This window comes from Quercus suber, unplaced genomic scaffold (assembly GCF_002906115.3).
Source record: "Quercus suber isolate HL8 unplaced genomic scaffold, Cork oak 2.0 scaffold_6, whole genome shotgun sequence".
Classification (NCBI taxonomy): domain Eukaryota; kingdom Viridiplantae; phylum Streptophyta; class Magnoliopsida; order Fagales; family Fagaceae; genus Quercus; species Quercus suber.
The window spans coordinates 151,933-224,021 of record NW_027069472.1 but is presented as its reverse complement, the minus strand read 5'-3'; the positions used below and the strand labels follow the sequence as shown (position 1 = coordinate 224,021).

Below are 72,089 nucleotides of genomic sequence, written 5' to 3'. Positions count from 1 at the left end.
AAATAAACTAAACTAAGCAGTAGGGACTATTATGATTGAATTTTCAAAGTAGGAAAAACAAGGATTTCTGGAACATGCACACTTTCTTGGAAATTTACAAAGCTAGGAAAGTAAGTTCGCTTTCTATTATAAAAGTCAAAATTCCAATTTTCCAGTCAATGAAATGTGGCTATGTGGATCCCATAAGTGTAAACATTAATATTATAATAATAACACACACAAACAAGAGGGGGAAATAATTATATTTAAAATAAAATTTTATTTTATTTTAGATATTAAAATATATGTGTAATGGTTATTCTTAATGTCACCGCCCATCTATCCATTTTTTTTCATAAAAAAAAAAGGGATTATTTTTAATGCTCATGCTATGTCATTTATTGTTTGTGGATTAGATATATTAGACTATCTCCAGTAACTTCTCTATATTTTTGTACTGTTTAGACAGTGAACAGTTATATTTACATTTTATTTACTTACTTTTTCAAATACATTTTTCAACAGATTCTCTATCATTTCTCTATTTCATTTAAATATTATTTCTTCATTCATTATTTATTTATTTTTTTAACACACGTATTCCCATACCCCGTCGCCACTCCTTTCTTTGCTAAATTTTTATTATGTTTTATTCTTTTACTAATGACCAATAGCACATCAAGTTTGGAGAACGACTGTTTATTAGCAAAAAACTTTTTTGAGTTTTAAAGAAGCTGTTGGAGCTCGTTTTTCCTCTTTTTCCTGGTTTCATTCTCTATATTTTGGCTTTACCTACTCTATTGGAGATGTTCTTAGACTTCCCCGACATATTAGTCGTACTCTAGAATTAAATAAATTTTTTTGTGTGGGGTTTGTTTTGAAGCAAATAAGGGCCCGTTTAGTAATGTTATTTTAGTAATTTTACTTTTTATTTTTTAGAAATACATGTGGGCAAAAAAGTATGTGAAAATATGTGTAATGTTGTTTAAAAACTGAAAACTCTTTTTTAAGTGCATGCACCAAACAGACCCTAAATCATGACAACGAGACGAGGCAAAGTCGAAGGATGGAGTATTCTCCAAAGCTCCATATGGTTTTTTGTCTTCCCTTTATCACTACTCCATCCTACATAATAGGGAAAACTATCTTGTTCCATCCTTACCCCATCCCTAAACATGGCAAACAGTCAAGTTTAAGTTGAGTTAATCAGGTTATGGGCAAAAGTTGGCCGGATTCAAGAACAAGTCATTTTAAACTGGTTAAAAACAGGTCAAATCAATCGAGTTGTGGGTGGGTCAAGCCGACTTGTATTTTCACATGAAAAGAAAAAGGGAAATTATATTTTGCCCACCTGTGGTTTGCCCAAAAAAAACTTTGCTTACTTGTGGTTTAAAAATTTGCACTTTACCCACTTAAGGTAAGCTCTGTTTGTCTCCCGTTACCCACATCTATTAAAAACAAGGATAAATTTGTATTTTTACTACCCTTTTATGTCTCTCTCCTCTCAAAACATAAAAAAAAAACTAAAAAATTGTACGTAAAGTTAGATTATCAAAACTATGTAAGAGAATGGGTGATGGATCTAACAATACATTTAAGTGAAAAAAAGCCTAAGAACACTAAAAATGAAAGCTTTAACACTTTAATGTTGAGATAAATAGAAAGTATGGCACAAAAAGTAAAGAAGAAATGGGAGATACGTGGAAAACCCTTTGAAATGGATGAAAAACCATAGGTGAGCAAGGGGGGACGACCCTTACTCTCTTGAGCTCTATATTATGTAAAAATGAAGGTCTTTGTACAATGGTGATGTTCTTTTTCCAAAGAATGCCTTTTCTCTCTATCTCACTTTCCAACCCAAACTTTCTAGCCTTTCTTTTAGTCTCCCTCTAGGTTCTTGCCCTAATAGTTTAGCAACATGCTCCTCTTATAGTACGAGAATGTTGCTAGGTACATAAGGACATGTGTCAAACCGTGATTCCTTCATTTGAATCCTAATACAGTTATTGTACTATGTAACGGCTAGAGGAGAAAGAAAGCACGCCAACGTTAGGGTTGTGGAATGAAGGGCGGCTCTACTACTACGTGGGGAGCAAACCCTGAACAAGGAAAGGGACATAAGGGGTGTTCTATAGCATCTGACCATTGGGGGTCGCTATCTCCCTTTTGTGCAAGTGCTGGTTGTCCATGTCAGGTGCAAATCTCGCTCTTTCCCAAAATGGTCATGCCGTTGGCACAAGCCAAAGACTCTCTCCTTTAGCTAGCGTTTCCTTTCCTTTACTTACAGCCGCTCCACATGTATGGTCTGAATCCAACCACGCCAGCACTCTCACATTCCTTGGTTGGCGTAATGTACAAAAATCAATAGAAAAGAAGATCTAAAAGCTAGGTTTTGTAAAAATTAAAACCAAACTTTTAGATATTTTTTCTCTAACCTTTGAAGGAATTCGTTGTCCCATGCTTTAAGTTTAAGAGTCTTCATGTTTCGAAGAACTTCTGAAGTGGATTTCATCCTATTGTCCCTGGTTCCCATGATCTTAGATTGATATCTCTTCTAAACTCTTGTAAGAGGTATATTCCAACCCATAACTATTAAAGTTGTAGCTAATGCAGCAAATGACCCCAAACTTAGATTTGTATGTAGAATGTAGATTGCTAAGAATATTTGTACAAGTAATATCCATATTATGTTTAAGTAACAAATGAAGTATATGATTCTTTGGATATCTACACTTATATGGTTGATGATCTCTCTACTAGTATGGTTCTGGTGGGATTGACTTGACAGGAGTAAGTCTTTATTGTATATGCGAGATATAAGAGCAACTCTAAGGCAAAGGCCTAGCAGGCATGCCCTAAAAATCCATTGCATCTGTGCGATTGTCTCAACCATTTTGGCACCTAAAAATGCTAGGGCTAGAAGGTACCAACTCTTTAAAGTCTTGGTACCCACAACAAAAGTGGATTGAGCCAAGATAAGGTAACAATTTGGACAAGAGTAGCTTTGCTGTATAAAGATATCCTCTTGGGGGTAACTTTATAAGTATGTTGTCATGTGCTTTTCTTTTCATGTTAGGCAGCAATGGACAATGGTGAAATCAAATCATCCACCTTTCATTTTTTTCGTATTACAGAAATTGTCCACTGATCCACTAATGACATACTTGAAAGCTTTACCCCCAAGAGTATCATAGATATCCACATGATGACATACTTATAAAGTTACCCCCAGGAGTAGCTCTTTCCCAATAAGAAGTGGTTCGGTAATGCCATTGGGGACATTGAAGATGATACTTGAATTTAGCTCTGTTTGACATGTTATGAATGTGAACATAAAAATAATGATTTTTTTTTTTTTTTTTTTTTTTTTGTGGTTTGACATATTATGTTGTTTGACATATGTATCTTGTGTTTTGGGAACCTCTTTGAGGTGGGATTATGATTGCCTTGATTTTGAGAGCTAGGTTTTCGAGATGTATCTATAAATTTATGCTAAGGTAGAATTGATAATAATAAGCTTTGATACTTGGTATAGGTGTTACCTGCACCCAAGTCTGAGTTCCTTCGACTTTAGGCTCTCGGTTCCTTTACTTTCAAGTAAGGGATAAGTGATATAGGCATTTGGTAAGTCATGAGGTTATTTTAAAAATATTATTATTCATTAAAAGGTTTGGAATAGAGATATTGCATACACTTATGTTTCAAACAAATATATGTTTATGATGCTTACAAAATCTAAAGTATATGATTTAAGCATATTGATTACTTATTTCACAAACATGATATTCAAAGAAAATAATGGAAATGCTATTATTATGAAATGTTATGTAAAATTTTGAATTTCAATATGATGTATAAGTGTGGACTAATGGAATTGCCACCTAGATTAGGTCTAAGAACCATAAATATAGTGCCCCTACGTGGAAGGACTAGTCTTACTACTAGAGTACAGGTTCGAAGTTTAGGTATGGGAATGGGAAGATGTTAGGCACCCAACCCCACCCGACCTGTGGGTTAGTTTCCAATCATTGTGTCTTACGTCTTAATCTCATTAAAGGCTCATTCAATATTGTTCTCTATACTCACATACACACTAGCATACATCTAGTAATCAACATGGCATCAATTATCCCAAAAACCCTAACATACATCTATCATGGCAACTCACATCAAGCCTAGCATACATCTATCATGCATATCATATCATCTCATCCAAGGCAACAAACAACAAGATATCACAATGGCAGAAACATAGACATGGCAACGTTAAAGAAACATGTGATTGCATTCTAGACATCAAGAACACATCATCCAACCAAGCATGTTCAACTCATCATTAAATATATATCCAATGCATGTTCATGTGGATGCATAACTTATCTTACTGCATCTCAACACCTATGCATCAATGAATGGATATGTGAATGCATGTTCATGGTATTGAAGTAAGAAAAGAAAAGAAAACCCTAATCTAGCATGTTAAAGGCAAAAAAACAATTAAACAAATGAACAGACACTCAAAAACATAAAAAGGAGCCAAAACATAGGCATATGACACAAGGAGATAAAGAAAAAGAAGCAAAAAAACTTGACTTAGGGTTTATAGGCTGAAGTATGCGTGCACATACATAAGCCTACGTACATGGGCTAGTTGTATGTGTATGCATACTTCAAACTTGCGTGCGCATACAAAATTATGTATGCGTAGACACGCCCCTAAAAACCCTAACCGAGAAACTCAAAAACACAAAAACAAAGCAAAAACAAAAACTAAGGAAACCAACAACCTAACATGCTTATAATATAAAAATAAACAACCTAAACCAACAATAAAAATAACCAAAATAAACAAAAAAAAAAATCTATTCCTAAACATGCATTTGATCTAACAACAAACAAGAACACACTTAACACATCAAAACATGTTCATCGAAATATCCAAACATTCAACTCTCTAATCAAAATATGGTGAGACACAACAAATAAAAATCAAACAGAATTAAATCATATTTCTATATATAGAACGCACAACATATAAATCCATTAAGAACTGCAAGAACAAGTTATAAAAGATCCAATTCAAGGAAATGCCATGAAGGGAGACTCACCTTGCTTATGAAAATACACTTGATTGATATTTAACTGGACCCTTAGTGCCTATAACATAAAGATTAAGTTGAGAGAACAAGAGAATTAAAGAATACAATAGTTTTTGATAATCACAACTTAAGAACAAGATTAGTTTTGAAAAAGGTTTTAAGAAATCAAATTGGAAAAATAGTTTCTACCTTAGAATTAACTAAAGAGAGGTTTTTGATTTGTAGAAAATGTTCAAAGGTGCTGTGTATGTGTTTTAGAAAAGAGAATTAGGGTTTTAGAGAAAATGGAGGCTAAAAAATGACTCTTTCTAGCTGAGGTTTTGATTGGAGGAATAAGATGAGTATTTGTATGTTAAAATTAGGGTTTTCAAACTTTTTAATGATCTTTGGACATTCTCAAGGGTCCATGGGCCAGCCCACATCAAAGAATTATGTTTTGAGTCCTTAAAATGAAGTTTTAAAACCCAAAAAATCAAACTGCCCAGTTAGCCTAACTTCAATTAGTTATAACTCACTTAATATTAGTCCAAATTAGGCAAAATTTGTATTCAAATTAAAGCCCAGAACGTCTACTTTCCAATGAAATAAATCCTACTCAAAAGTTCCTTCTGGATCAAAAGTTATGGTCAAAACAGTGAGCAAAGTTCATTTTTTAGTATCAATTTCAAAGTGATTTGAGCACTAATGGGTTGCAATTACATCCAAACTATTGTGAACTCTTTAATTACCCTTGGTTAACATATGTCAAGCTCATCATTAGGGCCAGGGACCGAAATTTATTAATGGGTACAAAATGCAATGTCTACAATAAATATGAAATGTTTTCAAGTTATATCCTCTAGTATGATCTGAACTCGGCCAATAAGGGTTAAATTACAGACTTTCTATGAAAAATGTTATCTGATTCGCCATCTAAAGTGATGAAGACTTTGTTATACCAGCCTCTATTGGGAACGGCCAAATTGTGGAGTATGCCAACCGACTCCCTTGGTTAATGATCTGTGTTATGATATGATCACAGGAATCCCTGACATTATGGGGAATGCTAGATGCCTAGCACAGTATGCTAGAAGCCTCCCAATTCTGTACAGACTTATCAGATATGGATTTTGGACTAACCAATATATTATTTATGAACAGCTATATTATTTTATGATCATGAGAAAATGATTTCGTTGAAATGAATTATAAGCATAATGAAAAGTTATATGCTCTCATGAAAAGAAGCTTCTGATGAAAAGTTTATGCGGTTCTTAAAGATGAAATTTTCTGTTTCTCTTTAAAGATAAAGTTTTTTTATGAAAGTATAAGTTTATGTCAAAAGTTATCAGATATCCGTTCTTTATGAAATGTTAAGTTTTGTAACTATGAAAGTTATAATATTTTATGAGAAGAAGTATACGAAGAAAAGTTTTGTTATTCTATAAGAGATAATGTTTTTTATTTAAGTCAAAGTTACAAATTATCTGATTTCAGTAATTTATGAATTTATCAAGTTTTGAGACTACAAAGGAATTGATTATTTTATAATAAGAATATATATGATTTTAAACCGTTAATATTAAGTTTGGTGATTTTGTAAGAATTGAAATAAAATCAGTCTAAAAAGGTTTTGTAATATTATTCTGCTAAGAAAAAGGAGAACAATTATTTTCCTATGAAAAGTGCATAAGTTATTATTATAAAGAGTGTAAAACACTATGCATGAAAGATGTTCTCCTATCTAAATATTCATAAAATGAAATGCTTTGGTTTGCATGCATTCTTATTAAATTCTCACGTAACTTACCCTTACTGAACTGTGTAACTCACCCCTTCTAAACTTTCAGTCAACATGTTTTATTCTGGAGCAGAGGGAGCCCTAGTCTAGTTTTGGGAGGAGTTGGTTTTAGTTTTATAAGTAAAACCCAATTTTGGAAATTTGATGTTTAGCTATGTAGTATTATGTATTTTAAGATCTACTAATGGAAGCTGTATATTTTAGTGTAAATAGAGATGTATTATATGAAAGTGTGGAATTTGAATTACTGATGGATTATATTATTCCTTAAGAACAATGCAGATGCTCTGAATATCAAGTGAGAAAATTTATATCAAGAAAGTAAAGAAATCAGAATGAAAAGAAAGAGGAAAGCTTTTGTTTAAAATTTTAGCTGGTTCTGGTTAATATCAGCTTCAAGGTCAATATTAGCATGCCAATCATGGTTACTAATACGGGTATCGAGTTTGTGTTGTGACACCTTGGCCACTTGAGAGCCTCCTCAGACGGCTCGGTTGATAACATATAACCACCCTAAAACCACTCATAACCACCAACTATCAGTCCAACTCTTCTTGGGACCTCCATTGTGAGATATACCCTAAGTTTCACATCAATTAATTTGGGCCTAAGCCCAACGATTGTCACTTAATCGTGGCCTACACACCCATGGCCCCCCTTGCCCCCAACACACACACACACACACACACACACACACACATAAAATTTGAAAGTTACCTCTTACAGTTGGTGCAAACACAATAATATAAAAATAATATAAAGAGAAACTGAATAATACTTCTGAATATTATTTGTTTGAGATTAGAAAATACACAACACTATTTAAACTAAAGTGCGGCACTCGTGCTCTTTAAGAAGATTCAAACCCTTGGTCGGCTAAACTTTGTAACCGATGCAAACCTTCTCTGACTTGTCAAAAACTTGTCTATTTTTTTTAGTGTATAAGAATGCTAGCAATTGCTGGATTTTTTGGTGTCTTAACAGTGTTATATTGCAACCGTGCACCCTTAGTGCGGTGGTTACTCCACAAGTATAAATGCTTATAGAGTGTGGGGGGCAAGGGCCGGGGTTCAAGTTTTTTGGAGGGAGCTTCACACACATATATACTTAGATTAGACTATAGTAGAAATTCTATCTTGTAAAAAAAAAATTGTTATATTGCAGTGACTTGGATGGGTTTAAATAAGTCTATTTATAGGCTCAATGGGCCTCACAAAATTATTACCCAAATTAATCTGATTAATTAGGTCCATTATTCTAATATAGTGGGTCTTATAAGATTAATTGAAGGACATAAATCTCATGGGCTGGAGTTACACAATTAATAGGCCCAATAGTTAATCCATTAAGTGGGTGAAAAACTCTTCATTTTCCATACTAAAAATGTCATTTACTCACCAATGAATATGGAAAATTTTCTGAATGTATCTAGCTTAATATTTGCACAATACATATCAGCCCATTAATCACCACAATTAAAAAAAATAAAAGAGTCTTTTTCCTTTTCAATGCGGGATTAAATATTTCACTAACTCCTTATCTTTGATATTAACTCCCAGATCTATATATTTATATTGTCATATAAATCCATTTTAACTCATTAATATTAAAATACTCCAATAATCCACCACTCATTTTAATATTATATTTTATTAGTTAAAGAAAGATTACTGGGCAAAGACAGGTCACTATGCATCATGAAGGTGTGTTCTGCATTAAACCTTCACTTAATAAAACAACAATTTCAACTCCAGAGATGTAGTGGTCTCCAACTTGAACTAGGGCTGCTTTGGAGAAATTAAGCGTCACTGCTTACACATAACAACCTAGGTGTTGACATAAGTTTTTATAGTTAGCACTTTACGGCCGCATGTTGATCCCAGTTTCAGGAGTGTATTTGAGATTAATTCCAAATCACATTAGGAGCGACCCACCCCCACGCTCACATAGATGAAATTTTATCAAGGGTGCTCCTATAATTCTAACACCCCACTCATACGAGTTACAAATTTCAAGCCTTTGGTTGGTTAAACTTTATAACCGATGCAGACCTTTTTGACTTGTCTCCCCCAGGATACAACAGCCTAACAAATATCGTATGGCTAAAACAACCTAGCACAAAGTGTTAAAGCCCAAACCTCCACCAAAAAGAACACCTTCCATACCAAGAACCTCTCTATTTTTCTAGTGTATAAGAATGCTTGCAATTGCTGAATTTTTTGGTGTCTTAACATAGTTATATTGCAGTGACTTGGATGGGTCCGAATAAGTCTATTTATAGGCTCAATGGGCCCCACAAAATTATTACCCAAATTAATTTGATTAATTAGGTCCATTATTCTGATGTAGTGGTGTTACAAGATTAATTGCTAGACATAAATTTGATGGACTGGAGTTACACAATTAATGGATAAGATAAGAAGTTTCTAGAGATTAAATAGGCCCAACAGCTAATCCATTAAATGGGTGAATAGCTCTTCATTTTCCATATTATAAAGGTCATTTACTCACCAATGAATATGGAAAATATTCTAAATGTATCTAGCTTAATATTTGCACAATATATATTAGCCCATTAATCACCACAATTAAAAAGAATAAAAGAGTCTCTCTCATTTTCAATGCGGATTAAATATTTCACTAACTCCTTATCTTCGATATTAACTCCCACATTTTTATATTTATATTGTCATATAAATCCATTTTAATTAATTAATATTAAAATGCTCCAACACTTACTATAGAGGGTAGAAACATTTGAAACTTGGATGTCTCCATTGAAAATGACAAGAGATGCTGATTGAGTTATAGGGCCTTAACTAGAAATATTAGTAATAAAGTCAATAATAGGTCATATAAAGGTAAAGTTGCTCAAATCAAAATTTACCACCTTTACAAGTAGTGGGATAAGTTTCAAAAAAATTTATTATCTTTCCATGTCATTTACAAGAAGAACTGAGTGCATGTAAAAAAAAATAAATAAATAAAAGAAGAAGAAATTATTACAATTTAACTCCATATGGTTTTGTGGACACAACGACAATGGGAGTCGCCACCTAGTTTTTGCAATGGTCTAGGAACCATATATATAGCATCCTCTCGAGGAAGGACTATTGATCTTACTACCACAGATATGAGTTCGGAGTTATGGTATGGTCTTGGAAAGGTTTAGGCATCCAAAATCGCCCAATCCTAATTTTGGCTTCCTCTCATTGTGTCTTATGTCTTAACCTTATTAAATGCACACTCAATATTGTTATCTAACTCATGCACACACTAACATGTATCTAAACACACAAAATCGCATCAATCATCCCAAAAGATCTAATCATACATCTATCATGGCAATCAACCAAAGCCTAACATTCATCTAATCAAGCATCTCATCAAGTCATAGACCCTAACATTCATCTAGCATGGCATCTCCTAACATACATCTAGTACACATGTCAACCAACCTAGCATCCATCTAGCATGGCATGGCATAAACCCTAGCATGTTACTATCATCCATCATCATATCCATTCAAGGCAGAAACATAGGCATGGCAAGCAAACATAGATCATCACATGTATTCCAAGCTTTTAGACATGAAATCAAACAATGAACAAACACATTACATCACTAAAATGCATGTTTATACCAATGCATAACTTACCTTGCACCTATGGCATTATGCATGAACATTTAAAAGCATGTTCATGGCATCAAACAAGGAAAACACAAGATAAACCCTAATTCTAACATGTGAAAAAGCAAACAAGCAAACAAACATGTGAAGCAGAGACTTAGAACCATAAATACAAGAAAAAGGATCTAAAAATGAGGTATACATGTGAAAGAAGAAGCAAAAACAAACAAAATAAAATTAGGATTTTTTGGGTAGGTTCATGCGCACACATGAACAACCTTGCATGCACATAATCAAGCTTGTGTGTGCAAGCAAGATTATACGCACGTGAGTTTCTGCCCAAAAACCCTAGAAACACAACAAAGATTTAAAATGCTAAATCTAATATCCTAACATGCTTTTTAGACATTAAAATATTTAAACCTAAACTACATAAACATATTAAAACATATTACAACAAGAAACTAAAGCAAACAGAAAGATTAAAGTGCAAAAAGGAAAAGAAAAGAAAAGGAATAGTTTAGACTACGTACCTCAAACAAAAGCTTTTCAAGCTTGAATTTTGACCATTCCCCTCAGTCAAATCTATTCACAATTCAATAGAAGAGTGATTAATAATCTTAAACTCAAAGATCAAAGCCAGAAAAGGCCCTAATCAAAAGAAAATTGACTTGAAGATGTTTTGTGAAAAACTCTCTCTTTGATTCACTATTTCTAGTAAATCTTAGTGTTTTCTCATGAGATTTTTGTGTGTTTTAAAAATATACCATGTAAGGCTACTTATAGTGTGAAAATAGGGGTTTGAAATGACTCCCAAACAATGTGGGATTTGTTCCAAACCTTACATTAATGCAAAAAACTTGCCTTGTTTAATTTCTAGAATTTGTTATGTGTGTGCAGGATCGTGCCTGCGTGTGCATGTAGAAAGCTACTTGCACAGGCTAATTCTTGTGTGAGCATAGTGAGGATTTCCTTGGCTTAACTTTTCCCAAAATAGATTTATTTGCTCATTAAAAGTTATATTTTTTTATTTTAATATTTCTTAAGTCAATTTAACTTTTGATTGGGCCCTAAACCAACCTTGGGTCTTAGAATTTAGTATCATTGAGGAATGGGGGCTCAAGTCATAAGGGGTACAAAATGCAGTGTCTATCAGTGGCTATGATAAAGAAGACTTTTGCTTTTGTAAATAGAGTTTCTTCTTCTTGGATTTTGATGATGGTATGTTGTATTAGACTCTAATGGCAACGCAATCCCACTCACAACCTATTCATGAAAATTAAATTAAAAAAAGGAAGGGAAAAAACCTATAATTAGCAAAACAGTGAGAAAAAAAAAACAGAGTTATTTTATCAATATAAATTTTTAATCTCATACTGTATAGCAGTTTTCCTCAACCTTATCAATAATAGAAAGATAGTTGCCTAATAGCTACCTCCTCCTTGATTAGAAATGGTAGGGATAAAATCCCTAAATAGACGGATATAAATAACAAGAGCAAACATTAGTGATGGAGTTGCGAAAAGAGACAGTCTTGGCATTCTAAAAACTAGTGGACAGGTTCACAATTTGGATGGATGAGAGACACGATGGTTGTATTCCTTGAAGCAAACGGACGTGTGACATGGTCGAAGAGAAGGTGCGATGGGTGGATCCCTCGAGGCAGATGGACCAAAGCTAGATGATCTGCTAAAGCCACGTGTCACCTTCATGGCATGAGTGGTCTCCAAGAATCCTAGAATGGAAATATCTTGCACTCCACGCCCAACTACAATCGAAGCAAGCCCTCTCCACCAAGAAATTAAGATCAGCTCTGCACTACTATAAAAATTCCAAAGCCCTCACAAATCGAGGTACATGTAATTCTCCTAGCTCTGGCACTCTAGAGTTGTAGAAATTCTCTCTAACTTAACCTTAAGAGGGTATTTGGCCGGTGTCACACTGGTGCTCTCTGTAAAGTCTCCTTTGTTTCTGTTTCATAGGTTCTATCAGAGCACGTGAAGACTATGTAGCTCACTAACGATTTTTGGCATCATTAGTTAGCGTCGTTTGTGGGAAAGAAAATAAAATAATAGCAGCCATATTACCACTTCCCAGACAAAGAGTTTTATGTTATTCACTTGCTCGATGGCAACCAACAACAATTACGGAGATGAACCACGCACTACTGCCCTCGAAAGACAAGTACAGACTCTAGTTGTGGCTGTGAAACGCCTTACTAAGCAAAACCACGACCTGGAGGAACAACTGTGCCAATGGGATGCTGTGCCCATGAGTCACGGAGAGGAGCAAGAGGGCACCAGCGCCGAAAGGAGGGAACGAGAAAGGCCAGAAGGCAATAATGCCCTAAGCAGACAAGAGCAACAAGATACTAGCCGTCCATCTGTCGTAGATACGGCACCACCGCATATGGTTGCAGAGATGCAGATGATGAAAGAGAGGATAGACTTCATGATGAACGCTCTCAGGGGATAGGTGTTGAACGGCCTTAATGAACTTACCCTTTGCTGCACCCATCATTTCATTCCCCCTTCCACCAAAGTTCCGTACACCACAAATAAAAGCCTATAACAGGTCTAGGGATCCCTTGGATCATCTTAAGTCATTCAAAACCCTCATGCACTTACAAGGTGTTGCGGACGAGATCATGTGCCAAGCTTTGCCAACTACATTGAAGGGTCCCGCAAGGGTATGGTTCAGTAGGTTAACACCTAACTCCATCAGTACCTTCAAGGAGCAAAGTATGCAGTTTGCATCGCACTTTATCGGGGGGCACCAGTATAAGAAGTCCATAGCATGCCTGATAAGTATCAAGCAATGAGAGGACGAGACACTGAGGTCATACATAACACGCTTCAACAAAGAAGCCCTGTCAACAGATGAAGCTGATGATAAGATACTTGTCATTGTGTTCACCAATGGATTACAGAAGGGGAGGTTTTTGTTCTCTTTATACAAAAACGACCCAAAGACCATGTCAGATGTGCTTTATTGAGCCACTAAGTACATGAACGCTGTTGATACCATATTTTGTCCACCCTCGATTTGCATGTCGGAACCTCGAAAAATCCAAAAATATCATTTTCTCTCTACGGGGCCATGAAAACATCTAGAACGGTGTGGCACAACCTATTTAGGCACCAGAGTACCCGAAGTGCCTTTTTTCACTAAAATGACCAAAATGCCCCTAGTCAGCCCTAGGGTTAACCGAAGGTCAAACATGGTCCAAACTCTCACAAAACAACATTTTTCACATTTTTACATCAAACTCGAGCTTTTCAGAGATTTTTGACAACTTTGACCAAGTTTGACCCGAAGTTGATCCTAGGTGGGCCCAAGAACCCTAATTTTGATTAGGCTGTTAGAATGGATTGAATCCGACACCATTGCATAGATTATCAAATCCTGATTCCAACGTGCAGATTACCCAGATCCACACTTTTTGAGGCCTTTTGTGGTTGAAGGGCTGCCACCTCGAAATTCACGCCCAGGGCTATAAGTAGCCCCAGGCACCCCAAACCAGGGAAAACACACATTTTTCCTGAGATTTTCCTTCTACCCAGCCTCTTTACACATTTTTTCCTCACTTTTAAACACCAAAAAAAACCCAAAAACACTCTAAAAACACATCAAAGTCTCTTGATTCTTCCCTCTTCACCAAGAACACAAGATCTTTTGTACCCAATCTTCCTTTTCTTGGTTCTACACTTGGGATCTGGGGTTTAGGGTTGTGGATGTAGCGTTTTTTGTTATCATCCACATGCCTAACCTTCTAAATCTTTTTTTTTTTTTTTTTTTTTTTTATCTTGTTTGTTTTGCTTGAATAACATGATTTAGTGCTTTCTGTAGCATGCTTCTTGCTTTATGTGTGTTCCTTACTTATATCCATGTGTTTATATGCTTTATGCCATGTTTTATGCTTAGATCTATGTTTTTACATGCTTATATGTTTAGATCTACATGCTTAGGGTTTTATGCCATGTTTCCTTTGTTTCATTCCTTTTTTTGCTTTATGTTGAAGTTAGGGTTATCTGCTCACATGCTTGATATCATGTCTATGGTTATGCTTTGCTCGAATCTTTTGTTCGTATGCTTTTCGCCATGTTTTATGCTTAGATCCACATCCATACATGCTTATATGCTTGAATCCATGTTCTACCATGCCTATGAGCTAGCTTTCACATGTTCACATGCCTGTTGCCGTGCTTATGCCTAGATCTATGTTTTCATATGTTTGTGTGCTTGGATCTATGCTCTGCTTGCTTTATGCCATCTTCCATGTGCTTGTATACCCCATGTCATGTTTATGTGCCTAGACAAAGGATATGTTTGTCATGCCATGTGCTATTGTAACCCTTCTGTCGCTTTATCTTTCTTTCTTGTATTTTATCATCGTCCATGCCCCTTGGCCCACATCAAAGAGTTTGGATCATCCTTATCTGCATGTCTATGCTTGCTTGTTTCTATGCGTTACACTTATGTTAGTCTCTCTTGTTCTAGGCTTTGCCATGTTTGACACCCACAATGGGTTTGTAGTTGTGTGGTTACATCCGACACCCATGAGGCCTTGTCTAGATGTAACCATTTGGGATGCATTGCCATGATGCCAGTTGCTTTGTGCATACCTTTCCCCTTTTTTGCTCTATACGATGATGTGCTTACCATGCTTGTTTGTGCCACCCGTTGGCTTTCTTTGCATCTTTACACGCTTGCTTACATGTCCATGCATGAGTCTTGCTTGCTAGTGTGTCTTCCATGTTTCAACACAATGAAGCTATGGACACCAAGTCTAAACCAACATATGTCCCTTGCGGACACCCCCTTTTGTTTGCTTTCTTGCTTGTTTGCCCTTTTCCTCGTTTGCTTGATTTCCTACTATGCTTGCCATGCCTATCATGCTTATTTGCTTTATGCCTCTTTCATATACTCTTTGCATCTCTTTTGCCATCGCTTGTCTACTAGTTTCTTGTCTTTGCCTTTGCATGTACACATATGGAGTGAGGGCACGGTCTCCTAGGCACAAGCAAAAAGGACAAGGAAGCAAGCATATAGATATGGGCCAAATGGCTAGGTTCAATAAATATAAGAGTTTAGACTTTCCCTTTTGGTTATTTACTCTTTCAAACCCCTTCCTTCCTCATCCATTTCTCTCTTAGATGGTTTGTATTAGGCATATCATGCCATGTATCATTCGTCCTCATCCTTAAGGTATGGCAACCCCTATTTATTTTCCTGCACCTATATTTTGGGCCATTCTCTAAAAATGTGGGCATTTACTTTCCTGTTCTGTGTACTTGCATTATGCATGATGTATGTATATATATACCTGCTCGTCCCCTCTGGTGTGATTGTCACAGTCCGTGTAAGCAATGCCTAATTTTCGCAGTGAAAAGTAAGGTGACTTTTCGCCAGATTTTCGTTGTAGAAATCTGGCACTTTGCTTAAATGCCTTAGGAAAGCATAGATTGGGACCACATCCATTCAAAAGCCAAACCTTAAAACCCCCATGCATGCAAAGCCTCGAAAGCCAATGCTGAAGTCATGTTTTTATTGCCAATTTCCAAAAATTAAGATTTTATCAAAACAAAGGACTATCCTTGGACAGACGTTGTGGGGTGCCTAACACCTTCCCCACACATAACCAAACTTCCAGACATAAGAATCAAGATTTTTTGCCATCCACATTAGATTAGGAAAAATGCCATTTTTCTTAGCCGAGGATTGGTAATAAAATCAACTAGAAACAAGTGACCAATCACACCTTAAAAAAACCCAATGATTGGTGGTGACTCCACTCACCTTTCGTAATCACCTATAATTTGGCCCTGGTTCCTGCCATAACGCCAAAGGTAGACCTACTTTCCTTCATAGAGAGAGAGAGAGAGAGAGCACTTGAAACTCTACGCGAAGCACGCACATGCACCACATCACACATCGAGAGGGGCCCTCCAACGGGGCCCCACACACGTGGGAGCTGTCACCATGGCGGGTGGTCAAATGAAGGCACGGCAACGACGATCTTTATGCTTAGCCAATCGAGGCTAAGTGTCAACAAACGCAGAGGATGCGTTACTAGCCCAAGAGGAAAACCCAAGAAGAGGGAAAGGCAAGAAGATGACTAAAACCAGAGACCGACGGGAGGATCGACACTCCAAACTCCCTACTAGAAGGTTCGTAAGCTTCATCCCGCTGACTGCCCCAATTGATCAGGTCCTAATGTAGATTTAGGACGATATGACCTTGAGGTGGCTTGACAAGTTGAAAGGAGATCCCAATAAGAGATCTAGAGACAAGTATTATTTCTTTTATCAGGATTATGATTACGACACATCCGAATGCTATGACTTGAAGCAACAGATTGAGGCCCTTATCAAATAAGGGAAACTACAATGATTCGTTAGCAAAGAAAGAATAGACCCACCGCAGGAACAGGCGGCTAGAAAGGAGGGCGAGCGCCCCAAACCACCTTTAAGGGACATAAGGATGATTATAGAGGGCACCACAGCTTCTGGTTCATCCAAGAAGGCGTGTAAGACTTACCTTAGGATAGTTCAGAATGTCCAGCTGACGGGTTTTGTTCCAAAGATGGCACGAGTCGACAACCCCATAAATGGGTTCTCGGAAGAAGATGCACGACATCTACACCACCCCCACGACAATGCACTAGTTGTTAGCACATCAGTAAAAGACTACAACACTCACCGAGTCCTAGTTGATAATGGAAGCTCTGCTGATATCCTCTATTCCCCAGCATTCCAACAAATGAGAATCGAGAGAGAACGGTTCGTGCTGACCAATGCACCACTCGTCGAGTTTAGAGGAACGAAAGTATACCCTCTCGGTGCAGTTATGTTGCCTATGATGGTCAATGATTACCCTTAACAAATTACTAAGGATGTTACATTCCTTGTTGTTGACTGTTCATTTGCTTACAATGCAATACTGGGCCGGCCTACACTCAATTCATGGAAGGCCATGACTTTGACCTATCACCTGATAATCAAGTTCCCCATTAAGTACGGAGTAGGAGAGGTACGTAGAGACCAAGTGGCAGCACGCAAGTGCTACATAGCAATGTTGGAGATGGATAACCACTTATAGACTATGAGCATAAAAGAGCAACGGATAGTTGCAGAGCTCATTGAGGGGTTGGAGGAGATACTTCTCGATAACTCCAAACCTGAGTGAACAACCAGGATTGGAACCCAAGCCAGTCCGCCAGTCTGTCAAGCACTCACAACGTTCCTACGAGAGAACCAAGATGTCTTTGCCGGAAGCCATGAAGACATGTTTGGGATCAACCCCTCAGTCATGGTTCACAGGTTAAATGTATCACCTTTGTTCGCCCCTATCCAACAGAAGAAGAGAGCATTTGCCTAGGAGTGAGACAAGGCTATAGTGGAAGAAGTTCGCAAATTGTAGGAGGCAGAATTCAAAACAGAAGTATACTATCCCGACTAGTTGGCCAATGTAGTGATGGTCAAAAAAGCCAATGGAAAATAAAGGATGTGTGTAGACTTCACGGACTTAAATAAGGTGTGTCCTAAAGATAGCTACCCATTCCTACAGATCGACGTCCTGATAGACTTAACAACAAGACATCAGTTGCTAAGTTTCATGGATGCTTTTTCGGGTTACAACCAAGTCAAGCAGGACAAGATTGATTAGGAGAAAACTTCGTTCGTCACCAACCAAGGCCTTTTTTGCTACAAAGTGATGTTGTTCAGTCTCAAGAACGCAGGCACAATGTGTCAAAGGCTCATGAACAAAATATTTGCACATCAGATTGTGAGGAATGTCCAAGTCTACGTGGACCACATGCTAGTGAAAAGTCGACGGGAAGACGGCCAATTGGACGACCTTAAGAAGACCTTTGATACCCTCTGCTCTTATAACATGAAGTTCAATCCAAGCAAATGTGCATTTGGGGTAATGGTTGGAAAATTCCTAGCATTCATGATGTCTCAGAGTTGAAGTCAACCCAGACAAGATCTGGGCCATAATGGAGATGGCACCACCTAGGAACATAATAGAACTGCAGAGCCTCAACGGCAAGTTAGCGGCGCTGAACAAGTTTGTGTTAAAGGCAACGGACAAATGCCTGCCTTTCTTTTGCATGTTGAAGAAGTCCTTTGAGTGGACGATCGAGTGTCAACAAGCATTCGAGGTCCTAAAAGCATACCTCTCTTCCCCACAATTGCTAAGCCCTTCCAAACTTAGGGAGGAGCTGTTTCTTTACCTGGCCGTTTGCCCAGCTGTTGTCAGTGTAGCCTTAATTAGAGAAGAAGACAAGATGCAGAAACCCGTATACTACACTAGCTGGGCACTCCAAGGCGCAAAGGAGAAGTACCTTCGATGGAGAAGTTAGCCTTCGCCTTAGTGACTGCAGCTCGCAAGCTCAAACCATATTTCCAGGCCCACACTGTGGTCGTTCTGATAGACAAACCTCTATGAAAAGTAATGAGTAATCATGAAGCCGTTGGATGAATGGCGCTATGGGCAATTGAGTTGAGCAAATTCGACGTACAACACCGCCCGCACATTGCCATGAAAGGACAGGTGGTCGCTGACTTCATTGCGCAATTCACCAATATGAAAGGCCAGGGGGTAGAAGAGCATCCTCAATGGATTATCCATATGGACAGATTATCCAACAGGTAGGTTGGTGGAGTAGTGATAGTGATACACTCTCCAGAAGGGGATGAGATTAAGTGTACGATTCATCTCAACTTCTCTATGACTAATAATGAAGCAGAGTACGAAGCCTTAGTAGCGGGACTAGATCTCGCCAAAGCAGCAAGGGCCACAAGTGTGATGGTGTATTGCGACTCATAGGTGATCACGAGCTAGGTAAACGGTGATTACGAAAGCAAGGGAGAAATGATGAAAAAGTACCTAGAGTAAGTAAAGAAGTGGGTAAGCGACGACCTTCAGGCCAAGTTTGTTCAAATCCTAAGGGAGGAGAACGAGTAAGCAGACCGACTTGCCAAGGCTGCATAAGCAAAACACATGTCTATCTCCAGTATGTACTTTCTTTTGTTCAGCTTTCACCCTTAATAGATGGCATTGGTATGCAGGAAATAGGCTCGAAAAGCAACTGGACCACACTGATAATGTCGTACGTAAAAGACGGCACACTACCCAACGATAAGGAGGCCACAAGAAAACTAAAGGTCCAGGCTACACAATTCGTCCAAATAAAAGATGTCTTGTACAAGAGAGGCTTCTCCCGACTGTATCTAAGATGCATAAGCCCCAAGGAAGCATATTATGTTATGAGGGAAGTTCATGAAGGAATCTGCGGGAACCATTTAAGGCCATAATCGCTAATGCATAAGCTGATTCGAGCAAGATACTATTGGCCTACCATGCAAAAGGTGTCCAAGCCTATGTTAGAGCTTGCAACAAGTATCAGAGGTTCAGCAACATCATCAGACAGCCAATAGAAGAGCTCACTCCAATGATGGCCCCGTGGCCTTTTGTTCAATAGGGGTTGGACATTATGGGCCTATTCCTAATAGCAATAAGGCAACTAAAGTTCCTAGTGGTCGGCACAAATTACTTAACCAAATGGGTGAAAGCTGAAGCTTTGGCCATCATCACGGAGAAAAACGTACGAATCTTCATTTAGGGAAACATCATCTGCAGGTATAGGTCCCCAAAGTCTTGGTCTTGAATAATGGGAAGTAGTTCAACAACAAGCTGTCCAGGGATTGAGAATCACTACTCCTCACCCACCCATCCTCAGGCCAATGGACAAGTTGAGGTCACGAATCGATCCTTGCTCAAAATCATCAAGACTCAGCTTGAGGGGGCAAAAGGTATATGGCCAAACGAGATGCCAAGTATATTGTAGGCGTACAGGACAATAGCTAGAACACCTACAAGAGAAACACACTTTCGACTAGCCTATGGGAGCCAGGCTGTTAACCCCGTTAAGGTCGAACTTATAAGCTACAGGATGAAGAACCATGATAAGAGTAAGAACAACGAAACCATGCACCTACAGCTAGACCTAATGGACGAGGTCAGAGCAACAGCTAAATAAAAGTTAGCACGATACCAAGACCTCATGGTCAAGCACTACAATTCTAGAGTCATGCACAGGGACTTTCAAGTTAAAGATCTCGTCCTGAGGAAGGAAACAAGCACTAAAAGAGATCCTTCCCACAGGAAGCTAAGACCCTAATGGGAAGGACCCTACAGAATTACTTCGTAGCAGAGGAAAGGCACATATCACCTGGAGACACTCAATGGACAAAAGTGTTAGGATATGTGCCCTTAAATCCTATTGTATGATGCTATGTATAACATTATGTTGTGATTAATAAAGTTGTTGTATTATTATTATCTAAAATAATGGTAACATGAATATTTGGACATTATCATATAACCAATGAGATGCATAGTATGTGATTTATATGATTTAGTCACAGAAGACTATAACATATCAACTTAGATAATTTGTCTTGATCATGGAAGTGGAGACTTCAAGTTAATATGTTGACATGTTTTAAGAATTAAGATATATTGAACTGGACCACTGTGAGATTTATTATTCTCCTAATGACTATCAAATGAATAATAAATCTCACAACTTCTATTTATATGAACTCTTAATTCTGAGAAAATAATGGACCTGATCATGAAGTGTAAGTTGTTTTGATATATTAGGAGTGAGATCTAAAGTCACGATCAAAACCTCTGTATGTTGGACAGCCACATTTAGTGTTGATAGAACATATATTTTCAAGATGGAATTCATAATCTCTTAACGAAAATATAAAATATTCTTTTGAGATAAGTTTAATGGGTTTGGTTATTCAGAATGTTAGGCCTAACTACTTTAGTAAGGAATTACTAAAGTATATATTTATGAAATTGGATTTCATAAAAATATGATGAATAACTTAAAGAATTAAACCGGGTACTCAAGGATTAAGATGTAGTAATCTTCAAAGTGGTAGTCTACATTAATTACTTTGTATTACTACGAATATTTAATGAAAGGGTTGCATGTATAATAAAATCCTGGGATATAATATATTAATAAGGCCTAGAGTACAATTATATTTATATAATGGTATTAAATATAATTAATGGTAACTTTGGACTTGTCAAGAGTTGACAGAAAAGTTCAAGACCCATTGGAACTAAAGTCTTATTTGTTCTCTTTTGGTCCCCTCCAAGTTACATACTAAAGCTCAATTGGAATGGCCCAAAATGCTAGTCCAATTAGATAATTAGTTTAATACAAGGAGAGAAACATACATAATATGATAAGAGTTTTTCATAATGAATGAAATGATGTGTATATGAGTGTAAGCCACTCTCTTATTCTCCCCTTGGAAACTAATTGAAAGACCACACTTCTTGGACACAAGTGGAATTGGAGTGAAGATTAAAGGTGTTCCAAAGTACTTCTAATCTTTAGTTTTGAATTTCATCACACCAAGGTACACTATCTTTTTCTTATATTCTGAAATTTACATAGTACATGTTATCAATTGCAAATGAAGTAGATCCGTTAATTTTCCGCTACATATGTCTTGTATGCGATACAAACATGTTTTTTTCTTCCAACAATTGGTATCAAAGCGGTCTTTATTTTCCAATTAGTATAACATGTTTTGTGAGTTTTGGAATTAGAGATAGTAATTTCATGATGTTAGAAGATTCTACATTCAATTTTTTGCATGGTTATTGAAATTATTGTTTTATAAAAACTATTATTGATGTTATGATGTTGTTCGAGTTTGATATTAAGTATGTTAAATTGAACTTTAAGGCTATAGCATCAATGGTATTCAGTTTTGATCTTAAACTCAATCTATTATGTTCATATGATGGTAGTTTGTTCATCAAAAACCGTTGAATTGTTTAGTGAAAATTTTGGAAAATTCAGTTTCACGAGTTTTGACTGATCGAGAATTCCCTTCGATCGATCGAATGTTCATTTTCAATCGATCGAACAGGAATCAAGAATCAATCGAGTCAACCCATGGGTTTGTGATGAATTTATTAAAATTTTGACTGATCGAGAATTCCTTTCAATCGATCAAATTTGCCTTTTCAATTGATCAAACAGGAATCGAGAATCAATCGAGTCATCCAGATTGTTTATTAAAATTTTCTTCATGATTTCGATCGATCGAGAGATACATTCAATCGATCAAAAGTTGTGAGTTTTGAATTTTCACTAAGTGTTTCACATTTAAAAGTGCAAGACTATGTGTAATGAGATTACGCATGTTTTCTAATTAAAAACCTTTTTTTTCTTAATATCTAGTGGGAGAGAGATACAAAGGTTGGATCTCACGGCCTCCATTGTTGGTTTATAGTAGTGTGATTAAGCACCTCATCTTGGCGTATATGCCTTGCTCCTAACGGAGGGTGTTTAATTCACGATACTACAGATTAAACTTCTTAATGATGGATGAAATGTATTTTTACATTAAGAATGACCATGCTACCGTAGAGTTATTTAACGACTCACATAGATTTTGGGCAATGGTGTACACTAGACTAAGTTTAATGTTAACCTCCCTATGGAACTATGTCATTATTACTTAGAGGCTAAAGGAAATACGGCATATTATTAGTGTTTGATAAGAGTTATCATGATAGCACTAATAATGAGAATAGTTCTCAATCAGTCATAGTGTTTATAATTTACTTGCTACCAAGGAATTTTAAACATGAGATTGGGTTGTCGTTACATATTTTATATTATGGTTTTATTAAGGTTCCATACTATATGTTTATATGCTAAATTGATAATGTCCAATTTTACTTATTATATTTATGTTTATTATTTTCAGTTTTAAATCATGGCATCTTTTAGCCCACTTGTTGCTATTCTTAATCAAAACAAACTGATTGGATCTAACTATGTTGACTGGAAAAGAAATTTGGATATTGTTCCTACTACTAAAGAGCACAAGTATGTGCTTAGTTAACCTTGTCCTAACTTTCCATCATTAGATACTCCTCTTGAGGAAAAATAGCAATATGATTGTTGGCAGAAATCTAATGAGATGGCCAAGTGCTATATCCTAGCATTTATCTCAAATGTTCTACAACATCAAATGCAGGATGTAGAACTAGCTTCGGACATAATGCTAAGTTTGAAGGAGAAGTTTGGTGAGCAAGGTCATTCTGCAAGGCAAGAAACTATGAGGCAAATTTATAATACCAAAATGGCTGAAGGTACTTCAATGAGGGAGCATTGTCTTAGGATGATCTCTAATTTGAATACACTAGAAGTTTTAGGTGCCGATATTGATGAAGAATCTTAAGTGGATATGATACTCTAATCACTACCAAAATCATTCAAGGAATTCAGACTTAATTATAATATGAACAAAAAATTTATTCATTATCTGAATTAATGAATGATTTGGTAGAGGTGGAAGGCATTCTTGGTACATCCAATGTTAACGCTAATATGGCTAAAATTTCTACTTCTCCACCTAAGTCGAAAGGCAAGGGTAAAAAGAAGAAGAAGAAGGACTTCACCACACAAGATGGTATATGAATTGCCTTAGGAGTTACCAACAAGGGAAAGAAAAAGGAGTACGCCAAAGGAAAGTGTTTCCATTGTGGCGAGAAAGGTCATTGGAAGAGAAATTGTCCAATATTTAGAGTTGCCAAGAATAAAGGTATGAAAAGTTCATTCCTTCTTGAAATATGTTTAGTACAAAATCCCACAGATTCTTGGTGTGTGGATTCAAGTTGTATTAACCATATCTGCAATACTTTGCAAGGGTTCCAGGAGACTAAAAGCTGAATGAGCGGGAATTGATTCTTACTTTGGCTGATTGGAGCAAGATTCCAGTTGTAGCTATTGGAGAGTTTAATTTATGCTTTGATTCTAAAGTTTTAATATTGGAAGACTATTTATCTGTACCTAATTTTCGTAGAAATTTAATTTATGCAACTTATTTAGGTAAACATGGATATTGTATTATCTTGAAAGACAATGTTGTAATAAAGAAGGATAAAATGTTTATCTGTTTTGGCAATATTGTTGATGGTCTTTATATTTTAACTCTTGATAAGCATGAATTATATAATTCTAAATTAAATAATGACTCTCACGTAAAATCATTAAAGAGAAAGTTTCCTTTTACTAATGATGCATATCTTTGATACTTGCGTTTGGGTCATATTAATCCAAACAGAATTCAAAGACTGATCAAAGATGGACTCTCAGAGCCATTGGACTTTGATGAATTTCCAGTTTGTGAATCTTATTTGAAGGGTAAAATGACCAAAATACCTTTTAATGCAAAAGGTAGAAGAGCCCAAAAGTTGCTTGAATTAGTTCATACGGATGTATATGGTCCTATGTCAACCCAAGCAAAAGGAGGTTATAAGTATTTCGTCACTTTTACGCATGATTACTTAAGATATAGTAATGTGTGCCTAATGAAACGAAAGTCCGAAACTTTTGAAAAATTCAAAGAGTTTAGGGCTGAAGTTGAGAATCAATTGGGTAAATGCATAAAAACCATTCAATCTGATCGAGGTGGTGAATACCTTCTTGGGAATTTCAAGGATTACTTAACTCAAAATGGGATTGTATCCAAATTGACTGCACCTAGGACTCCCTAACAAAATGGTATAGCAGAAAGAAAGTATAAGACTCTTTTAGAAATTATGAGGTCCATGATGAGTTAGTCAACTTTACTAATTTCCTTTTAGGGGTATGCCTTAAAAACAACAATACATCTTTTAAATTTAGTTCCATCAAAATCTGTTATCAAAACACCCATGGAATTATGGAGCGGGTGTAAGCTTAGTATGAGATACCTCCACATTTGGGGTTGTCCAGCACATGTGCTAAAAGGGAAGCCTGATAAATTGGAACCAAAATCAGAAGTATGTTTGCTTGCGGGTTATCCAAAAGAAACCAAGAGTTATTTATTCTATAATCGTAATGATAACAAATTTTTTGTTAATACAAATGCTAAATTTTTGGAAAATGACTATATGAATAATTTTACTCTTAGAAGTAGAGTTTTTTTTGGCTGAAATGAATGAATATGTAATTGAACAATCAATGGATGAAACTAGGAATGATGTGATTGTATCGAATACACCACAAGATATTACGCATGAGATGACTAGTACATAGGAGCCTCGTCATAGTGGGAGGATTTTTAGGCCACCTGTAAGATTTATAGGTCTGGGAGAAACTTATGAATCTATCTCAGAAGAGGTTAAAACTGATCCTTACACTTATGAAGAGGCAATGAATGATACAAATGCACATCATTGGCTCAAAGCTATGAAATATGAATTGGATTCTATGTATTCCAATCAAGTTTGGGATCTTGTAAAGGCGCCTAATGGCATTAAACTTGTTAGTTGCAAATGGGTTTACAAGAGGAAGAGATGGATAGATGGAAAGGTTGAAACCTTTAAAGCAAGACTAATGGCGAAAGGATATACATAAAAAGAAGGTATTGATTATGAAGAAACCTTTTCACCAGTAGCTGCTTATTATGATTATGAGATTTGACAAATGGATGTCAAGACTGCATTTCTAAATGGCAATCTTGAATAAGAAATCTATATGATGCAACCAGAAGTTTTCATAGCAAAGAACCAAGAGCATATCGTATGCAAGTTGAAAAGATCCATTTATGGACTTAAGAAATCATCTAGGTCATGGAACATCAAATTTAATCAAGCAATGAAGTCATTTGATTTTGAACAAAATATTGATGAACCATGTGTGTACAAAAGACATCGAGATAAAGTAGTAATGTTCCTAGTGCTTTATGTTGATGATATTCTACGCATTGGAAATGATGTAGGGGTAATGTCATCAGTAAAGGTTTGGTTGTCAAGCAAATTTGATATGAAGGACTTGAGTGAAGCTAACTTTATTCTAAGGATCAAGCTTTGGCGAGATCGCAAGAATAAGATGATAGGCTTGTCATCAGCTGGGTATATAGATAAGGTTCTAGAACGGTTTAGCATACAAAACTCTAAGAAAGGATTGCTTTCTTTCAGACATGGAGTTCCTCTATCTGATGACTAAGACTTTTGAGGAAGAAAATATGATGAGATAAATTCCTTACGCTTTTGTAGTGGGAAATCTCATGTATGCCATACTATGTACTAGACCAGATATCTATTATTTAGTTGGCATGGTCGGCCAATATCTATCAAATCCAAGACCAAAACATTGGCAAGCTGTAAAGCATATTCTCAAGTATCTACGGAGAATGAGAAATTATATACTTGTTTACCGGTGTGAGGATTTGAAACCTATTGGCTATACAAATTTAGATTTTTAATCAGATCTTGATTTCAAAAAGTCTACTTTAGGTTGTGAATTCACCTTGGGAGGTGGAGCCATAGGTTGGAGGAGTGTTAAGCAATCTTGTATTACTGACTCCACCATGAAAGCTGAATATGTTGCTGCTTGTGAAGCAGCAAAGGAAGCTGTTTGGCTTAAGAAATTCCTTTCTAATCTTGGTGTTGTGAGAATAGAGCAAGTTCCTATCACATTGTTTTGCGACAATAGCGGAGTGGTTGCACAATCCAAAGATCCAAGGAAAGCACATTGAAAGGAAGTACCACATTATTCAAGACATTGTTGCTCGAGGAGATGTAGTAGTAGCAAAGATTGATTGTGCAAATAATCTAGCAAATCCCTTTACCAAAGTCTTGTCCCAAAGGACTTTTGAGTCACATTTGAAGGGAATGGGAGTTAGATTAGTGCAAAATAGTCTTTAGGGCAAGAGGGAGATTGTTAGGATATGTGCCCTTAAATCCTATTGTATGATGCTATGTATGACATTATGTTGTGATTAATAAAGTTTTTTTATTATTATCTAAAATAATAGTAACATGAATATTTGGACATTATCATATAGCCCATAAGATGCATAGTATGTGATTTATATGATTTAGTCATAGAAGATATAAATCACAAGTTCTTTATAAACTCAGAATTTTAGTTCGTAGTCAGTGATAAAATTGGGCATTTCATCTGCGAAAACTATAACATATCAACTAAGATGATTTGTCTTGATCATGGAAGTGGAGACTTCTAGTTGATATGTAGACATGTTTTAAAAGTTAAGACATATTGAACTAAACCGCTATGAGATTTATTATTCTCCTAACGACTGTCAAATGAATAATAAATTTCACTACTTCTGTTTACATGAACTATTAATCCAGAGAGAATAATGGACCTGATCATGAAGTGTAAGTTGCTTTGATATATCAAGAGTGAGATTTAAAGTCACGATCAAAATCTCAGTATGTTGAGCAACCATATTTGGTGTTGATGGAACATATACTTTTAAAATGGAATTCATAATCTCTTAATAGAGATATAAAATATTCCCTTAAGATAAGTTTAATGGGTTTGGTTATTCAGAATATTAGGCCTAACTACTTTAGTAAGGAGTTACTAAAGTATATATTTATGAAATTGGATTTCATAAATATATGATGAATAACTTAAAGGATTAAGCCAGGTACTTAAGGATTAAGATGTAGTAATCTTCAAAGTGGCAGTCTACATTCATGACTTTGTATTACTATGAATATTTTATGAAGGGGTTGAATGTATAATATAGTCTTGAGATATAATTTATTAATAAGGCCTATAATGCAATTATATTTATATAATGGTATTAAATATAATTAATGATAACTTTGGACTTGTCAAGAGTTGATAGAAAAGCTCAACACCCATTGGATCTAGAATCTTATTTATTCCCTTTTGGTCCCACTCCAAGCCACATATTAAATCCCAATTGGAATGGCCTGAAAGGCTAGTCTAATTAGATAATCAGTTTAATACAAGGAGAGAAACATACATAATATAATAAGAGTTTTTCATAAGGAATGAAATGGTGTGTATGTGAGTGTAAGCCACTCTCTTATTCTCCCTTTGGAAACTGATTGAGAGACCACACTTCTTTGACACAAGTGAAATTGGAGTGAAGATTAAAGGTGTTTCCAAGTACTTCTAATTCGAGAAGTTGATCTCATAAGTCATACCGTACCGGTCGGTATCGCAGGTATATACCGTACCGGCCAGTGCACTGGTATAGATACACCCTCTGTTTTGTACTGGAAAAAATATTGGTCATACCGGACGCATACCAGACGTTTCGGTGAATTCCGGTTGTTTCGCCAGTAAAGAGATACCGGGCCGAAACACATCCTTCTTTTTTTTGGTAAATTTGACAAGTTTTCAAGGGCAATATGGTAATTGTGCTAAATCCTAATTCTAACCCTAAGGCCTCAGCCGTATAGCCCTCTTATTTTCTTGCTCTCACGCTCTCTCTCAGCTGTTATGTGTCTCTCACTCTCTCAGCTTCTTTGTCTCAGTGTCTCTAGCTGCTATGTCTCTCACTCACTTTCTCGGCTTCTCATTCTCTGCTCTTTGTCTCTCAACCATTCTGTCTCTCAGGTCTTGGCTGCTGTCTCTCACTCTCAGGTAAAATTTTGCCTTAATTTTTGCTGTGTGGAATTATATTTCATGTGAAATTAGAACCTGAAGATATTTGTAACTATAAGCACTTGTCACTGTGTGTTGTGTAATTAGTAATTAATATAGGTGAGTGAGTGAGTGAGTATTGAGGTAGTGGTAGTGGGTGCTATAGAGGAGGTCGGAGGGTCAGGACACGTGTACTATGTAGGTTTCAACGAAAGAGTCAAAAGAGAAGAAGGAAGTTGCTAGAATTGGGCCTTGCAATTCATTTCTATTATTGCATTCTATGATATTTTAAGCTAAAATGGTAGTTTAGTCTAAAGTACAGTAAAAAGTCATAATTTTTTTTTCCACTCTCACTCTCAGATGATGTGATAAATAACAAATTGTAGTTTGGTTACTGTGTTTCATTTTAATGTTTTATGGTAAATAGAGATTGTGTGTGTGTGTGTGTATATATATATATTAAATATATAAAATAACGGTAAACCCAAAACCGTACACCGGTATTGACCGGTACCCGAAATATATCGTACTCCTGGCCAAACCGGTACAACCTCCAGTACGGTATTGACTTCCTTGCTTCTAATCTTTATTTTTGAATTTCACTGCACCAATGTATACTCTCTTGTTCTTATATTCTAAAATTTACATAGTACATGTTATCAATTGTGAATGAAGTAGATTTGTTAATTTTCCACTGTGTATGTCTTGTATGCGATACAAACATGTATTTTTCCAACAAAAAGTTGCACCATCCATGGAATACCGAGCACCTAAAGAAATACTACCAGTAGACAACGACATGTAGACCACTTCTATTTCTAATTTATTTCATTCTAGTTGTTTTTATTATCTACAGTACTTTTTAGCTCAAATGGCAGCTTTTTATTTTTTCAGAGCAATTTTGTTTATGCACATGTTTATCATAATAAGAGGAGTTATTTAGATATATCATGCGCATATGTACATCTCTACAAAACCATATCTACGACCAAGTCCTTAGGTGGACAGATGCACCCCAAGGACGCCTTAAAATTTATTAAAGTCCATTAGTGGACGGATACATCCTAGGGGAGGCTTGCAATTTATTAAAGTCCATTAGTGGACGGGCACATCCCAAGGGATGCCTTAAATTTTATACAAGTCCATTAGTGGACCGGTGCATCCAAGGGATGCCTTAAAATTTATTAAAGTCCATTAGTGGACGGATACATCCCAAGGGATGCCTTAAAATTTATACGAGTCTGTGAGTGGACAGGTGCATCCAAGGGATGCCTTAAAATTTATTATAGTCCATTAGTAGACAGATACATCCCAAGGGATGCCTTAAAATTTATACAAGTCCGTGAGTGGACAGGTGCATCCAAGGGATGCCTTAAAATTTATTAAAGTCCATTAATGGACAGATACATCCCAAGGGATGCCTTAAAATTTATACAAGTCCGTGAGTGGAGGGGTGCATCCTAGGGATGCCTTGCAATTTATTTAAGTCCATTAATAGACGAATACATCCCAAGGGATGCCTTAAAATTTATACAAGTCCGTGAGTGGACGAATGCACCCAAGGGATGCCTTGAAATTTATTGAAGTCCATTAGTGGACGGACACATCCCAAGGGATGCCTTAAATTTTATACAAGTCCATGAGTGGATGGGTGCATCCAAGGGATGCCTCGAAAATTAATTAATTCCATAAGTACACCCTAAGGGATACATTGAAAATCTATATGGATAGACATATCCCACTTATAAAAAAGACGGATCATTCCTTGATAAATCTAAGCGAAAGATCTAAAACCTGCCAAACTGATAGGCATAAAATTGAAATCTTTTAGATGGAACGGAAGCAAATAAACTTAGAATTAAAAACCCAAAAAAGTTATACAACCATTGTTTTCAACATGATTTCAATAAATAAAAATTTACAAATGCTAAGGTTGGTCCACTAGAGGTGCTCCATCCACAACCGTCCCTAGCTCTTCCTCCTCAACAGGTTGGCTCTTATCTTTAACAGACTTAGCCTGCTTATCCTTAGGAGCCCTTTCTCCATCATCTTGAACGATGGGCGTAGGGTCCTCCTCGAAGAGCTCGTCCATGCCCTCTTGGTCGACGGTCTTGGCCAAAGTCTAGGCAACGTTATCAAGGGATACCTGAGACACGTCAAGGTTAGGGTAAAGAGCTTTCACTTGACAGAGGCATTCATCAAACTCGTCTGAGTACCAATTGCTAAGCTCCTTAAGGTATCCATCGGAGTCTTGAAACTATACCTTCCTGTCAGCTTTAGCACAATGGGCTTGCTCCCTTAGGTTCGTAATCTCCCCCTCTTTATTTAGAAGTACATTCCTCAGCTCGTCTACGTGGTTCTCCGACTCCTCCAGAGCCTTCTTAGTTAAGGTCAGCTTTTGGACTTGGACTTCCTTCCAAGCATTAAGCTTATTCAACTCTGCCTTTATAGCCTTAACCTTCTCCTTTAGTCGGTTAATCACTTTTTCCTTGGTAAGGCAATGGTCCATTAGACCCTTCATCATCAGCACCCCTTACAAAATGTTAAAAGACATTCAAAACCAAAATATTCTAGATTAAAAGTGAAAGGGAAAAGTAACGATTATATACCTAAGCTAAGCCAAAGAGGCCCATCTCCCCAATAGCCTTAATGGCATGATTGCCTAAGTCCTCGTAATCGTCATCCTTGATAATGGACGACAGAAGCCCCATCACACGACAAGAGTCCTTATGGAGGATAGGGGGCACTTCTCAAGAGTAGGACTTGGGGCCGTCATTAGGCCTTTACTACCACCATGACAGGAAGGAGGCACTTGAACGGACCCTGACTTCCCCCCAACGGTGGCCGTGACCTCCTCCTTGGGTTTCTTGGCCGAACGGTCGCCCTTGTCTGTGGGCTTCCACTTCAAGAATGGCTTAATTGGCGTTGTCCCCTTAGTAGGGGGCACCTCCCCGTCTTACTGCTTCTTCGTGCATTTAGCGGCATTTTTGCATATTAGCCTTTCCTTTTGCCTTCGTCCATTTCTACATCAAAGGGGGACGGGAAGAAAAAGTTAGACAAAATTCAAGAAAGTAAAAGACTGAAGAACAAACCAAAGGAAAGCAATGGACTCACGCTTGTGTGTAATTCGGTCGTAGCGACGGGCGATGTCTGTGGGCTTAGGTCCTTCACAATACCAGTGAATGGTAGCCAGGGTGATGAGCTCTTTCCGGTCCTCTCTTGGAGTGGGATACAGAAGATTCTCTCCAAAAAATTCCACTCTTCAAGAGACACTTCTGGACGGTCCTGAGTTGCAACCAAAATAAGCATTACGTTAGAAAACAGTAAATATGTTTAAAGTGACAAATAAGCTCCAACGGACACATACCAAACGGAGGCAGTATGCCCTAGGTTCTGTCAACAATGGGTGTGTCATGATGTTCGTCAGGGTGACATACCCAGGTCTCTCACTGGACGAAGAAATATCGGTTCTTCCAGTTCTAGTTTGAGTTTGGAGTCTTGTACACCAACCTTAGTGACAGTTTCCTTGGAAGGAAACTGTAGATACCCTTGGACTTGACTATTTCCTATAGGCAATAATAGTGGAAGAACTCCTCCACTATTAGGCGATGGCTCCCCTTGCTTAGTACCCTATACAGAACCTCGGCACCGATGAAGATTCTCTAAGCATTTGGAGCAATTTGGGTGACGGCTAGACTTAGGAATTGAAGTAGGCAATGGTGGAGCACACTCAAAGGAAGCCTAAGCCTAGCCTTGAACATCTGCTTGTACATCCTGATGTCAAAAGCATCATAGTAGTAACATTTCTCAAATTTACGTGGTAGACGGATGGGGATGTCAGCAGGGATCTGGTACCTATCTCAAAGGGTGTTGAAGTGTTTACTTTTGACAGACGAGCTAAAATTGTTAACCATCCATATCAGGGGAAGGACGAAGTTCCTAAGACCATTAGGACCGATGATGGATCGGAGTGGGGACTCGTTGATCTCTTCGTTGCCTAAGACTTTGTCCGTGTAACTCCTTGACCCATACTCATCTGAGTCCTCATCTTCCTCCTCAGAAGGTGAGTTGGCAAATGAATCCTTCTCAATGTATGTAGCGCCGAGGTTGGTTTAACCTGTCAGGTAGACTTCATCGTAGCCCACTCCTTTGCAAACACATGATTGATTGCTCAACACTTCACTGGACATCTATTACACCTACAAATGACGGACAAATTCCTAAGACTCTATAGGTCTATATACATGATGGTCACAATAGTTTCAAATTAAAGAAAAACTAGAAGTATACAAGATGGAGATACTTACAGGTATATGGAACGAATAAGAGGATGGAAGCACGATGGACAGATGCACGAAGATCACGGATCGCAAGAATCTCACAGGAGACAGATGAGCTCTGACAAAGGAAATTAGGAGCAAAAGATGGAAATGGGAGAAGAAAGCAACATATATATATAGAGGTAGTTACGTAGAAGACGAAGCGACACTTTGATCCAAGTGACCCACCACTCAAATGATGCCACATGTCTCATCAGCATTTTTGACTCTCAATTACCCTGTCAATAAAGGCACAATTCCCTAGAACTAGGAGTAACCGTCACCCCCCGTGTTCGTCTAGAATATTGGGCAATGGACCCGTGGAGTGAGGGGGCAGCTGATAGGGATAAAATCCCCAAATAGACGAATATAAATAACGAGAGTAGACATTAGTGACGGAGTCACGAAAAGAGATGGTCTTGGAATTCTAAAAACTAGAGGATGGGTTCATAACCTGGATGGATGAGAGACATGACGGTTGTATTCCTTGAAGCAGACGGATGTGTGACATGGACGGAGAGGAGGTGCGACGGGTGGATCCCTTAAGGCAGATGGACCAAAGCTAAATGATCTGCTAAAGCCACATGTCACCTTCGTGGCACCCACGTGTCACCTTCATGGCATGAGTGGTATCCAAGAATCTTAGAATGGAAATATCGTGCACTCCACGCCCAACTATAGTCGAAGGAAGCCCTATAAGGAAAGGATCCCATATATTACGAATATTAATGGGGATCTTCTCTACAAGGAAATACCCTCTCCACCAAGAAATTAAGGTCAGCTCTGCACTACTATAAAACCCCAAAGCCCTCACAAATCAAGGTACACGTAATTCTCCCAACTCTGGCACTCTAGAGTTTGTAGAAATTCTCTCTTCGGAGGGTATTTGACCGGTACCATACTGGTACTCTCTGCAAGGTCTTCTTTATTTCTGTTTTGTAAGTTCTATCTAGAGCATGTGAGGACCATGCAGCTCACTGATGATTTTTGGCATCATCAAACAAAGAAGAATATCATTAATCATGTAAAGTAACATTGATAGAGGTCAAGCCCTTCTAGGGTGAAAATATAGTTAACAACTGTAGTGAGTTTTGAAGGGCATGGTAATTTTAGAAGGAAGTATTTTTTTTTTTTTTTTGAGAAACAGAAGTATTTATCTGATTTCAAAAGGTGGTCAATACTATTTTGAAAATAGTCTATGGTTTTTGTTTGTTAATCATCGTGATTGATACCTGTCAAGTGTCCGCTGGAAATTCTAATTTGACTCGTTATACATACAAATATCAACCAACAATCAAGATTCAAGACACATTAGCGGGTTTGATACCAAATGCTTGTGTATTAGATAGCAATGGTCGCTACTTGGGCAGTTCAGGTGAGAGAGAGCCTACTAACAAAATCGTATGTTCTTTTTGTACCATACATATAACAAAAGTAACATGTTCAATACTTCATAGCATATGTGAATTTTTAACATATGCTATGAATCTTTGTTTTGCTATCTATGTATGATGTCAATGTATTATTGATGGAGGAAAAAAATTTACAATTAAATGATGCATTCCCTAACATAAATTTATCCAATAAATTGTCTATGTATGTATGTATCAGTAAACTATCAAAATTCATATTTACCACTACAATTCAACGACAACCTAAAAACATAAAAAAGTAAAAGAGAAAAAAAGTTACCCACATAGACCAACAGCAAGAAGGGTACTTACACACATTTTATCAAACACTTGGTGCAAACGAACTGAGAAGGATGAAAAAAGACAAAAACAAAAACTTAAATTTAGAGGAAAGATGGAGGAAAAGCAAGAGGACCTCAAAAAATAGAACCAAGACCATTGATAAACATGGAAGACCGAATGGTGGGAGCTATGGCTTGTGAGTAAGGTCCAATTTGCAAGGGCAGCTAACTATAAGAGGATTCTTCTTTTTTAACTGGATTTTTATATGGTTTAAAAATACCTTCATTAATAAAGGATAACTTTATTTAGAAATATGGTCATAAATGTCAAATAACAAATTACAGTTACCACTTATCTCTAAAATTTATCATTTTTATTTGTTTGAAAAATAAAAAATATATATTTCCAAATTATAATATATGCAAATTATCAACCTTTACCCAGAAAAATAGAAGAGCCTTCTAAGCAAGCACAATGCGTGTGCATAGAGGCTAGTATATATATAGAACTGTGGTTTAATATTAGATACTTACCATAGAAAACTCATCCTTACAGCCTAACCTTGAAAAATAAAAAACTTGAGAGGTAATAGGGATTTAAAAACAAAATAAAAGAAAGAGATTGGTTAGAGAACCCACAGGTTTAGAGAACCCATTAGTTTCAGGATTGTGATTTAATATTTGATACTTGGTGTTTCTAAAAATCTGATCCTGTATCAAAAAAAAATAAATATCTGATCTTGTAGAACCGTGAGATATCAACAGTATCTAATAAAAGAGCCGAGTAGAAATCGAACGGAACAAACAAATTGAAGAGTATCAAACATACAGAACTATATAGCTAATTAAATTATTCCATGGACCTTCCAATTCTCAAAATAAAATATAGAAAACAATTCAAAATCATACATTGCTTCGATTATTCAAAGAGAAAGACTTTATTTATAATATAAGATTTTTAATCTAAGCAAATTTAGATTCCTAAGAAAATTTGGAGTCGGAATACAAATCTTGATCGGCTAGTATGTGCATTGCCAATGTGAGCAAAGAGGGAGGCTGCGTTAATACTTAATATTAAAGATATTAGCTATTCTAATTATTCCACTTTTGATGTTGATTTAAACTCTAAAGCTTGCACACAAAAAATCAAAGGACAAAGATATTAGCTATTCTAATTATTTCTGTTTTGCTGTTGATTTTTCAGTATCACAACGGAAAATAAACTGATTAAGAAAAGAATTAGAAAAACCCAAATGGAAAAATGAAAAACAAAAGAGACATGCTGAGCTTTAGAGGCACGAGTTGAGGATGATGTTATGGTTGAAACTTGAAAGTCAAAATAGCAGAAACTACACAATTGTGTCTTTTGAAGGGAAGGGAAGGGACATGTTCTACCGCTCTAGGGTTTAAGCTTAGAAGATGTTTCAAACTTTCAACGAATGGTTAGGTTTTAAAAATAAGGGCATTAAAAATTTAAAAAGAAAAGAAGAATGATGTGTTGGGTATTAATTCTTCTTTCTTTTTTAGAATCAGTCACTTATAAAATCGAAAGAATTAAATTGAATTATTTTATATTTAAAAAATATAAATAAAAAATACTGATATGAAAAATTGCGGAAAGGTCAATCAAAAGTTAAAGGTTTCGGTATATATATATACACACACATAGATTACGTCGAAATTGATTGTGATTTCAATGACAAAAGGTCTGAAACTGTATTTATAACATTGTTCTAAACCACAGAGTAATCTGTAATTCAAAAAATACAAAATCTCTTAATTTAGATGGAAACCTCAATTTCATTTTGGGGGTTAAGTAGAAAAATTAAGAATTCATGTCTAAATTGTGGTGATGAAGCACATCAAAGGTATAAATTGTAATTTTACAACCCCACGCCCACCCCCCACCCCCAAAAAAAAAAAAACACAAAAATACAAAAAAAGTAAGGTGAAAGCATTTGGACAAAACTTGGAGCGGTGGAGGTGATACGGGCAGACGGTGAATATAGAAGGACACGTATCGGCATGGTGTTGGACGAGCCAAAATCCAAAAGGGTTTAAAGAAAAGAAAAGAAAAGAAAGGAAAGAAAAGAAAGGTAAAGCTGAAATTGCGAGAAGAGCTGAGCTGAGTATCGGAGAGTAGGCATAAAAAAACAAAACAAACAAACACAGTGACACAGAAACAGACAGTCACAGAGAGGTTGACTCCAAGAGAGAGAGAGAGAGCAGCAGCAGCAAATCTCATGAATCATATGGACATGGTTTTGCTTTCTATTAACTCTCTATCTATTTATTTTTTGCCAAGAAAATGAAAATCCGATTGATTGATTGATTTTATATATGTTTATGTTTAAAAGTAAGAAAGACTATATATAAACTAACTTGCTTTCTATTTGTAGGGTGCACATAGAATTCCCTCAAATGCCAAACTCTAAATTAGGTATAGAGCTTTTCATTCCGTACAATGCAAAATGCATTTTCCCTAAAAAAGTGAATGTATCTGTTTTCCAAACTTGACGCCTATATTTCATGGGATGATAAATATGTTTTTTGAGATTTTTATTTTTATTCCTATAATTAAATTAATAATGATTGTAGTAGTAGTACTAGGCTAGAAGACGAAGAAGCTGGATGGGTTGAATCTCTCCCGACTCAGATTCATTTCAATTCAATTCCCAAGGCCTCTCTTTTTCTCTTCTTCTTTCCTTTCTTTCATTCGAAACATAATAGCTATTGATTGTCTCCTTGCCATTTTTCGTAGTCAATTTTATTTTATATGAGGAATCCATGACTGTTGCTTTCTTTTAGTTAATATCATATTGACTTCTTTGTGTCAATTTTCTGTTTCTTGCGTTGAATTTTAGTTATTTCTTCTTATGCTCAAATCCATAGCAAAAAATTGCTCATTATTCTATTGCTAATAATATGCATTCCCATTTAAAGATTCCCCCCCCCCTTCAGCCATCATGAATTCTCTTATTTATTTATTGAGGTTCGTTCAGTGTTCATTTAAAGATGATGATGATGCTTGTATTATATTGTATTCAATTTCCCTGGCTTGGGCAGATGGGATCTTCTATTGGTGTTATTTCAACTAAGAGTGAGAGTGAGAGTACGCACATTTATTAGCTTGTGTAAGCTGCTGCATTGTTAAGGTTTGTGTCGCTCTTATTAGGCCTTGTGTCTTGCACCCACCCCTATTGAATTTGATATTTATTATTGTAGTATATACTTTTGCCTAGACTTCGCCAATCAGCCTAATATGCTTGCCCAGATCCTAAAGATGTAAACCCCCAACGTCAGCAGTGGGCGATATTCTTATTTCCTTTAGCACCTGTTGCAGCTTATTCTAGTTAAAATTAGGCATTCTTCATTATAATAATAATAAAAAACACTATAGTTTGTTATTTGTGAGTGATTTAAATTGTGCGGATGTTAAAATTTTGAGTACAATTCTTGAATATGGTATCTCTATCTAATTCTGCTTTAAAATATTGGTTCATGTTCTTAACTTTGTGCTGTTGACATGGACAGGCACAATAAAAGATGCATTGTGGCCTTCATATAACCAAGACTGATACTCAGAAAGTTTCAGAGGAAAGAAAAGACTCCTTATCAAGAAAATTTCAACAAGAACTTGGTTTTAGCACTTCTTTAGAGGTCTTAAATATTTGTGACATTAACTGATTTGGGTCTGTACTTTGTTCTTTAATTTTTTCTGAATAAAATCTCTGACTTGTTTCCATGGATTTTAATCTTCTCTTCAGGATCGTGGAGTGTTTTCTATCGCAAGGTAAAATGATTGTGGTCATTATGTCTGATTGTAGCTTATGTATATATATGTATGTATGTATGTAATCATTCCTTCCGATAATTGTGGTATCAGTTCATTCTTTGCTTTCTTCCACTGGTATTTCTTTAATAAAATTTCACTCATCAGATATTGCTATTTAAATTTGATCCATCTCTTTATTTCTTTATCTCTCTTTGAGGACTTTATCCTTCTTGTTGTTATAGAGCAATTGGGTTTTGCTGTAGTATAAATTCTTCAACAGTTAATGCCCTTGTTTAGCTAATAAAGTGTGTATGATACCATATTGATCCTGCCTCGGGGAGCCTGCACCTTGTTGGGTTTCTACCTGTGCAAGTAATCCCTCCTTACAGAAATTTATGACTAAATGAACTGTTTGTTATTTGATTAATCTGATAAATTCTCCTTTATTTTATTTTTTTGCTCTTAATTAAATCTTGCCTTTATTTCTCTTTTCCATTTATTTTTCATTTATCACTTTCTTGTGGTTAGAGAGCTAATATTGTTGTATGAGTGGTACTATTGGATTATACTCTTCTAGAAGAATCTAGAATAGTCTAGTGGTGAGGTGTCCCCACCAGTTGTCATTCTCAGAATATTCTTTAATCATTTGTAACTAACTCTCTGATATATATGGATATTAGAAGATGATGACTTGAGATTGAAATGTTACAATAAGGAATTTTTAATGTTCTGATGATTGTGAACAAGTTGGCGTTTAGTAGATATCCTTATGTCCATTTTAGAAGTTCAAGAGCTATTTCCCTATGCCTATTTCTTTAAGTCTCAGACACTCTAGAAATGGATGTTTGACTTGTGGTCCAGTGGTATCAAAATCCTCTTCAGTAGATCTTAGGATTTGAGTTTTTTATTTTTTTTTAATGGTAGGTAAGTTACACATGCACCCAGTGGGTCTTTAACCCACAACCTCACCTTCCATCTAACAGTTGCAAGGGCATGTGGTGCCAGTTGAGCTAGAGCTCACTGGCAGGATTGAGATTTTTCAGCTTAAAGATATTTGAGCCAGGAGCCTATGTTGTGGACTGTGGAAATAATCTTTCTAATTAAATACTGCAGTTCCTGATTGCTGCGTCACTGTGGGCATTTTTTAATAAAGATTTTCACATTGTTGTGCAGCTATATTGTAGCCAATGTTTGATCTTCTTTCTCTCCTCTTATTTTATCAGGTGTCCTATTCTTACATTTCTTACCCTTGAATCTGATGGACACTGGAGGATTTTTGCAGTACCGCTGAAATTTCCAGATCATACTAATCACATGGGATCTGGAGTTCAGGTAAATATGGACAGTCTGCACATGGTTTCTCCGCCATCTATTAGTTCATACAGGAATCAACAAAATGTGTGGAAAGGACCTCCAGCTGTGGAGTCATATACAGCCAGAAACTTTCCTGGGTCGAATGTGCAACGACAATCTCAAAACAAGGCCTTGACAAATAAAGCAACTAAATTGAATGAGCTTTCCAACAATTCTTCTCATCAGAATTCATTCATCTGCAGCAACTCCCCAGGCTTGAACCGAAATGGCTCAAAGGCTAATAGTTCATCTGATCTGCTTATTGACAGTTCTCAACTAGACAAGGCTGTAAAGAGAAATTCAAGAAAAAAGGCTAGAAAGAAGAAGAAACAGAGTATGAAGCTTTTGAGTGACTCTGGCTCTACTGAATTGGAAGTCCTCTCTGAGGAATATGCCCATGGAAGTCCAACTTCTGAAACTTTGTAGTATATACTTTTGCCTAGACTTCGCCAATCAGCCTAATATGCTTGCCCAGATCCTAAAGATGTAAACCCCCAACGTCAGCAGTGGCCGATATTCTTATTTCCTTTAGCACCTGTTGCAGCTTATTCTAGTTAAAATTAGGCATTCTTCATTATAATAATAATAAAAAACACTATAGTTTGTTATTTGTGAGTGATTTAAATTGTGCGGATGTTAAAATTTTGAGTACAATTCTTGAATATGGTATCTCTATCTAATTCTGCTTTAAAATATTGGTTCATGTTCTTAACTTTGTGCTGTTGACATGGACAGGCACAATAAAAGATGCATTGTGGCCTTCATATAACCAAGACTGATACTCAGAAAGTTTCAGAGGAAAGAAAAGACTCCTTATCAAGAAAATTTCAACAAGAACTTGGTTTTAGCACTTCTTTAGAGGTCTTAAATATTTGTGACATTAACTGATTTGGGTCTGTACTTTGTTCTTTAATTTTTTCTGAATAAAATCTCTGACTTGTTTCCATGGATTTTAATCTTCTCTTCAGGATCGTGGAGTGTTTTCTATCGCAAGGTAAAATGATTGTGGTCATTATGTCTGATTGTAGCTTATGTATATATATGTATGTATGTATGTAATCATTCCTTCCGATAATTGTGGTATCAGTTCATTCTTTGCTTTCTTCCACTGGTATTTCTTTAATAAAATTTCACTCATCAGATATTGCTATTTAAATTTGATCCATCTCTTTATTTCTTTATCTCTCTTTGAGGACTTTATCCTTCTTGTTGTTATAGAGCAATTGGGTTTTGCTGTAGTATAAATTCTTCAACAGTTAATGCCTTTGTTTAGCTAATAAAGTGTGTATGATACCATATTGATCCTGCCTCGGGGAGCCTGCACCTTGTTGGGTTTTTACCTGTGCAAGTAATCCCTCCTTACAGAAATTTATGACTAAATGAACTGTTTGTTATTTGATTAATCTGATAAATTCTCCTTTATTTTATTTTTTTGCTCTTAATTAAATCTTGCCTTTATTTCTCTTTTCCATTTATTTTTCATTTATCACTTTCTTGTGGTTAGAGAGCTAATATTGTTGTATGAGTGGTACTATTGGATTATACTCTTCTAGAAGAATCTAGAATAGTCTAGTGGTGAGGTGTCCCCACCAGTTGTCATTCTCAGAATATTCTTTAATCATTTGTAACTAACTCTCTGATATATATGGATATTAGAAGATGATGACTTGAGATTGAAATGTTACAATAAGGAATTTTTAATGTTCTGATGATTGTGAACAAGTTGGCGTTTAGTAGATATCCTTATGTCCATTTTAGAAGTTCAAGAGCTATTTCCCTATGCCTATTTCTTTAAGTCTCAGACACTCTAGAAATGGATGTTTGACTTGTGGTCCAGTGGTATCAACATCCTCTTCAGTAGATCTTAGGATTTGAGTTTTTTATTTTTTTTTAATGGTAGGTAAGTTACACATGCACCCAGTGGGTCTTTAACCCACAACCTCACCTTCCATCTAACAGTTGCAAGGGCATGTGGTGCCAGTTGAGCTAGAGCTCACTGGCAGGATTGAGATTTTTCAGCTTAAAGATATTTGAGCCGGGAGCCTATGTTGTGGACTGTGGAAATAATCTTTCTAATTAAATACTGCAGTTCCTGATTGCTGCGTCACTGTGGGCATTTTTTAATAAAGATTTTCACATTGTTGTGCAGCTATATTGTAGCCAATGTTTGATCTTCTTTCTCTCCTCTTATTTTATCAGGTGTCCTATTCTTACATTTCTTACCCTTGAATCTGATGGACACTGGAGGATTTTTGCAGTACCGCTGAAATTTCCAGATCATACTAATCACATGGGATCTGGAGTTCAGGTAAATATGGACAGTCTGCACATGGTTTCTCCGCCATCTATTAGTTCATACAGGAATCAACAAAATGTGTGGAAAGGACCTCCAGCTGTGGAGTCATATACAGCCAGAAACTTTCCTGGGTCGAATGTGCAACGACAATCTCAAAACAAGGCCTTGACAAATAAAGCAACTAAATTGAATGAGCTTTCCAACAATTCTTCTCATCAGAATTCATTCATCTGCAGCAACTCCCCAGGCTTGAACCGAAATGGCTCAAAGGCTAATAGTTCATCTGATCTGCTTATTGACAGTTCTCAACTAGACAAGGCTGTAAAGAGAAATTCAAGAAAAAAGGCTAGAAAGAAGAAGAAACAGAGTATGAAGCTTTTGAGTGACTCTGGCTCTACTGAATTGGAAGTCCTCTCTGAGGAATATGCCCATGGAAGTCCAACTTCTGAAACCTGTGGTAATACTGATTTGGGTCATAGGGATGGACCATTATCATCGGTGGCACCAGAAGTACTATTGCCCAATCTTATGGTTGACAGAAACGGATATGAAGGAAATAGTAATAGCATTATTAACCTTTGTCAAACACCAAAGACATGCAGCTCGTATGTTGATAAGGTGGACAATTCAGAAGGTATTGCCCCTTCAGTTTTTCGGAATTTTACCAGGGAACATCTTGTGTGTAGTTCAGACAATCTGTTTCAAACCAAAGAGTCCATCCTTGATGGAGTGGAGCATACACATTGTGTACAGATTAGCTGTTATGATGATATGTATTCCAAAGGTTTGTCTGATATACATGACTCCTTACTGTTGGATTCAGTTTCCGTTGGTTCAAACAGTGATTATAACATTCATGCTGTTCATGATGTGCAGCTATCTGAAAATGAAAGTTTCGGAATTAGTGTTTCTGAACCACCAGGTTTTAATTCCAGTAAGGAATGTCTCTCTCATCAAAGCTCATTAAATTGTGCTGTGGATACCAAAGATCACACCGAGAGAAAAAAATGCGGTCGTCAAGTTGGTAGCTGTAGTGATATGCAAGTGGTTTTACCTGGCAAGAGAGGCAAGCAAAACAAAACAACCCCCACCAGTTCAAGTGTCCACAGATTTGGAAGTGTAAGATATATGCATGGCCGTACAGGGAAAGAAAACAATCATTCTATATGGCAAAAGGTTCAGAGGAATGAGGCCAGTGGATGCAATGGGGAAATGAAGAAAGTTAGTCCAGTTTGCTCGCAGTTTGATGTCACATTGAAAGAGGCTCCTTTGCTTAAAGGAATTTCTAATGATGATGTGACTTTGTTATCAAAAAGTGTGGATAAGAAACATTTAAAAGGAAAAGTTTCTAGGAAGTTGAAAAGAAAAAGTATTCCAGCTACAAAACAAGACTATGGTTATTCCAGGAAGGGTTCTCAAATTGATAAGGCCGGCTCAAACTGTTGTGCAAAAATTATAATGCAACAGAATGAAATAAAAGATTTCTCATCTCAGCTGAATGATCAAACAGGATTGAGCTGTGTTTCAAGATCTTGTTCTCAGAGTAATTCTCATGTGGCTACATTCCAGAGCAACAGAGCTGAAAATATGACATCCGAATCTGTTTACAGCACACAAGTATATCCAGATGAGTTGGAGCCACCTGAATGTAACACTGTTTCTAGTACCGATAATTGTAATACACGAAATCAGGAAAGCTCATTGCCAAAATCATGTGACTCAGATCAGTCAAATATGCTTGAGGCGAAGTTTCCAGTGTACCTTCCTCATCTTTTAGTTAATGAAGTTGGCCCAGTTCAGAAAGAAATTTCTCTTGCGGAATACAATAAGCCAAGCCACGGTATTGGATCTATTTCACAGAGATGGATACCAATTGGGATGAAGGATCCTGGCTTTACCAGCTCTGCTAGATCTGACTGCTCATCAACGGATCATTCTGATGTGCCAGCTGCTGAATTGAAAAACACTATTGAACGTAAAACGGCTTCCAGTTCTCAAAATCTTGTTTCTTCATTAAATGGAGTAATGTGCATGGGTAAGAACTCAGGAGATCTAAGTTCTCATGAAGATGAGGGTCATACTCGGAAATTGGGCAATCAAGATGCATGCACACTTAAAGAGCATAATAACAAGCATGTTGCAGGTAACTGCTTCACTGTTGAATCAAAAGATCAACATGCATTTGAAACCAACTCATATAAGATTGAACAGGCAGTGAATAATGCCTGTAGGGCACAACTGGCATCTGAAGCTGTTCAAATGGCCACTGGTTGTCCTATTGCTGAAATTGAAAGACTTCTTCATTTTTCTTCTCCAGTTGTTTGTCAATCTTCCAGTTTGATAAGCTGCCAGACATGCTTGAGGGACCAGGTTGGGGGTGTGTCGCTCTGCAGACATGAGATACCTGATGTTCCTTTGGGATGCCTGTGGCAGTGGTATGAGAGACACGGAAGCTACGGATTAGAAATAAGGGCTGAGGATCATGAAAATACGAAGAGATTGGGTGTTGATTGTTTTGCTTTTCGTGCTTATTTTGTCCCTTATCTGTCTGCAGTTCAGCTGTTCAGAAACCATAAAAGTCATCTTATTGATACTAGCAAAAAAAATCCTCATTTTGATTTTCAGGAGGCATGTGAGACTAGTGAAACATTGGAAAAACCGTCAATTTTTTCAGTACTTTTTCCACAGCCTCGCACAAAAGACAATGGTGGTTTGCTGCCTGTAAATCAGGTGCATAGTTCAGAACAATCTCCAGCTTCTGATGAAGATGATGACACTGTTCAATCAGTTAACATGACATGTTCCAGAGATTTTGAGCCACTTTTTGAATATTTTGAATGTGAACAACCCCAGCAAAGACGGCCCTTATATGAGAAGTAAGTATTTTTATTGTTGTGTGTGTGTTTTTTGTTTTCTGTATTTGTTTTTTTTTTTTTTTTTGGTTAAGAACGACAATAAACTCTATTGCAAGTGGAACCTTCTCTTGAGTTTAAGTTTATGAGGTTATGTGTTAAAGAACCACTAAATAATTCATTTACCAAATAACCAATGAAAAATGTTGGGCTTTTAATATCTATACATTTCATATTTAATTATGATACACATTTGCACCTTAGGTAGACTTCACACATACATGGATGTTAAATTGTTCCATTCTTTTTATTTTTAGAAAGTAATTATGCACTATGTTTCTCATGCTAGTTTACATGACCCCATGCATACTTGATAATGAATCAATAATTTGTTTACTATTTTTCTCCAATAATTTATAAACTATGTTAAAAGGAACTTCCAATGTAGAACATGAATTTTTCCCTCCCCCCATCCTACCCTCTCTGTCTGTTTCTATGTATTTGTATTCTGGTTTCTATGTTACAAGATCTCACTTTATCTATCCTTTGAAAATTTTAGTCACCATGAAAATTTTTATCTGGTTTAATCCTTTGTCATATAGGGCAGTGGCATGAGCATGATAAGTTTAGATCAAATCATCAGATAATTTTAGTTGAAATTGTTTAGTCATTAAATTTAACCTATCAAATAAACTTATAACATGTTTTTTTACTAACTTTACTTAGGGAAGGTTGTTTAAAGAATGGGTACATAAGAATTATCTCATTCAATTTATCCGAAGAGATGAAGAAGGAAGCAAAAGAAATATGTCATTCAATTTGTTATTTGACATCTTTTTAGTAAAGTTTCTTTATTTGAGTTAGCCAATTAAGAATATTTGGTTCTTGTTTTCAGATTGATCTTTATTCTGTTTCTGTTATTTCAGGATTAGAGAGCTGGTTAGAGGTGATGGACCTTCACATTGCAAAGTGTATGGGGATTCGACTAAACTAGACTCCATAAATCTACAAGATCTGCACCCCAGTTCGTGGTTAGTGTTAGAATATATTCAGAGAATTTAGAGTAACTTGTTCCAACTCAATGAAACAGAACTTCAAATTTAAAATTTGTTTCAGAGAATTCATTCAGAGAAAAGTACAATAAATTACTGACTCTGATTTAAAATTTGAATATTAATTTTGCATGCACTCTGATCTTCAGGTACTCTGTCGCATGGTATCCAATTTATAGGATTCCGGATGGCAATTTTCATGCAGCATTTTTGACTTACCACTCCCTTGGTCATTTAGTTCGTAGAAGTGCCAAATTTGATAAGCCAAGTGCGGATGCTTGTATAGTATCTCCAGTTGTGGGTCTTCAGAGTTACAGTGCTCAGGTACTCATAATGATGCTGGCAACTACAATAATTAACTTCATTACATTGTTTCTGTGGGAGATTTTAAAATATTTTAAGAAAGCCCTTTTGTCAGTAACAAGAACTTTCAATGCCTTTGGTTCCCTAATTTAATTCAACCATGTGGCTTATTAGCCAGTGCAATACAACTACATGATTTATTGGCCAATCCGCTTCCTTGTGTATAGTTACAACTTTCATCGCTACATGGATGAATTTAATCAAGTAACCTAAGGTACATCACCTATGATACTGTACCAAGTTCTACCCTTATAAAAATGTCAAGTGAAATTCCATTTATTTTAATTCAATGCATTTTGTCTCCTTAAGTTGTTGCCTCTGTTGTCTCTAAAAGTGTGTTTACGGCATTCTAAGTTAATTACCCTAACACACATAACATAATATATATATATATATATATGGGTGATTACAATGATATTTCCATTTTGTTCCTAACTCAAGCTTGGATGTATGTATATCATGCAATCCAAGCTTGTTACATAATAAATCCAAACAACTCTTACACAAAGCTTTGGTAAACGTATTAGCTATTTGGGCTCCTATCAAAATATGGCCGTGCAAGATGCAACACAAATATATAATGTACAAACATGTTATTCTATTATTGCTTTTAACTTAGTTTTAGATATGTTTTCAAACATTTTATTGTTGTTACTTATTTTTAAAACCTAATATAAACAAATTATGTGCAAAAATAGATAAAATATACCTAAAAAAATTTAATTGTCATATCCTTGATGCATCGTATCCTTGTTTTTCAAGACATGTTGTGTAGTTGTGTCGTGTCATACCTTGTATCCATGCTTCATAGCCCAATGAACACACAACACCAATACTTTCTCAAACCCAAATGCCAACAATACAAGATATCGAAGGAGCAAAGGGAACACAACCCAGCTCTGGTGTCACAAAACGGGAACTCAGCACTTACAGAAGAGAGAGGGATTGATAAAGTTGTCATAGGTACAATCGGCACCTGAGAGCGACTTAGCAACCGGTCATATGAGGTTGACAGCGCTAGGAGATGACGTTTACTGCAGTGAGGGCTGGGCTTTGAGATTCCAACAGGTCCTAGTGTCTCCTGACTCATGCAACTCAATTTACTCGGTTTCTGGAGTCAGGTGACTCTATAGTCTCTATTTGGGTGGTTGCGGTGTTTGGCAACTTTATTAGGGCAGTGATTGGGGAAGGGCTCTAGGGGTGTTGATGGTGGTTCTTTAATGCTTTGACACCATGTTATCTTTGAAAGTATGTTTAGGGTATTCAAAGTTTAATAAAAACTCATAAGTTTTTACTTATCCAAAAAAAAAGTTATTGCCATTGCAAGTTTCTTTTTGCCATCAATATCTAATGTGTTCATGGTTCATGTAGTTCCGCATACTTACATTGCATTATTTAGTGTTGTATGTAAATCTGTTAATTTAAGCAGTGCACTTTATGGCTTATGAACAGGGTGAATGCTGGTTCCAGCTTAGGCAGTCTGTGCTGAGCCAGACAGCAGAACCCGCTGGCTTAAACCCCTTTGGAATCCTGAAGGAGAGGTTGAGGACACTTGAAGAGACAGCATCTCTCATGGCAAGAGCTGTTGTTAACAAAGGAAATATGACCTCCATAAACAGGCATCCTGATTATGAGTTCTTCCTCTCTAGGCGACGATAGAGACCTTTTTCCAATTTTCATTAAGTAATTTCTTCTATTTTATCAATAAGGCTACATTTAGATAGGATCTAACCCCAAATAGGGAGTGAGAGAGGCTTGTTCTGTTTATAATCTTCATGTTTTTCTCCTTTAGTGGTGGAAATTGTTCCAGTTGTATATTACTCGTGGGTATCTTTTTACCTTTACTGCCTTCCTCTAAAGGAAATGTAAATCTCAGGACTTATGTGTAGACAGGTAGACAGTATAATGCTTACTATGATTTAGAAGCTTCTTCATGCTGTAAATGTGTTCTCAATTCAGAGTTTGGCTCTCCATTGATTAGCATTCAATCTGCGCATATGCCAGCCCGATTAAATAGTTTGATTACTTGTTTTCCTTCCTCTTGCGCTCCTACACCCCCCCCTTCTTAAACCGCACAGAGAAGTGTCACTCTTTGTTGCATTGCACTAGTTCTCATCTTCTCTGGTGCGAGTTGTCTAATGTTCATGTGGAAACAGGTTTGCACTCAAAACCAGCTAGAAAAGGAATGAAAACTACTATGCTTATTGTTTTCATTTGGAGAATTTTTCATGATGCTTTACATACATGTACTAGACTGACCAAAAGAAAGAACTCAATACTAACATATATATTTGCAGCAGATGTGGATGTAGGCCATTTGTTCTTGAATTGCAGCTTAGCTAGAGTTGTCTAGTTTGCGTTTTAAGTCTCGCTATTCTGATTCTCTATGAATTTTAATTTCTAAGCATTTCGGATGGATATTTTGAAGAAAGTTTGGCGACACTTTACAAGTTCATGATACCGACTAGCCACAATTTGAGCAACAATGTGAGCGTTTTGTATGTTGCCAATTACAACAGAAAACACAGGTTTTTAGAGCTTAAATATGTGTGTGCAACCAAATGATTTTGACATTTAAAAAAGTAATGATAATGAAAAAGTAAAAATAACAAAACATTTAAACTTAACAAAATTTGCATTAAATGTATACGTACTTATAGACACAAATATCTTCCCAACACAACTCCTAAAAAGAAAGAAAGAAAAAATCTAATGATATAGAACATTTAAAAACTCTCAACAAAATTTGCTATCCAGGGCTGCTCCTACATTCATTTTCTCATCTTCTTCGAAGACTTCACATTTCTGAGCTTTAAGTATCTGTCCATAGCCTCCTCACCATCGTCTCCTCCTTGCTTCTCCTTCCTGCCGCCTAAATCTTTCATGCGCTATCAAAAAAATAAGAAGAGTCAATTAATTAATTAATATTATTAAATAAGCTCACGAAAAAGACAAAATTTTTTCAAAATATAGCAACTCTAAATACAGTTTAGAGTAGCGAAAAACTTCGGTAATGGCAGAAGAGGTGTCCATTTAAACCAACAACCAATGCACTCAACCAACCTAAATCACACCAAAGAGCTAGTTTGGCCCTATAGCTGAAAACTTCTTCAAAACTTGAAACTCCAAAGGACTTAGTTCAGAGAAAGTTTTAAGAAATTGACAAAAACTGAACCAACCCAAGTACCCGACATTTTTTTTAATCTATACTAAAATATTATATATTTAAAAATAAGCACAATGGACTCTTATCATAAAAATTAAAAACAGCAGTCAATAAAACTAATGCCAAGTACAATTTTTATTTATAGCCTAAATGCTAAAAATACAAATTAATTGTCTGGCATGATACACTTAGGCAAAACCATTTTTTTTTCCTTGGTGATAAAAGGGCACAAGTTGAATATATTATACTGGCCCAAGGCTCCAAACTGACAAGCCAAACTGATCCAAACCAGCCGCCTACGAATTGGCTTGTTTGGTTATTTCAGTGTGGTCGACCTGGTTTGGTTTGGCTAAAAGAAGCCTTCAAAACAGATCAACCCAATCTGCGTAGAATGTAAAGATGGAAAAGATGTTTATAATATATCACAAACATAAACACCATGAGTGCTAAACAGTTTGAACAAAGAAGCTTGCAAATGGAAAGGCCTGAAGACCAAATTAATACTTGCGGTTGATGCCAAAATGATTAAATATTTGTACATTATTTGTTATCAAAGTATTCTTTGAAAAGAGAGCGTACACATCCTTTTATGTATCCCCTCTTTCGTTTTCTAATAAAATTATTTAATTACCAAAAAAAAAAAAATCATTAGTAGGTCAGGAAATCAATTCCAAATAACTAAACCAGGAAGATAAATAAAGATTTGGGAATTGAAAGGGAAAATCAAGCTTCAAGAACATAATGTGATAGAAAACACCTCCCAAAAATGATAAAACCTACAAAATCTCTGAAAACTGTTAAACAGTTATTAGAGATTTATTAGCAATGGTCACGACAAAAGACTATCTCAAGAATCATTTACATGCAGAAAATTGTAATCATATAACAATCAGACCACATATAAACTACACTTATTTGAATTTTACAGTACTCAGTCACAGTGGAAAGAGCTAACCTGATGCAACTAAGATGATGGATTTGAGAGAGAATCTTTGGAATTCTACCCAACAGAGTCATAATAAGGGAACCTTGAAGAAGGGAATTTGATCCCTCCATGTGCTTACATCAAAACAGGGACCTTGAAACTGCAAGGTTTCAACTTTCAAGGAGGCAGTCTAGGTGTAGGTTTCGCTAAGCTATAGAAGTGGTGGAAGGAAATCAACAAATAATAAGGCATTGTATCATCTGAAATCCTAATCAGGCAACTTTGCCTGTACCTAATGGAGACTAGTTCAAGGCGTCTTTTAGTCTGTTTGAACGCACTAAATGAAATTTTAGAAAATTAGAGGTCATAGCTCTGACTTCAAATAAGCATTAGCTTCTAGTTTTGCTCAACTGCTCATATATGCATGGTACTTTCTGAATTCCTAATCAAGAATGTTTGCATGTACCTAGCTGACAGGGTATTGCCCAAATCTTTCAATGCATCTTTAATCTGTTTGAACACGCTCTAAACCTTTTTTTTTTGTTGTTGTTGTTGATAGGTAATATGGAAATATTATTAATAAGGAAAAGATGAAAAGATACATAGAGTTCACGATAATGAACAAAGAACAAATAGAAACAAAGAAGGACAAATAAACATTAAAGAAAGCCACCCTTTTAGTAACCTTTACTTTCCAAATGCCCTTCCAAGGGAAAATAGGAGTAACATCTCGAATCTTAGTGTCAAACTTCCCACTTCCATTAAAGCTCCAACAAACACTGTCACAACCACCACCCCTAGAAATCCAAGATTGGATCAAGTGAAGAAAGGAGAAAGAAGATGCTAACTCCCAATCATGGAATTCCCCATAAAATCTTAAATTCCAAACTCTGCCATTTCCACCTACTGGAGGACTCAAAACATCAGAAATACAAGCTTCCTTAATGGCTAAACACACAAATAACTAAGGATAAAGAGTTATAAGATAATTATCCCCAATCCATTGATCATGTCAAAAAAGAATATGAGAGCCATCACCCACCACAAAAGACAAGTGCTTAGAAAAGTTCTCCCAACCTTCAGTGATGCTTTGCCATAAACCACACTCGTGAGCCCTTCTACAAACTCTAGTACTCCACCCCCATTTCCCCTCCCCATATTTCATGGCAATGACCCTCTACCACAAATGGGTAGTTTCATGGCCATACCTCCAAAGCCATTGTCCTAGTAAAGCCTGACTAAAAGACACTAACTTCCGACTTCCCAAACCACCTAGCTCAAGCAGTAAGTAGACCTTTTCACCAAGGGGTATTCGAAACACTCCTCTAAATGCGTTCTAACCTAATAGCCACAGCCTTAGGAACAGTAAAAAGAGAAAGATAATAAGTTGGGAGACTTAAACGGGTACTTTTCAACAAAATGAGCCTACCGCCCTTTGACAAATAAGGATGCTTTCAGCCCAAAAGCTTCTTCTCCATCCTCTCCAAAATAAGGTTCTAGATAGCGGCTATCTTATACAAAGTACCAAATGGCATTCCCAAATAATTCATAGGCAAACTGCCCACCCTGCATTGAAGAATGTTAGCCAAAGTCTGAATGTTACCTCCCCAATAGGGACAATCTCACTTTTCCCCCACATTCACCTTCAAACCAGTAAAGGCTTAAAAACAAGTCAAAGCCAACCTAATAGAGAGCAACTGCTCCCTAGAAGCATCATAGAAAAGAATGGTATCATCAGCAAAAAGAAGATGGGAAATACGAATGCCAATAGTATTAACAGGTTCCACACAAAAACCCTGAAGAAGACCACCTTCCTCAGTTTTCTTCAGAATCCAACTTAAAACCTCCATGATCAAAATGAAGAGGAGACAACAAATCACCTTGTCTTAGACCTCGTGAGCTACCAAAGAAACCAGCATTAAGATCCATTAACCAAAATTGAGAAACGAACAGTAGTGACACATGCCTTTAACCATCCCTTCCATTGAACCCCAAAACCCATCCTCTCCAACAGATAGAACAGTGTCCCAATTCACATGATCATAGGCTTTTTCCATGTCTAACTTACAAACCACTCGTGGAGTACGATACTTCAATCTACTATTAAGACATTCGTTAACAATAAGCACTGAATCCAAAATCTACCTACCACCAACAAAAGAATTTTGTGACTCAAAAATAAGTCTGTCCAACACCATCCTTAATTTGTTAGCCAACATCTTAGATAACAGCTTATACATAGCCCACTAAACTGATAGGCCGGAAATCTTTAGTATTCAAAGCATTATTTTTCTTGGGTATTAAAGATAGGAAAGAAGCATACAAAGACAGTTCAAACTCTGAGCTCCTAAGAAAATGATCAAAAAAAGGCCATAAGATCATTTTCTACTACACTCCAGCATTTACCAAAAAAAGCCATAGTGAAGCGATCAAGACTAGGGGTTGTATCAACCTCCATCTCTTGGAGTACCTTTGCCGCCACCTCCTTAGAAAAATCCATCTCAAGAGAAAGCCGCCCATCCTCCTCAATATTAGCAAACTCCAAACCATCAATAGTAGGACCATACACTGCTGTACATGCCCATACAAATTTGCAACAGTAGCATCTAAAAAAAATTCTTATTTTATTCTCTCTTTCCTCTGACTCAACACTCTTTCTTTTCTCTCATCTCTGGCATCTCTCATTCTCTCTCCCAAATCCTCTGATTTCTTTTCACCGAGGCTCCATGGCTGAATCTAGCTTCTCCTCCACCACTCACCACCACATTTGTGGTCCCTCTCTCTAAACCCAAACCCAACTCTCCCCTCTCTTTCTCTCACCCAACTCATTGAGCCGCTCCATGGCCTAAGAGCTTTGAGCTCCACAAACTATTGATGAGATTTTATTACTGTGGCGGCTGAATTTTTCTGGCGTGGGTCCAGCGTGTGGGTGGTGGCTGGGTTGCTGGCCGGTGGGTATGGGTTTGATTTTGGGTCACTGCTTTTTCTTTCTTTCTACATATGGCTAAATGCACAGATCTGTGGTGTTAAATCCTCATTGTTTTAAGATAAAACCAGGTTTTTTGAAGTAGGTTTCCTTTATTTCCTCAACCCATTTAAGGAAAATTAAGGCTTTTGCATTAGTGCTTCAAATCTTTTTTTTTTTTTTTGTTTACTGCTGATGTGGTTCTGGTGTGTGTTTTTCTTGTTCCAATCGGAAAGAACAAATGGGTCTCTGCAAGGAACCTTCTTGCTTTTTGTTAATGAATGGGTCTGTGGATCTACTATAGCTTTGAAAATACCTCATTTTTTAAAGCTTAAGTCTTGTTTCGGTGAAGTGGGTTTTTATTTATTTTTGTGAATATTAATTGGCATTGGAGAGGGAAAAAAAAAATCAAGGCTTTTTCCAAAGTTGCAGCAAGGCATGTATTGCTTTGTTGAAAGAGAGAAATGATCCAGTTGTTGTTTATGGTTTTGTTTGCCGTGGTGGTGGGTAGTTGTTTTGGGTTTCGGTTGGTGGTGGGTGGTTGAGAGAGAGAGAGAGAGAGAAACGGAGAGACAGAAATTAGAGAGAGAATAGAGATGAAGAGAGAAGAGAGAGAGATTTTTTATATTATTTTATTGAGTAATTTATATTGTTTTAATGTGTTGCTTGTAAAAATAAAACTTAGGATGTTGAGTGTGTTGTAAAATGGTATGGTATAATAGATAAAGTAGCTTTTGAGATGATAAAATAGGATATTTTTTAGAAACCGGATATTAATGCTCTTATATAAGGATTCACTCTCTTTGTCATAGGGTCTAAGTGAGTAGACCATAGTCATAACATTCTCAACACTAACAGACAGTATGACAATCAGCAACACAGACACAAACATAGACACGGACATAGCAATGTGTCAATTCTTGAAAACTAGGACATGACACGGTGGGGTTACCACAGCTAATTAATTAATTATACATATCAAAATCTTTAAGAACATATCTAAAATTTAAAGAATCCTTTTTCAATAATATATATATATATATATATATTTTCTCCTAACATAATGTGTACATGCATGCATAAGTGACCTTGGCATGTCCATGGACACGCTGGGGGGTTTTGAATAGTCCATGCTTCTTAGCATAAACCAGACCACAAGGCATGGACTGGGGCACTTGTATACGAACCCAATTATTGGCACAAGCACTCTTAATCTTCATAAGTTGTTGAAAATGAAAACAATTTTTTTTTTTTTTTTTAAATCATTACCATAAAAAAAAAAACTTTAGTTTTTGAGACACCCCCCTTTACAATGCTTCACCACACAAATGGCATGTGTTGCCTACCAATATCATTCTCTATCTGTACAAACCATTCCCACTCATACTGATTCACTAAAGAGACTGCAACACCTGATCTTCCTGCACGAGCAGTTCTCCCCACTCGATGGTTATAAAGCTGTGGACCACTTCAATCAGCAAACCAGAGCATATAGAACAAGCAGGAAAATACCTACTAGCATAATTCTTTCAATAATAAAATCAAACACAATTACAAGAGAGGATATCTGCAAACACTATTTCCACAAATATTTTATAAGTAACAAAATTTTATTGAATTCGAGGAGATACTTCATGTACATAGAATGTGTGCACAAAATACTACGAAAAAATTACATAGTCAAATTAAATGCGAAAAAAGGGGAATAAAAAGTCTCATAGCAAATGAATGCTTGGATAGTAGATTGAAGACTGGTATTCTAGGTGTGATTGTCAAGTTGGATAGTGAAAAGGCTTATGATCATGTAAATTGGAGTGCTTTGTTTTACCTTATGGAGAGGATGGGTTTTGGGGATAAATGGGGGGAGGATGAAGGCGTGCATCTCTACAGTACGTTTCTCAGTGCTTATTAATGGGTCCCCAACTGGTCTCTTTGGTAGCACTCGTGGTCTTTGTCAAGGGGATCTTTTATCTCATATTGTTCTTGTTGGTAAGGAGGTGTTGAGTAGGCTATCGAAGAAGACAGGGGAGGGAGTCTTAGGGTTTTCCAAGCAAGTCCCAATGCGCGAGGAGGTTTGCATATTTCTCATCTTTCTTTTTGCTAATGATACTATTCTTTTTTGTTATGCATCCAAGGAACAATTATTATATATTCGGATGGGGTTGATTTTCTTTGAAGCTATTACAGGCTTGAAAGTAAATGTTAGTAAGAGTAAGAGTGTGCCAGTTGGTGAGGTTAGGAATTTGGATGCTTTGGCTCGTATTTTGTGTTCTAAGGTTGGTTGGTTGCCCAAATCTTATTTGGGAATGCCTCTTGGGGCTCATTTCAAGGATGCTTCAATTTGGAACCCTATTATAGAAAGGATGGAGAAAAAGCTCTCAGGTTGGAAGCGGTTATATTTGTCAAAAGGGAGTAGACTAACTTTATTGAAGAGCACTTTGTCGAGCCTTCCAACTTATAATTTATCTTTGTTTACTATTCCACAACATGTAGCAAACAAATTAGAGAAGATTCAGAGGAATTTTCTTTAGGGGAGATCTGACGAAGTTTTTAAATATCCGCTTGTTGCTTGGGATAAAGCTGTTTGGCCGGTGGAGGCAGGTGGTTTGGGGATTCGAAGAATTGGGCTTTTGAACCAAGCCCTGCTTGGGAAGTGGCTATGGTGCTTTGGGAAGGAAGTTACCCATTTATGGCGTCAGGTTATTGCCACCAAATATGAGGAGGTTAGTGGAGGTTGGTGCACTAGAGTTGTTTGAGGAACACACGGTTGTGGGTTGTGGAAGAACATTAGTTTCTTTGGTCATGTAGTGTATGCAACTAGAGAGGGTATTCGTATTCAGTATTGGTATGACCTTGGAGTGGTCCTATTTCTTTGAAAGAGTTATATTCAGAATTGTTTGCTTGTGCTGTGGTTCAAGAAGCTTTGATTTCTGATTTGATTTAAGCATGTTTCCGCTAGAATACCAAGGGGGGGGGGAGATGATATCTTGATTTGGTAGTTGAAACGTAGTGATATTTTTTATGTGCACCCTGTTATAATTCTTTATTGAAAGCCCCTTCTGTTTCTTTCCCTTGGCAGAGCATTTGGTGTGTTAAGGTACCTAAAAGGATGTCTTTCTTTTATGGACAGTTGTTAGGGGTGGAATTCTTACAATAAATAACCTTGTTAAGAAGAACTTGCCTCTTATTAATTGGTGTTGCCTATGTCGGTGTAATGAGGAAACTGTGGATCACCTTATGCCCCATTTTAAGTTTGCTCATGCTTGTGGAGTGAGGTCTTTCTTATGTTTGGGGTTCAGTGAGTGATGCCGAATACAATTGTCTCTCTTCTTTTTGCTTGGAGGAATTGGTTGGGGCCTTATCTTCAAATGTTTGGAATATAGTACCACACGTCTTATGTGGATAGTATGGAAGGAACGCAATGCCCAAATTTTTGAGGACATTGAGAGACCTATTGATTTGTTGAAGACTTTGCTAGCTAGGACTTTGTTTGAGTGGTCTCGTATTTGGAGTCTTATGCATTGTATTTCCTTGTCTAATTTCCTTATTTCTGTTAGTTCTTCCATTTGATTTGTTTGTCTTCTTTTCAAATGCAGTGAGTTTACAATTGTAAACACATTGCACTTTTGCTATCAATAAAACTCTTACCTATCAAAAAAAAAAAAACTCATAAGCTTTACTAAAAGTAAACCTTTTCCATTTCTCACAAACTCCAAAAACCCCATCACCAAACATTTCCCCCATTTTCTTAGTACCACACACCCCACAAGAACCAAGACAAAAATGAATCAAAATCCCCATCACCAAACATTTCCCCCATCAAAATCCAGCTCACCTGATTGCATTGCAAAGCTAACTAGTATCGAATTCCACGCCAAGAAATCTCTTCTCATCAAAAATATCAAAAATCAACCACACATGTTTATGCCTCGTCGCCTCACTGCCGATCTCTGCCTTCTCTAACAACCTTTAACACCCCCCCCCCCAAACACACGTCATATTTCCAGGCTGGTGCTGGGTTAGGGATTTCAGTTCAAGGCAACGGGTTTTAGCTTTTTTAAAAATAAATAAATAAATAAATTCCATGAGGCATCCAGTCAGCATAAGTATTTTATTCCCTCCATTTGCTACCTTAGATTTTCATATCCACCACTTAGCAACAATAACTTTTTTAACACAAGAAAAAAAGGTTTTAAGGACTAAAACGAAATATTTGAAAGGTTAGGACTATTTTGAAACATGGGGTAAACGTTGAGGACTAAAGTGGTAATTAAACCCAAAAAGAATATATAGAAAACAGCAAAAGGAATCTAGAGAGGAATTTAGAGGTGCTGATCTAAGAATTTCAATGAATTATACAATATTTTGGTGACAAAGGTGGAGAAGCATATTTAAAAAATTGCTAAAATTGGAAACAAAACTAGAGACTTGAATTGTGCCAAGTTTATCAAATATAAGGATCAACGAACTTTTAGTAAAGGAAGAAGAGTTTAAGGAAAGATGGAGGAGCTATTTAATGGAAGTCACACAGAATTGAGGAGAACTCAATAACTCTATTGAGATAGAAATCATAGCTATATATGAAGAGTTAGGATGGTTGAGATGAAAAGAACAATGAAAATGTGAAAAGTGGGTCATGATGGAAATCCTATTTTAGTTCGGAGGTGGAGGTGTGTTAGTAACTCAGTGTTTTTTTTTTTTTTTTTTTTTTTTTTTTTATAGGTTAATAATAAAATATTATTGAGTGGTTCTTAATGGGGATGGATGGAAAGTGTAAAGGACTTGCATGGATTTTGACTAAATTGGAGGCAGACACCTTCCAAAGAATTATTAACAGAGAAAGACAGAGAGAGAATAAGAGAAGGGAGATGCACTAAGCACAATTGGGTCATTCTTTACTCAATGCCTAATTGTGAATTACAACCATCTATTTATAGGAGATAGCTCTAATCTCATTGGTTCACATGGCTCAAGATAATTGGCATGTACTCTAAGAATTAAGCCATGTGTAAAATGTTTTACATGTGCTTAATCCCTAACTCCTAACTAACTAACCAATTGAAAAGATGGAATTACAACACTTATTAGAAGATTACAAAAATTACCCTTATTGAGTTGAGTTGAATAAAAGCTAAGAAACAATCAAAACGGAAAGCATGTATGTAAGTATGTTACACCATAAAACAGGTATACCCCTGCTCTTGGTCAGCACATAGGTAGCAAGCCTAACCTTGTAGCTTGTGGGAATATCATAATTGATAACCATATCAACAAGTTCAATGTCAAGTCCTCTACTTGCCACATCAGTGCAGATAAGAATATTGCACTCTCCTGCCTTGAACTGATTTAAGGCTCCAGATCTCTTCGACTGTCAAAAAAAAGTCCCAAAATATTACAGCAACATAGAAAGGGAGAATAAATTAAAGAAAGAAAAAAGATAAAAGGAAAGAGCTAACCAACATACTTAAAAAGCTACAGATGGAAATCATTTTTACTTCAGTTAAATAATATATATTACCTGGGTCATTTTACCATTAATTGGAATGGCCCTGAGACCAAGATGTCGAAGCATCATAGCAAGAAAAAGAGTTGCATCACAGGTACGAGTGAAAACCATTGACGTACATCCAGACATCTCAGTCAAAATATATACAAGGTAACACTCCTGCAAAACAGTAAATATGAATATATGTACCACGAACAAAGACCAACATTATACAACATAAGAAACTCTACAAAAGAAACTAAAATGCGTGCAATTAGATGAATACACCTTCAAAATGCATGCCATAAACACACTTTCTAAATTGTTAGTGTGATACACTTCACTCTTAAATGATTGTCACTTGCACTAAGAGTTGCACCAGAAACATTCTTCACATCTAATCACTTAGCCACTTCTTTACACGCAGACAAAAATGTGTATGTATATATAAGGTCATACCCTATACACAAATACCCCACTTCTATACAAATTTAAGGAGAGGATATAAAAAGAAACAAACAAACACAACTTGTTACAATAGCCATTGCAATCATATTGTTTTTCGATCCACATAGGGTTTCACTATCTGCTAGAAGCCGTTGACAAAATTAATTAGTAGCTAAATACAACTTGTTTTGGTCAAGCCTCAAATTTCTGTATATCCAGAAGCAACAAATCACCCAAAATGAAGTTGTCCACAATATTCAAAAAATCAACTTGTCAAAAGTATTCATTAACAAAAACTATTTAAAGAACTTCTGATTGTACAAAAAACAGCTATCTATATGATCTCTTTAGTTGGCTAAGACCTCAAAACTTCAGCCCTGCCTTGTAGGAGAGCATAAATTTCAGGTCTCCCTCTCATAAGAAAGCATTTGGTGAAAAAAAAAATGTCATTTTTCCTATGATCTGGTACATGGCTTCAGAGGCAACCTTCAGCACAAAAGACCAAACTAATTCTTGTACATTTTTCATGAACATTTCCACTGTCTTTCTGACATACTCAAGAACATAAGCGTGCTCAGTTCAATGTAAACAAAATAATTCCCTGATAATGAATTCAAACATTTAATGCATTGGCACTAATCACCAGCCATAATACCTGGCATAAGTATTAAGTCTTTAATAAAACATCTTCAACAGAAGCTTAACACTGAGAAAAGGAGAAACCTTATGTGTGTGTAGATATATTTTGGATAAGCGAAATAAGGAGAAACCTTGTATTTAGCTGGCAAAAGGCAAAACTGCTGCTTTAGCGTGTCAACAGTAGAATATTTTGATGCTGCTTCAATCTGAAATCATTCAAAACTGACAGCTATTAGAAGTCAAGACAAAAACTACGAACGATTGATATAAGTGTAAGAAAGATTATTCCCTTCCTGTTTTACTTGATCATTGTAATCTTGGTTATTGATTTGTGCCCCCATAGTACATTCCCAATGTACTCGGGTTGGCTGTTTTTCGTTTTCTAATAAAATTTTCGTTACTTATCAAAAAAAAAAGTGTAAGAAAGATTATCATTACCTTCACAGGATTTCTTAAACAAGCCCTTTGGAGCTTCTTAACCTGAAACATCATGAATAAATAGAACATTATGTGGAAGACTAAAGAAATTACACCTTTTTCATATAGGATTCACCTGTGCAGTGTGAATCTCCAGTATAACTTGTCTAGTAACATCAAACACAATACTTGTAACAGTGTTGATATAATACTATTGAGTGCCAAGTGACAGAAAAACCTTTTAACAACCATATGGTGTCTATAGCATTAACAATTGTTAGAATGTGTGCTGCCCACGTAATAATTTTTATAACATGCGTGCTGTAAGGCACCAAATATCTTCTCCGCTGGTGTAAAGTGTGTTCTACAGGTCATCTAAAACCCTATCAAACCATCATGCCCTGATGAGCATGAAATGTCAAAATGTTTTTCCTCAAAATTCTGCTTCATTTTCATGGAAACATTAGTTCCATAATGAGTTTCTCTAGAAATTTCAGAAAGGGATCTCATATTTCAGGAAGAAGAATATCCAGGATTCACTATAAATTTACAACACATATGTAGCTACCACCCACAGCAAGAAAAAATTTAAAATGTACATCCTTGATGACAGATATATCTTTTAGGTACAGCAGGATATTTAAATACATACCTTACTGGTCATAGTGGCAGAAAATAGATATGTTCTCCGTTCACGAGGAATAACATTCAAAATTTCATTAATTGGTTTCTCGAAGTCCTCATTCAACAACCTGTCAGCCTCATCTAGAACCTGCTCAAAGTGTAACCCAATCATGCAGCTTATAACAAATGATTTCATAGACTAGGCAACATCATTTGAAGTCCTAACTAACCAGGACCCTGTTTGATTGGTCTTGGGCTTGGGATTTTACACATTATACTTCCATTTTTTATTTCCAGCACTCTATTAGTTTCTCATTTTGATTTGATTGCAATTGTTTTAGATACTTCATGTTCATCATTGTGAACATAGGGTTGTTGTTTCTTTATCAATAAATTCTTATTTCTTATAAAATGAATATATACTAAGCAACACCAAGGTTGTCCTAACAGTTGTTTTATTACTGGTTCTAGCTAGATCAAAGATATAGAGATCGGTGAGTTTAGCATACTATATAAGCCACCATCACTGCCACGGCAGTTGTCTGGCAGAGTAGCAAACTTCACCATGACTTGAGGTAGAGATGGACATTAAATGAGAAATAAGATGCAGTAAAGGAGATGCCATAGTAAGAAAATATAAAAGGATGAAATAAACAAAAGCAATAAATGGACCATGAGTAACTGGGGTATCCGTTTGGCATTGACTTATAAGCCAACTTTTTTTCTTTTAGCTTTTATGTACAACTTTTTAGAACCTCACTTTTTCTCACTTTTTTAAAGTACAAGTATATTTTAGCACACTTTCAGCAAAAAACTAAATAACTTGTTCTCAAACGGACACTAGATCTAAATAGATTTGATTTTGTGAATTGCAAAGTGGATAGGAATATTACAGTGTACTTTGCACCACAATGTCTAGTCTATATATACCATTACCCAAAAACTCTTAAGTGCATATCTCACAATGGAGCAACAAGTGCTCCACTGTTTCCCCACTACAACGACACATACAACACTAGCCAACTAAATAAAGACCTCCTCATGGTAAGATTAACATAGGCAAGAGTCTTACCCCAGACAAAGGACAGCATATTTGGGAAATTAAGCCCCAAATACTCTTCCAAGGGAATGAAGATACATTGGTACCATGAATAGCATTATAGAATTCAAATCACAATTGCCATTCCCATTAAAACACCAGCGCAATCTATCACTGACTCTAACTTGCCACCCCCTAGGAACCTCTGAAAAAATAAGGCCTAAAAAGGAATTCACTGACTCTAACTTTGAATCATGAAAATCTTTGTGAAAACACACAAATCAACCCCTATACCCCCTTATCCAATAGGCTAACCATACAATCAAAGATTGGGGCCTCTCTGACAGCAGAGCAAGCAAAAAAAAATCAAGGAACAAATCCTTCAGAGAGAGCTATCCTTACCATTTTTTGTGCCAAAATCTTACATGTGTGCCATCACTCAAAGGATACATACAGGAAGAAATTATCCCAACCTGCTCTTATACTCTGGCAAAGACTATACCCACATCCCTTTACTTGGTTTAGTACTCCAGCCACCCCTTACTTCGAAGTTATCACTTGACACCACAAAAGCGTTAGTTCATGCCCAAAGCGCCATAACTATTTCACCAATTAGGCTTGATTAAAACTCCCTATCTTCCTAATCCTTAATCCTTCTATCTCAGTAGGTGAACAAACCTTATCCCATGCCACCGCGAGTATTTGAACTACTCTTCTAAGGAACACCACAAAAAATTCCTTTTTATTCACTGTAACCTATTTGCCACAAACATTAAAGAAGGAGAGATAATATGTAGGTAAGCGTGAAAGCATACTCTTCAACATAGTAAGTCTCCCACCATTTGACAAGTATAATATTTTCCAACCAGATAATCTCCAATTCTTCCTCATAAAAAGTACCATCCACCACTAGACCTCTCATGTGATTGGTACTTGTGTGAGTTGGCCAATATGTGGAAGAACCATATTTTCTTGTCGCTCTCCTTCAACCATAAATTCTTAACTTTTGACACCAAGGGATCTCAAGAGTGGCTAAACGTTCAATGTTAGCCTTACCCTCATCTCTATGGCAGCCTTCTTTCACATCCAGACCCAATAATTCAATTAACAAATGCTTTTTCTTATAAGTAACATCCCCAGATTCCTGCTTGTTCCACTGCTTCAAATCTTCTTTACTCGCTTTTAATTTAAGAGCTAATACAAAACTAGAAGACCCAGTGAAAAAAATACCCATTCCACCAATTCTAAACCTTCTCCACAAACCCCTCCACTTTCACCCACATATTTTCAAACTTAATTGCACATTTCCCCCTTGACATGCCTCCTACTACGACTAAAAGAGGACAATGATCCGACACCACTCAAGGTGGAAGTCGTCATTTTACGTCCATGAAGTGTTCCTCTCAATCCACAAAAACCAAGACTCAATCAATTCTGGACAAAGACCCACCAAAGCTCTTACACTATGTATATGAAACCCATTCAAGTAATAAATTCATCAAAATAATATTCTCAATAAAATTCGAGAAGTTGAACCTGGCTGAGATAAAATTATTGCATCCAAGCCTCTAGAATGGATATCTAATTACAATGAATTCACCAGCAACACACCAAGCCATGTCCCATCTTTGCCTCTCTCCTTAACTCCTCCCATAAGCTATTTCTAAGGTTATCATCATTCAAACCAAATAGCATGGGGCACACCCACTCAAACCCATCCTCCACACCCTTCAACAAAGTAGACACCGAAAATAATTCTCACACGTGTCAATTTTCTCCAACACCCTTTTTTTTCCAATAGTAGTAACACCCCCCAACTGTGTCAACTGCATCCAGAACTGTCCGATCTACAAAAAGGACTACCGCACCTCCATTCTTTCAACAGATTCTTCACAAAATCCCTTTTTTGGGGATTGTTCAATCCCCTAACCAGCCAAGTTAATATAAGCAATTTCATAATGTAAACTTAAAAAGCCCCGTAGCAATCACAGCCTCTCTCCTTCCACTCCTTCACCCATGAGGCCCGTCATAATTTGCTGAGGAAATCATACTTTTGATTCTGTGAAAGCTCTTTGATTTAAATTAGTAGACCGCCGAGGGCCACTAGAAGTGCCCATTGAGTACAACCTTCTTAAGTTGCCGCAACAAAGCCATGGACTGTTGTTCAAACCGAGCAACAAGGACCCCAAAAATTTACTAAATCAGGCTTGCCACCCATTTAGAGGGCTCCTCCAACCCTCAATGTCAAACCCAACATCTTCCTCGCCTCCTGCTGAAACCAATTCCAAATTCTCCCCTAGGTCTATGCAACATAAAGGTACCCAGCTTGAGATGTTGCTATCCTCATCAATACACTGAGTTTCAGTGGCTTATGCTATCCTCCCAAGTAAGGCACTAGACATCAGAAGCCCAAGATAATCCTGCCTAAGTCATATCACTACAAGCCCCAATAAAGCAAGAAAAGGATTTTGACCCAATATATTATGTCAGAAAAACTATGCTGGGATATCCACCGCCACCTCACTCATTGTCAAAGCTATGATACCTACTAACTCCAGTCCTCACAACGTGTCACCCACCACATTGAAACCCAAAACCCCATCGGCTTCGATCACAGCCTCACCACATTGATCGCAACCTATATCATTGCAGGTACAAAAAGATTCCCCCACTTCCCACTGGTTCACGATGACACCACCATTCAATCGCAATTAATATTGTCGCAGGATTTTTCTGAAGCCAGAGTCAACCATAAGCCCTTCATGGGATTGTGCTTTCGGGAGGCTAATCACTCCCTTGGGACTTACTATCGAGTATGGGTATTGGGCATGCACTCATTTGGGCTGCAACAACCCATTAAGATGCACAACAAACATGGGCCTTTTTAGCAACCCAACGTGTAATTTGTTGTTTGCACCAGACTATATCAAATTTCTCTTCTCATCCGATGCTCTAATGATCCTTAGTGCTTTATGAAGTTGAGTTTCTATAAATTTAAAAATTATAGTGGGTCTACCGAAAGCCAAAGAAATAACGAAGTTTGACCTGAATGATGAATGATAATCCCTATAATAAAGAAAGATTCTTTTTATTATAATCAATGATCCTTGATGCTTTATGATTATGCATTTAAATTATAAGAAATTCCACTGTGCATATTTTGCTTTTTTCATATTCAAGTCAAAGATTCTAATTTAACTTAAAATTTCAAATAAGGATATTGATTCATTAACCTCATGTCAAATTGATTCCATACTCTTAAAGCTCCCTACAATGTATCAAGACTACCTATAATAAGTAAAATAACGCATAGACCCATATGTACCCAACATGTATGTATCTAAAAAAGAAAACTACATCTCTGACAAGATATAAGTACCATACCAAATACTTCAATGTGCGAAGGGAAAAACCTTTCGTGTTGGAAAGATGATCAACAAGACGTCCAGGTGTTCCAACCTACAAAGGCATTTAAGAAAAAAAAAATCAAAATGAGAAGTGGACTGAACAGCAGAAAAAAAACAAAATAGCTGTAAAATTGATTTACCAAATTCATTGCACAATATACTGACTTAAAACTTAAAGAATTAAGTTCTTTCAAAGAATCCAAACAAATTCAATGGAGCTTCCCTGGCAAGCAAGTCTTAGGGACATGAATATTTATAGCCTAGGAGTTAGTTATCACATCATTCATACCCAGCACACATCTATCACATGCTAGAATACAATTGTAACACATTAATGAATAATCACACACTAGTCTATTGAGAATCCATAACCACTTCCAAAAAATTGGGATTAAGGCTTCTTGTTCTTGTTGTAAATTTAATAAAGTGTGTGACTATTATTTATCAAAAAATAAAATAAAGGGTGTGACTATTATTTTTAACTTTCTCCTAAAATCTCTAGCATAAGCATGTGCCACCAACTAATTTTCCCTTCAACTTTCAAATATTCCAACAACCTTAGCACATGTGGATTTAGCTACAATAACCATATGGCACAAGTGAAATACAACTCTTAGGCTAGGCTGGCGGCCTACTTCATCGGTTGCAAAGTGTATTGTGAAATGTTGTCTTTGCGAAGGGTATAAAGGATTCTGCTTCTCATTGTGGACGGTGAATGGTCATAAGAAGTCCATCCAGAAGAATATGTGAACCATGCATTCAAATGTAAACTGATACAGGATGTTGTTGCGCTGTTGTGGAACCAGAACATTGTTGCTGTCCATAAGCCAATGAAGCTTATATGGACTGTAACATCTTCAACCATGAGGTCCATATTAGGTAAAACAACTACCTTAGAAACCACATTATTATTAGACTTATGCAATTTTTTTAATTGATTGTTTTCACCCCCGTATATTTCCTGTATACTTGGAAACTCGGGTGAATACTTTTTTCTGATATATATATTACTTATCAAAAAAAAAAAAAAAAAAAGGATTGCCATCGATGGTGGCAATAGAATTGAAAACATCAGTGCTTGAACAATCTTTCTTGGTTTCATTTCTTTGCTCTGATACCAAAATGATGCAAGAAGATTAAAACATGCTGTTTGTAGAGAGAGAGGAAGTAGAGAAAGAGAGGGAAATCAGATACCAAAATGATGCAAGAAGATTAATATTTGCATTTTCTAGAGAGAGAGAGAGGGAAGTAGAGAAAGAAAGAGAAATCACGCCTTAATCAAAACTCAAATATAAAATTCTGAAATTCTACCATCTATCTCTTTACAATGCATGTACGTGGATATTTATGGGCTAGGAGTTCGGAGTTAGTTATTGGTGATGATATCATATCATCATCCATAACTAACTCACCTTTATCAATTGCTTTATCAAATGCTAAAATACAACATATTAATCACATGCTAGATTTAATACAGCACAAACATCTACTTCTAACAACTTCCTAAAATCTTGCATGTGCATATGCATGTGCCACCAACTAATTTCCCTCAAATTTTCAAATACTACAACAAACTTGGCACATGTAAATTTAGCTACAATAACGATATGCCACATCTGAAATTCAGCCCTTACACTTGGGTTGTTGCCATGTCACTCCCTCATGTCATGTCACCATGCCACATCATCATCATCTATTTTATGCGTTATACTCATGCATCAATACCAAAGATTCTTTTAATTTTATTATAATTGTTAGAATAATAATTAAATTCATCATTTCCTAACAATATAAACTTTTGGGACAATCGGTAATTTATCATGGTATCAGAATAGAAAATCCTAAGTTTGATCTCTATCTTCACTCTACCTCCCATTAAAATGTTAAAAATCCTACATGTTAGGCCCCACTTATTAAGGCAAATTTTAGACCCACACATAAGAAGGAATGTTAGAATTATGATTAAATGATTAAATTCATAATTTCCTAACATATTAAACTTTTGGGAAAATCAGTAGTTTATCAATAATCAATAAAAATTCAATAATAAAAAGTACCAAATACTTGTTGGTTGAACAAACAAGTTCATATTATCAAGTAAAAGGGCCATGTAATGCATCTTAAATGCAAAACCAAAGGTAGAAATGACTTTATTTTTAGTTAATTTAAAAAAAAAAAAAAAAAAGCCTATAAATAGAACAACCCGCATATAGGAGGACACATAACCAATAACAAATTAATTACAGTAAAAAATAAATATATAATTGAGCAGCTCAAAATCCAAAACCTAATATGAGATAGAGTCACTAGAACTGAAGTCTGAATATGTCAACATACCTCATCAATGCTTTGTAGACTCCACTCATTCAAGTAAAAAGTTATTAGGGGTTACTAAGACAGCCCATCAACATCTACCACTAGTGATACTCAAATAAAAATAAAACCCCACAATACTAAGACATATAGCAATCCAATCCAAAGTCACAACCTTGGCTGCAAAAAGTTGAGAAAAGCATAACAATAACCAAATCAAGCTGCGGAAAAACAAGCTACACCATAGCTCTAAGACAATAGTCTACAATCAGCCTGAACATGTTCAAGTTTATGTATTATAATGCACATCAAAGTAGAGACCAAGTTGAAGCCTTAAGAAGGATATTGCTAAGACAAATGCCCCAATCATGGTGGCTTTAGGGAGAATCAAATTGAAAGCCAAACACACAGCCTAATAAAATAATAATGTTCATGTCTTATGATAATTTCTCCAATCTTCTTGGCTGTTAAATCACTATAGGAGAGTAATTAATGGGATCGTGGATGAAGTCATTCAACATGTATCAAGTTTATCATAATCATCAAATTTACTTCCAAATCAAAAGCATTTTTGAAGTCATACAAATCAAAAACATAATCTTCAAAATTACTTCAACATTATTCGTGTAAATTAGGTTGGATTCCTTCAGCAATACTCAATGCAAAAACTACAATAGTATAAAACTGAGAAATTGTTATCAAAAACAAAAAATAATTTTTAACTCCCACGTAATTTGACAATCCAACATAAACAAAATGGAAAAACGAAAAAAATAAAAAATCACATTCGTAGTTATCCACCTTTTATACCCTCATACAAGATTTAAAGAAACCAAAGATATCAAACTATTCAGCCAATAAAACAAACACTTACAATAATATGTGGCCGGTTTGCAAGGTTGTTAGTCTGTTGTACCCTGTCTATCCCTCCAACAAGCTACAAAGAATTTGGTAAAGATGCTTATTAAAGAGATTGATTGATGTTAACAAAAATGCAAATTAAACTTATAAAAAAATTACAAACTTAACAAGAAAATCTATTTAACAACAGTATTATACAAATTGAACCTGATAATCATAGCATCAAAAACTTTAGAAACCAAATAGAGACACCTCTCTTTGATATCTCCCATAAATGTTGTTCACTTATTTATTTCTAACATGCATTTTTTGCTAAACATCATTTAACCAAAGAAGAAATGAACCACAAAATATAGTCTTGCACCTCCATGAAAACAAAATTTATTACATTCCAAACTCTGGTTATGATTCATCTAACAACAGGTTATGGCATATTTTACATATTAAAAGCCCTAAAATTAGACTAGAGCAATCAATACCTTTCAAAAAAAAAAAAAAAAAAAAAAAATACAAAGAATGAACTTGCCTGTCAATATCTCACATATGATGAGGAAACCGTAATAAAAGAATCAGTGACAGTGAGTGCAGTAGCTTACAGAACATCATTTTCCAAATCTATCTGTTTGATGGAATTTTTTTTTTTTAATTGGCAAGTTACACACACCCGGTGTATCTTGTCACCCTCCATCCCATTATTATGGAAGGATTCATTTGAGATAGGTTATTGGAATTCAATTGATGGAAGTTAAAGCATTCAACTTTTACGATTTTATGCTTTATCCTTTCAATTTATAAAACTTATAGCCCAAAACCAGTGCTAACTTAGAAGTACAGCACTACAGCTACAATAATTAACCATTATAAGGGATAAGTTTAGACTAAATAGAATTGATAATTTCATACTTATTAGCATAAATATGCTGCACACAATAATTAACTGTAATAAAGGAAAAAGAATCTCAAGAACAAGTTTTTTTCCACATGGAAGGGTCTGATGCGCAATAGAATATGCATTTTAATGTTTGTTTATTCATTTTAACAATTTTCATGTAATTTATGAAATTTTAGATATAGGATTTTTTTGCTTTGATTTTATTTGTAGGTGTTTTAATGCTTTTCTAGTTAAATTGTGGTCCTTTAATTAGGATCTCTTTTTAGAATATTTCTACTTGTTAATCAATTTTTATGAAACCTTTAAGTTGGCCTCCAAGTCTGTACACAAATTTTTTAATTCAGTTTGCTAAATAAAATTTCAGAGGTTTCTTCTTTTCCTATTCTGGTGAATTCCAGGAATTCTCCTTCTGGATTCAAGGATCATTTTCTTGAAGTGGACACATTTTGTTCACTTTCCATCTGCATCTTAAATTCTGTTGTAAAATTCATTGATTCTCTTTCTTTTCATTTTTGTAAGTCTCTTTCTTTGAAATTTTTTGGTATATGTATGCTTCCTCCATACTTCAGGTAGATCCTTTTCAGTAACGAAACCTATTACTTATAAAAAACGATTGTGCCATCATGTAATGCAAATAGAAAATGAGTAAGACAAATATAATCAGAAAGCTCATATAATGTGTAACATGTCTATTTAGAACCAATTTTGGCCAAAAGCTCACCACAGCACACTTAACACCAATGCAAGCTCCTAAAGCTTCAAAATGCTCAGCAATTTGAATTGCAAGCTCCCTGAAAAGAAAATAGAATAAATATACGCAAAAGAAAGTAATCAAATTATTATCAACTAGCCTCCATGCACAAGCTCACACGCGTGCTTAGAGGCTCTTCTATTTTTTGTGTAAAGGTTAATAGTGTTTATTCATCATAATTCAAAGTTGCTATATTTTCCAATCACAAAAATATCTAGGGGTGTGATGATATTTATACCAAAAAATTATTTCATTCACAAATGCATAAATCTCATCACATCCCTAGATATTTTTGTGATTGGAAATATAGCAACTTTGAATTATGATGAATAAACACTATTAACCTTTACACACAAAAATAAAAGACCTCTAAGCATGCACGTTAATGCGTGCTTAGAGGCTGTTTTTTTTTTTTTTTTTTTAAATTATGTAGACGTATATTTATTTATTTTTTTACATTGGTATTTTATGAAATATCAATGGATATAACACAATCATTAATGGATTACACATGAAAAAAAATTGAATCAAAATTTTAATTTTTTAAATGAGGAGATGATTAAAGCTAAGTTTAGTTAATGACTAATGATACCTAACAATAGAAAATGTATACATCCACCCTTACCCATGAGGTGATGACTTCAATTCTCTTTTATGGAGCTGTCTCTTGTATTGATCAATGTTTTGTAAAAATTTCATTTTCACTTTCTTTTGGGGTTCTCTTAGACGTTTACTATAAGACCCATTATATTAGTGCTAATGTGTCATATGTATATGAGACTAAAGGAAATATGCTTTCTCAGTATTGTTTTTTACTATTGTGACTGTCCAGTAGTTGCTAGTATTTTCCCATGCACATACAAAAATAGTAAAGAGAAGTAAACAAAATGTGCGAGTTGCATTCTAAACCAACTGGAGCGGCTATTGTGATTGCATTTGTGTGTAGCCTTCTCTGTATGCTCTATGCACATTTTTAAAGGCTTTTTAGTTCCTATTTTTATTTATTTATTTATCTTTTCTTTTAAGGATTCCCTAATGGTTTCTATAGGCATATAACTTCAAATTAAAAGAAAGTATTCTCAAAAAAATCTGACATACATGAATAACATGAAACTAATAGAAAATATTCAATGTCGTGGGCATATTTTATAAAAACTTTTTAAAGATTCAAGTGAAGATGAAGAATTTAAACAGAAACTTTGTGTTAATCTTGTAAGACAAAAAGAAAAGAAAGAAAAGCTTGACGTCAAAGAAGATAAATAAGTACAAAACAAATAGAAATTATCATGTAGTAATAGACAAACAAATACATATTGTGAAGTCAGAATTTCACGAAATAGGTGTTAATTGGTTGTTGGTAAGATAATGATGAAGCATGATATGAAGAGCATGGTTGTGAAAGTAACATCTCATTATCACAAATACATGTTTGAGAGACATTTAATGTTATGTTATACTCTTGAGAATCTCTACCTTTGAAAAATTCTCTTC

The 72,089-nt window shown here is 36.1% G+C and overlaps 4 protein-coding genes across 5 annotated transcripts in view; 2 read left to right on the top strand and 2 right to left on the bottom strand.

The window, feature by feature from the left end:
* Window positions 1–21, bottom strand: part of LOC112002256 (putative GEM-like protein 8) — a 1,386-nt gene extending 1,365 nt beyond the window's left edge. The window contains exon 1 of the mRNA XM_024034415.2: window positions 1–21. This exon is cut by the window's left edge and continues 258 nt beyond it. The gene's annotated coding sequence lies outside the window, so the exon portion shown is untranslated.
* A 36,865-nt stretch (window positions 22–36,886) lies between these two features.
* Window positions 36,887–40,530, top strand: LOC112002249 (uncharacterized). The gene is made up of 6 exons (XM_024034406.2): window positions 36,887–37,237; window positions 37,376–37,416; window positions 38,043–38,131; window positions 38,511–38,636; window positions 38,744–38,769; window positions 39,975–40,530. The coding sequence occupies exons 4-6, from the start codon at window positions 38,523–38,525 to the stop codon at window positions 40,528–40,530; spliced, it is 696 nt and encodes a 231-aa protein (XP_023890174.2). The 5' UTR covers window positions 36,887–37,237; window positions 37,376–37,416; window positions 38,043–38,131; window positions 38,511–38,522.
* Window positions 40,531–40,757: 227 nt separating this feature from the next.
* Window positions 40,758–48,610, top strand: LOC112008644 (uncharacterized). The gene is made up of 6 exons (XM_065772915.1): window positions 40,758–40,965; window positions 41,073–41,098; window positions 42,304–45,276; window positions 46,179–46,283; window positions 46,454–46,628; window positions 48,120–48,610. The coding sequence occupies exons 1-6, from the start codon at window positions 40,852–40,854 to the stop codon at window positions 48,324–48,326; spliced, it is 3,600 nt and encodes a 1,199-aa protein (XP_065628987.1). The 5' UTR covers window positions 40,758–40,851; the 3' UTR covers window positions 48,327–48,610.
* Window positions 48,611–55,025: 6,415 nt separating this feature from the next.
* LOC112002239 (DEAD-box ATP-dependent RNA helicase 10) overlaps window positions 55,026–72,089 on the bottom strand; it is a 23,356-nt gene continuing 6,292 nt past the window's right edge. For both annotated transcript variants that reach the window (XM_065772922.1, XM_065772926.1), the window contains 9 exons: window positions 70,569–70,638; window positions 68,969–69,031; window positions 65,759–65,833; window positions 61,364–61,483; window positions 60,733–60,774; window positions 60,426–60,500; window positions 59,242–59,388; window positions 58,954–59,091; window positions 55,026–55,181 (listed from right to left, as the gene is read on the bottom strand). In XM_065772922.1, the coding sequence (XP_065628994.1) occupies window positions 55,041–55,181; window positions 58,954–59,091; window positions 59,242–59,388; window positions 60,426–60,500; window positions 60,733–60,774; window positions 61,364–61,483; window positions 65,759–65,833; window positions 68,969–69,031; window positions 70,569–70,638 (871 nt within the window). In that variant the 3' untranslated portion in view covers window positions 55,026–55,040. The remainder of the gene's footprint in view (window positions 55,182–58,953; window positions 59,092–59,241; window positions 59,389–60,425; window positions 60,501–60,732; window positions 60,775–61,363; window positions 61,484–65,758; window positions 65,834–68,968; window positions 69,032–70,568; window positions 70,639–72,089) is intronic.

What these genes read in the sequence shown, in the direction of transcription:
- LOC112002249 (XM_024034406.2), top strand. Translation starts at nt 38,523, where the DNA reads ATGCATTGTGGCCTTCATATAACCAAGACTGATACTCAGAAAGTTTCA. An exon ending in GTTTTAGCACTTCTTTAGAG is followed by an intron (nt 38,637 to 38,743) that starts GTCTTAAATATT and finishes TCTTCTCTTCAG; the next exon opens with GATCGTGGAGTGTTTTCTAT. An exon ending in GGAGTGTTTTCTATCGCAAG is followed by an intron (nt 38,770 to 39,974) that starts GTAAAATGATTG and finishes TTATTTTATCAG; the next exon opens with GTGTCCTATTCTTACATTTC.
- LOC112008644 (XM_065772915.1), top strand. Translation starts at nt 40,852, where the DNA reads ATGCATTGTGGCCTTCATATAACCAAGACTGATACTCAGAAAGTTTCA. An exon ending in GGAGTGTTTTCTATCGCAAG is followed by an intron (nt 41,099 to 42,303) that starts GTAAAATGATTG and finishes TTATTTTATCAG; the next exon opens with GTGTCCTATTCTTACATTTC. An exon ending in GATCTGCACCCCAGTTCGTG is followed by an intron (nt 46,284 to 46,453) that starts GTTAGTGTTAGA and finishes TCTGATCTTCAG; the next exon opens with GTACTCTGTCGCATGGTATC.